Source organism: Ranitomeya imitator, chromosome 1 (assembly GCF_032444005.1).
Source record: "Ranitomeya imitator isolate aRanImi1 chromosome 1, aRanImi1.pri, whole genome shotgun sequence".
NCBI classification, from domain to species: Eukaryota; Metazoa; Chordata; class Amphibia; order Anura; family Dendrobatidae; genus Ranitomeya; species Ranitomeya imitator.
In genome coordinates, this window is record NC_091282.1 from 1,130,830,338 (window position 1) to 1,130,902,426 (window position 72,089).

The 72,089-nt window shown below is 46.6% G+C and overlaps 2 protein-coding genes across 3 annotated transcripts in view; one reads left to right on the forward strand and one right to left on the reverse strand.

Moving 5' to 3' along the window:
- The window catches only part of OCIAD2 (OCIA domain containing 2), a 19,820-nt gene extending 10,657 nt beyond the window's left edge, over nucleotides 1-9,163 (forward strand). For both annotated transcript variants that reach the window (XM_069744486.1, XM_069744487.1), the window contains 6 exons: nucleotides 612-699; nucleotides 2,883-2,936; nucleotides 4,932-4,979; nucleotides 5,078-5,228; nucleotides 5,907-6,004; nucleotides 9,073-9,163. In XM_069744486.1, coding sequence (XP_069600587.1) covers nucleotides 612-699; nucleotides 2,883-2,936; nucleotides 4,932-4,979; nucleotides 5,078-5,228; nucleotides 5,907-6,000 — 435 coding nt within the window. In that variant the 3' untranslated portion in view covers nucleotides 6,001-6,004; nucleotides 9,073-9,163. The remainder of the gene's footprint in view (nucleotides 1-611; nucleotides 700-2,882; nucleotides 2,937-4,931; nucleotides 4,980-5,077; nucleotides 5,229-5,906; nucleotides 6,005-9,072) is intronic.
- An 8,638-nt stretch (nucleotides 9,164-17,801) lies between these two features.
- OCIAD1 (OCIA domain containing 1) lies at nucleotides 17,802-59,407 on the reverse strand. The gene is made up of 8 exons (XM_069744488.1): nucleotides 59,085-59,407; nucleotides 48,955-49,027; nucleotides 45,053-45,106; nucleotides 36,359-36,406; nucleotides 36,077-36,203; nucleotides 27,905-28,104; nucleotides 23,483-23,626; nucleotides 17,802-18,035 (listed from the first exon to the last, which is right to left on the reverse strand). Exons 1-8 carry the CDS (start codon nucleotides 59,139-59,141, stop codon nucleotides 17,998-18,000), a joined length of 741 nt encoding a protein of 246 aa, XP_069600589.1. The 5' UTR covers nucleotides 59,142-59,407; the 3' UTR covers nucleotides 17,802-17,997.
- Between the last annotated feature and the right edge of the window lie 12,682 nt (nucleotides 59,408-72,089).

A 72,089-nucleotide genomic window follows, 5' to 3' on the forward strand; every position in this document is an offset into this window, starting at 1 on the left:
TATTTTCTATGGCTGAAAAAATTGACATGCTGCAGCTTTCAAGAAATGCAGCAGTTTTCCGATTCAGTCAGGAAAAAAAACAATGTGTGTGCATAAGATTTCTGAAATCTCATCGCTTTTGCTGGTACTGTAAAATGCAACTTAAAATTTGCATTAAAAAGGTAGAAAAAACACATGTGAACATAGCCTTTTGCCAGTCATAAGAAATCTGATGTAGGAGCCATATGCAAAGCAAACGTAGTGCACTGGGGAGGTGTCCATGCACTTCGACAAAGCAGTAAATGTGCACTGGCACGCCCCCTGGTACACTGGCACGCCCCCCGGTACACTGGCACGCCTCCAGTTTACTTCCACCCTGCATGTCTATAGAGTCCAGAGCAGGGGTGTCAAACTGCATTCCTCGAGGGCTGCAAACAGGTCATGTTTTCAGGATTTCCTACTGCACAGGTGATAATTTAATCACCTACACAAATAATGAGTTGGTGATTAAATTGTCACCTGTGCAGTACAAGGAAATCCTGAAAATGACCTGTTTGCAGCCCTCAAGGAATATAGTTTGACACCCCTGGTTCAGAGGAATCTTCATGAAATGTGTGTTTCTTTCTTTACAGATGCATTGTCCTATTACTTCCCATGGACACCGAGAAGAATTTGGTAAAATCATAAAGGAATGTAAAGAGGAGAGTTTTTGGTACAGAGGTAATCAATATAATCGCTATTATAGGTTGTCAGACTATAACCATACTGTTTGGACTTGGACTCGTTATTTAGTATACACTTTCCGTGCTGGAAATAGACTGTGTATTAGAGTGGGGGATGAGCAGGTTGTGGAATGCTGGGGGGATACAGGCATCGCCCACAATGCAGGACATTCCCATGATATCTGGGACAATTGTTAGGAAGACCCCTGTACATTCTCCGCTCCATCCTTGGGGCTCATGCACATTGTCACAGAGCCTGTAAGGCTACGCTCACATTAGCGTTTTGCGCGGTTGCGTCGGGCGCAGCCGCGGCGACGCATGCGTCATGCGCCCCTATATTTAACATGGGGGGCGCATGGACATGCGTTGTGCTGCGTTTTGCGACGCATGCGGTTTTTTTTTCCGCAAGCGTGGGGCGCAGAAAACGCAGCAAGTTGCATTTTTTTTTTGCGTCCAAATTTCGGCAAAAAAGGACGCATGCGTCACAACGCTGCGTTTTAGCGTGCGTTTTTGTTTGCGTTGTGCGTTGCGTCTCCAACGCAACATCGCACAACGCAAATGTGAACGTAGCCTATGGCATTGCACAGTGTCTGCATGGCTCCTTTAGTACAGAGCAGTATGGCTCTGTGCACTGTCATACAAGTTCCTAACGACTGTGTGTATGGAATTTCTCTGAAAATACAAAACCCACTGAATTTTTTTTTTTTTTCTTTTAGAGATCTTAAAGCCCCCCCGGGATGTTTTTTTTTTTCACTGCAGGGATGGTGCTACTAATGTCTGTTTCCTTCCGCTAATAATATACTTGCAACCCGCTGTCTTTTGCTCTTCTCTGGTCCTGCGCCACCATCTTGTGACTGCAACATCTGACTGATGGGAAGGCCGAGGTAAGTCACAAGCTCTGTGTAATTCTATGAGAGCCTTCTTTTGGCCTTGCTCTGGCTCTCAGATTACATTGAGAAGTGACTTTTGGCTTGACCAGCAAACACTGGAGCGATGCAGCAGGTCACATCCTGCAGAAGACCAACGGGAACCGTATCTGGTAAGAATAATTCTACAGGCAGGGAACTTGCATTAGTGATATCACTCCAGCAGTGAAATAAAACAGAAAACAAAAATTCTGGAGTGGCCCTTTAAGGACCATTTAGATGGTTTAAAGTCTCTCCATAGATGAGGGCCAAATGACTACATGCAAGACGACCAGCGCCCATTCAAGGCCCCGGTCACATGGGCCAACGAATAGTTCTGTCACCATACAATATGCATGTTGTCAGCAGCACATTCTCTGTATACATGGGCAATGTGCTGCCGATAACAATGACTGAATTGGTGACGTAAACAATTCAATCAGACGATGAATGAGCCTCTTGCCTTTATCAGCCCTCGTAATTGCATGTAGGCTTGAGGCTCCACTCCAGAGGGTTTTTCTTTTCTTTTTCCGCTGGAGATGTGTCAGGAATGTTAGCTCCCTGCCCCCAATATTACTCACCAGCCGCCGTCTTCTGTTGTCAGCGCCGCTTCGGTCATCTTCTGCAGTTTGTGACCTGCTGGATCGCTCCCGTGTCACTTTTCTATGTATCTTACATTAGAATAGACTTCGGCTCTGTGCACACGTTGCAGATTTCTGTGCAGATTTTTGTGCTCAGTTTTTGAAAAATCCGCAGGTAAAACGCACTGCGTTTTGCCTGCAGATTACCCACGGACTTCACCTGCCTTTCACCACCTGCGGATTCCTATAAAGGAACAGGTGTAAAATGCTGCGGAATCCACACATAAGAATTGACATGCTGCGGAATAAACAATCAGCGTTTCCACGCGGTATTTTCTTCATCATGTGCATTGCGGATTTTGTTTTCCATAGGTTTACATGGTACTGTAAACCTGATGGAAAGCTGCTGCGGATCCGCAGCGTCCAATCCGCAACTGGTGACTGTCTGAAGCTGTGTTCACCAGATGAGGGAGCGGGATCAGGACGGCAACGGGAAGAGCAGAATACCAGGGGCAGGGGGGCAGAAATTCGTGACACCACTCCAGCAATAAAAAAAAATCTTGCTGGAATGGTGCTATAAAAAACAAACTCCAAAACAATGAAAAATACATAAAACAATTCTGAGTGCCCCTTATTCTTGTCTGCAGCTGTATCTGAATACGTTAATACTTTATTTCTGGTTTTGGTTCTTGCAGCTCTGCCTCTGTCCCTTACCAGCATGCTAGCCACACAAGTCCTCATCCACCAAGGTAAGTGACCACGTGTATACAGTTGTATTAAGGGCAGCCCCACACGTCCAGATAATTCCGGTACCGGAAAAAATCGGTACCGGAATTGTCCGTGTGTGCCCCTGCGTTTATGTGGCACACGTGGGGCCGCTCATTTACAGTAATGAATATGCGGCTCCACCCCTATGGGAGGTGGAGCCGTATATTCATGACTGTAATCGGCGGCACCACGTGACCGCATACAGTAGAAGGTGCGGCCAGGAGAGGAAGCAGCGACAGCCAACGAGGGAGCTGGGTGAGTATTTTCAGAACAGCGGGGGGCGGGGGCACACTGGGGGTGGGGACATGGACCTTTATTTTATACACAATAAACTTTAAAAAAAAAAAGCTGAAAGGTGGCAGATGAGGTTTAACAATGATAAATGTAAGGTTATACACATGGGAAGAAGGAATCAATGTCACCATTACACACTGAATGGGAAACCACTGGGTAAATCTGACAGGGAGAAGGACTTGGGGATCCTAGTTAATGATAAACTTACCTGGAGCAGCCAGTGCCAGGCAGCAGCTGCCAAGGCAAACAGGATCATGGGGTGCATTAAAAGAGGTCTGGATACACATGATGAGAGCATTATACTGCCTCTGTACAAATCCCTAGTTAGACAGCACATGGAGTACTGCGTCCAGTTTTGGGCACCGGTGCCCAGGAATGATATAATGGAACTAGAGAGAGTACAAAGGAGGGCAACAAAATTAATAAAGGGGATGGGAGAACTCCAATACCCAGATAGATTAGCGAAATTAGGATTATTTAGTCTAGAAAAAAGACGACTGAGGGGCGATCTAATAACCATGTATAAGTATATAAGGGGACAGTACAAATATCTCGCTGAGGATCTGTTTATACCAAGGAAGGTGACGGGCACAAGGGGGCATTCTTTGCGTCTGGAGGAGAGAAGGTTTTTCCACCAACATAGAAGAGGATTCTTTACTGTTAGGGCAGTGAGAATCTGGAATTGCTTGCCTGAGGAGGTGGTGATGGCGAACTCAGTCGAGGGGTTCAAGAGAGGCCTGGATGTCTTCCTGGAACAGAACAATATTGTATCATACAATTAGGTTCTGTAGAAGGACGTAGATCTGGGGATTTATTATGATGGAATATAGGCTGAACTGGATGGACAAATGTCTTTTTTCGGCCTTACTAACTATGTTACTATGTATGTAAAGGATTATTCATATCTTCTTTACAGCAAACGCCGCTGCACAGAAGATATGAATCGCGGCTTCAGCACCATGTGGGGGAGACAGCGCTTACTGGAGCGCTGTCTCCTGCACGGCACACAGACTGCACACAGACAACGTCCGTGTGCGGTATGTGTTTTACAGGGACCCATTGACTTTAATGGGTTCGTGTAATACGTGCTCCCACGAACACTGACATGTCTCCGTGTTTGGCACACTGAGACACGGTCCGCAAAAAATCAATGACACCTGCACAAATGCATTGATTTTAATGCGTCTATGTGTGTCAGTGGCTCCGGTACGTGAGGAAACTGTCACCTCACGTGCCGGAGCCACTGACGTGTGAAACCGGCCTAACACAAGATCCGTCTGAATGTATTATTACTGCATTGTCAGCATCAGTGCGCATGGGCAGTTTATACTAAATGTTTCATGAGAAAGAAGGATTGAAAAATTAGTACAGCCCCTCTGGCTGTTATGACCTGCTGCATACGGGATGCATTGGCAGATAGCAGCTTCTGGCAGTGGTTCTTGATGAATCTTGGCACATTCCTCATGGACATTTGCCTCCAGTTCACTATTATTTGGCTGTCAATCATAAAGAAGGAAACAGATACACAGGCATTGTCTTCATATCACATATAGACCTTTTTAGGTTTGACTTGAGTTGTGCTTTAAGAATGAATGGATACATTATAATTGGGTTGAATTCCCCCTACATCTAAATGTTAGAAATAAGTTGTGGCTCATTAGATTTCCCCCCCATCCCCACAGGATATCTCTCTACAAACAAACGGTTTGGTTCCCTGCCAAAGCTTGCATGTAAGTATGAGAATTATCATGGTGCACATGTTCTGTGTGGTACCAATACTAGGGAACAAAAAGTAAAGTAACAACTAATGTTCTTTTGTGTAACTCAGTGGCCGGGTTCCTGGGGTTTACCATTGGAAAGATTTCCTATTTTGGAACATGCCAGAAAAAGTTTGAGAAATTAGGCGTGCAGAATCCATTTGAAGCTGGATTTACCCCTGGTATTGCTGGTCCGTTTGGTCCTGGATTTTTCAATCGCAAGTATGTGCCATAAATTGTAATATTTATACCCAAATGTCATATTCTTTTTACTATTCCGTTCCACATAGGATTCTCTTACAGAGAAGATATCTTTGGATACGTGCACATTATATAGGGGGGAGTTCCCTGCTTGCAACCCACCCCCACCTTCCCTCTCTAACGTCTTAAAGGGAATCTGTCAGCAGGTTTTTGCTATGAAATCTGAGAACACCAGGATATAGGGGCAGAGAGCCTGATTCCAGTAATTTATCACTTACTGGACTGATTGGTGCCGTGTTGATGGAATCGCTGTTTTCGCTTCTGTAGATGTAGAAGTGGTCAGAAAACTAAGCCCTGTATAAGCCCGCACAAACCCCTGATTGGCCGCTTCCTGTGCACACTGTAAGCAAGCTGCCAATCAGTGGTGGGGGCGGGGTTACGCAGATTGGCCTGACTGGTTTGCTGGTGAGACCTAGTCCTGCTGTGATAATCTCCTGCTCATAAAACACTGATTGTAGAGTCCTCAGTCTACTGGCCACAAACTGCTTTGCCAAATAGAAGTTTAATTTTGATGATAGTCTTGGTACAAATGACATTTTCTGGTAAATCACCAAAGGGAAGAGGAGTCTTTTTTTTTTTTTTTTGTAGAATTCGGTGTCTGCTGAATTGTGAAGTAATAATGATATTTCTGTACATCAGGCACTGTCATAAAACCTGTGAGGAATGTAAGAAGAAATGTGAGAAGGACAAGGACAAAGAGCAGAGCGCCCAACCCCCCACTGACTCCTCCTGAGCCTGTAAGTATCATCTCCTCTACCATGGAAAGAACTGGAGATATGCAGAGTCTCATAAATGTAGAAGTGTCAGGCAGCTAAAAATGGACATCTCTCTAAATCTAAAATGTGTGTGTTTCTACTATATAATTGTCTAAGGGTCACTTCCGTCTGTCTGTCTGTCTGTCACGGAAATCCCAAGTTGCTGATTGGTCGGGGCCGTTTGACCGCGACCAATCAGCGACGGGCACAGTGCGGCCGCGAAATGGCCGTTCCCAACTCCCCTGCTGTCAGTGCCCGCTCCATACTCCCCTCTAGTCAGCGCTCACACAGGGTTAATGGCTGCGTTACACCACATTATGCCACGGTGTAGCGCATTCCATTAACGCTATTAACCCTGTGTGACCAACTTTTTACCATTGATGCTGCCTATGCAGCATCAATAGTAAAAAGATCTAATGATAAAACAAATAAAAAATCATTATATACTCACCTTCTGTCGGCCCCCTGATCCAGCCCAGGCCTTTCCCGGTCCATGCATTGCGGTCTCACGAGATGATGACGTAGCGGTCTCGCGAGACCGCTACGTCATCATCTCACGAGACTGCAATGCACTCTTGGGACCGGAGCGTTGCGAGGAGCATTGGTAAACGCCTGGGCTGGATCCGGGGGCCGGCAGAAGGTGAGTATATAACTATTTTTTACTTTAATTCTTTTTTTTTAACAGGCATATGGTGCCCACATTGCTATATACTGCGTGGGCTGTGTTAGATACTGCGTGGGCTGTTATATACTACGTGGCTGTGCAATAAAACTACGTGGCTGTGCAATATATTATGTGGCTGGGCAATATACTACGTGTCTGTGCTATATACTACGTGTCTGTGCTATATACTACGTGTCTGTGCAATATACTACATGGGCTGTGCTATATATTACGTGGCTTGGCAATATACTACGTGGGCTGTGCTATATACTACGTGGGCTGTGCTATATACTACGTGCGCTGTGTTATACACTACTTGGCTGTGCTATATTTCTCTGCTGTATCTGTGCATCATGAATCGTGGTTAAAGAGGGGGGGCCCTCAAAAACCAATCAGCGACCGTCGCAGTCCACCCGCGAATTGGCGTGGAATTTGAACCACGCTTCGCTAATTGGTCGCGGACGGCCGAATCCTTTGTGTAAATTGCATTATTCTGAAAACTTCGTAAATAAACTACATACATATTCTAGAATACCCGATGCATTAGAATCGGGCCACCATCTAGAGTGTCTGTCTATCTATCTATATCTCTGAGCTGTGCGAAGCTGGAGGCCAGTGCCTATACATCTCTGTGGGGTCCTTCTGTACCTACCTTTCTACGCTTAGGCTGCCGTCACACTAGCAGTATTTGGTCAGTATTTTACATCAGTATTTGGAAGCCAAAACCAGGAGTGGGTGATAAATGCAGAAGTGGTGCATATGTTTCTATTATACTTTTCCTCTAATTGTTCCACTCCTGGTTTTGGCTACAAATACTGATGTAAAATACTGACCAAATACTGCTAGTGTGACGGCGCCTTATAACGTCATAATGAGGATTTTCTGGCTGCGTAAATTGCCCCATGTTTTGTTAGACACATTATTACAAATCCACAATCCCCTAGAAGCCCTGCTTTTATGGAAGAATATCTACATACTATAGTGCTCTAAGGCAGGATGCTATGTGCCTTCACGCATCCTCTGCACACGTTGGATATCTTTTCTGCTGGAACTAATATATCTTACCACACCATTACTAAAGGTACCGTCACACTCAGCGACGCTGCAGCGATATAGACAACGAGCCGATCGCTGCAGCGTCGCTGTTTAGGTCGCTGTAGAGACGTCAAACACAGCAACTCCAGAACGATGCAGGAGCGATCCAGTGACGTAACGGCAACTCCCTTATCGTTCTCGCTGGTTGTTAGCTCCATGTAAAAACATTGCTGGCATCGTTGCTTTTGCTGTCAAACATGACGATACACGCCGACCTGATGACCAAATAAAGTTCTGGACTTCTAGCTCCGACCAGCGATGGCACAACGAGATCCAGATCGCTGCTGCGTGTCAAACACAACGAGATCGCCATCCAGGACGCTGCAACGTCACGGATCGTTGTCGTTCTCGTTGTAAAGTTGCTGAGTGTGAAGGTATCTTAACTTTGTGACATTAGAAAGTGGCAGCACTTCAAGGTAGCAAAAATAAGTTCCGTATATTAAAGAGGTTATCTCAAGATGCAGTTTCAAGAGCTTCCCCCTCCCAGCCACGGTTTCATGCTTTGTCAGGGGCAGTGTGCTCCTGAAGATGGACACTTTGGACTACCGGCATGCTCACGGCTCAATATTTTCCAGACTGCTAGCAGAGGCCTTTTTGTCTTTGTAGAATGGCAATGCATAAGCACTGAGGATGGTGTGATCCAGTGATCCGGCCACCTCTGTAGTGGCGCCAGCAAGCTGTAAAGCATTAAGCCTGCTTGTGCCGCGTGCGGAGTAACTGGCCAGGCTGGGACTGCAGGGTGACCAATAATCTAGGTAAAGAGCTGTGCACTTGAGAATGAAGGGAATTTTTTTTAGGTTTTTACAAGCAATTTTATGTTTTTTTTATGAACTTGAGAAAACCCTTTTGTAGAAACGTGCACAAAATACAAATAAAGCGAGTTACTACCTATGGACCCTGATGAAACGCTCAATGTACTACAAAATTGTCATGCACCCTCCCTTACACAGCGTGGCTCATGTTGGCACAGGTAAAGGGCAGGACAGAGCGTGTAATACTGTACTTTTAGTAGCGCCTCGGTAATCAGTGCCAGCACTTCATGAATACAGTTGTGTAACACCATGTAGATTGGCTGAATCCTCAATGTCGCAGATCAGCAAATATTTGTAATGGCTGAGCGAAGTGGTCAGGGTAACTGGAGGGCAGTGAAGCATTGCATTCTTTTCTAACCTCCTTACTATGATCTGCCAATAATGAAAATGTACAAGCTTTTTTAGGCATTATTAAACATGTTGTGATGTGTTGGAGAGCTGCATTGTGCTCACAATCTTCATTTTTATTATTTCCTTAGGTTACCGCCATGAGTGTAAAAGCAGCGCATGGACTTAATATGTAATTTTTATTTTGTTGCATATAATAAAACTTATTTTTATTTGATCAAATACAGTATCTTGTCCCAAGTGGTTTGAAGAATGTACATTTCTGTGATGAACACGGCCATTTGTTACACACGTGACTCGGAGCAGTGCGGTTCACACTCAGATATCCTTAATGAGATAAGGCACAGCCAGTTCACACCCCACCACCCTAAATAATACACTAACACAACCAGGCTATACTTGTTACATCTTCAGGGTTGTGGGTACGTTTAGAGCAGTAAGGCACAAACTTAATATATTTTAGATATTCCATAGTAAATATCTGTGGTTAGTTATAGCACCTCACGTCTCTTATTTTCCCATCATGCCTCTCATTTTCCCCCTCACTCCTCTCATTCCCCCCCTAACACTTGTCATTTTGACCTCACATCTGTCATTTTCCGATCACTCCACTATTTCCCCTCACTCCTCTCATTTTGCATTCACCCTTTTCATTTTCACCTCACACCCCTCATTTTCACCTCAGTATATACATGTTTGTCATCTCCTCCTGTATATATTATATACCTGTATGTCATCTCCTGTACATAGTATATACCTGTATGTCATCTCCCCTGTATATAGTATATACCTGCTGTATGTCATCTCCTCCTCTATATACCTGTCATCTCCTCTTTTATATAGTATACTAGATTGTGGCCCGATTCTAACGCATCGGGTATTCTAGAATATGCATGTCCCCGTAGTATATGGACAATGATGATTCCAGAATTCGCGGCAGACTGTGCCCGTCGCTGATTGGTCGAGGCAACCTTTATGACATCATCGTTGCCATGGCAACCATTATGACATCTACGTCAATACTGTGCCCGTCGCTGATTGGTCGAGGCGAATTCGCGGCAGACTGTGCCCGTCGCTGATTGGTCGAGGCAACCTTTATGACATCATCGTCTCCATGCTGTGCCCGTCGCTGATTGGTCAGAGACGTGGGATTTCCAGGACAGACAAAAAAACCCTTAGACAATTATATATATAGATACCTGTATGTCATCTACTCCTGTATATACGTGTCATCTCCTCCTGTATATAGTATGTACCTGTGTATCATCTGCTCCTGTATATAGTATATACCTGTGTGTCATCTCCTCCTGTATATAGTATATACCTGTGTGTCATCTCCACTATATATAGTATATTCCTGTGTCATCGCCCCTGTATATAGTATGTACCTGTATGTCATCTCCCCTGTATATAGTATATACCTGTATGTCATCTCCTCCTGTATATAGTATATACCTGTTTGTCATGTCCTCCTGTATATACTGTATGTGTGTCATCTCCTCCTGTATATAGTATATACCTGTGTGTCATCTCCTTCTGTATTAGACCGCGTTCACACGTTATTTGGTCAGTATTTTTACCTCAGTATTTGTAAGCTAAATTGGCAGCCTGATAAATCCCCAGCCAACAGGAAGCCCTCCCCCCTGGCAGTATATATTAGCTCACACATACACATAGACAGGTCATGTGACTGACAGCTGCCGTATTTCCTATATGGTACATTTGTTGCTCTTGTTTGTCTGCTTATTAATCAGATTTTTATTTTTGAAGGATAATTGTTGTGAATTCTGTTATCGGACTCCCTCCTGTGGTCATGAATGGTACTTCGGCGAGTTCTGTCCATGGACTCCCTCTGGTGGCTGTGAGTGGAGCTGCTGGTTCTGAGGTTCCTTCCACAGGTGACCTAGTTTAGTTTTAGGCTGGCTGCTCTATTTAACTCCACTCTGATCGTTACTCCATGCCAGCTGTCAATGTTCTTGTACTGGTTCAGTTCGCTCTTGGATCTTTCTGGTGACCTGTCTACTCCAGCAGAAGCTAAGTCCCTGCTAGTTATTATTTGTTCATTGTTTCCTTGTCCAGCTGGCTATTATGATTTTGCCTTGCTAGTTGGAAGCTCTGGGATGCAGAGTGGCACCTCCGCACCGTGAGTCGGTGCGGAGGTCTTTTTGCACACTGCGTGGTCTTTTTGTAGTTTTTGTGCTGACCGCAAAGTTACCTTTCCTATCCTCAGTCTGTTTAGTAAGTCTGGCCTCCCTTTGCAGAAACCTGTTTCATTTCTGTGTTTGTGACTTTCATCTTAACTCACAGTCAATATATGTGGGGGGCTGCCTTTTCCTTTGGGGAATTTCTCTGAGGCAAGGTAGGCTTTATTTTCTATCTCTAGGGCTAGTTAGCTCTTAGGCTGTGAAGAGGCGTCTAGGTAGAGTTAGGTACGCTCCACGGCTATTTCTAGTTGTGTGATAGGATTAGGGGTTGCGGTCAGCAGAGTTCTCACTTCCCAGAGCTTGTCCTGTGTGAGTTTACCCATCAGGTCGTTCCCGGTGCTCCTAACCACCAGGTCCATAACAGATAATACCAGACTTGTATGTATTTTAGGGCGAGTTTCATGTGTCAAGTTGTGTGTGTAGAGTTGCTTGTGGCGACATACATGTAGCGACTTTTGTGAGATGAGTTTTGTGTGGCGACGTGTGTAGCAATTTTTTGTGTGTCGAGTTGCATGTGACAGGTTAGTGTAGCAAGTTGTATGCAACAAGTTTTGCGCTTGGTGAGTTTTATGTGTGGTGCCTTTTGAGTATGTGCAAGTTTTGTGTGAGGCAACTTTAGCATGTGTTGCAACTTTTGTGCATGTGGCAATTTTTCCGCGTGTGCAAGTTTTGCGTGTGGCGAGTTTTCCATGAGGTGAGTTTTGCACTTGTGGCGAGTTTTGCGTGAGCCTAGTTTTTGCATGTGGCGAGTTTTGAGCGGCGACTTTTGTGTTTCGACTTTTATGTGGTGAGGTTGGTGTATGTGTGGTGAAATGTGTGCTGAGGGTAATATGTGTTCAAGCACGTGGTAGTGTGTGGCGCATTTTGTGTGTGTTCATATCCCTGTGTGTGGTGAGTATCCCATGTCGGGGCCCCACCTTAGCAACTGTACGGTATATACTCTTTGGCACCATCGCTCTCACTCTTTAAGTCCCCCTTGTTCACATCTGGCAGCTGTCAATTTGCCTCCAACACTTTTCCTTTCACTTTTTCCCCATTATGTAGATGGGGGCAAAATTGTTTGGTGAATTGGAAAGCGCGGGGTTAAAATTTTGCCTCACAACATAGCCTATGATGCTCTCAGGGCCCAGACGTTTTGTGGCTGTAGCTGCGACGGTGGATGCCAATCCCGGACATACACACATACAGCTTTATTTATATATATATATATATATATATATATAACAACATTGCTTAAATATTACAAGAAGATGGGATGGCAAAAAGACAATCTAAAATAAAAAAGGGAATTCTACAGAAATGTCTTATGGACTGGGTCTGTGAACACTTCTAGTGGAGAGGACTGCAAACAAAAGTGCACAGATCTGCCAAAATGTTGTTTCTCCTTGGGTCTGACCATAAGTTTCTCTTGATGAAGTGTTTTATAGGATCTTATCCAGACAGGAACCTCCTAGTGGAATAATAATGCCACCTTGCTTTCCAAGAATATTTTTACCCTCTTAGTCACACCAAACATGGCTATGATATATCCATAATTCAGGGGATATTGCATTTCTGTGTTTTGCCACCGCTTGAATAACATTGCATTTGCAACCACAGAACCAGTCAGGTTCCCCGAACACCGGGGACAAATCATTGGTTCAACCTGTACAGACGAACAAGGGCTCAAAAGGTAAGGGGGCTTATTTTCACCTCAAAAAGTAGGTGGGATTTGGCGTTATGTGACCGCAAAGGACCCATATGTAACACAGGTACACGGATGCAGTGACACAGACGCGCAGAGCAAGGGTTCAACAATTATTCACTTTATCTAAACAGGAATAACCTCCTGGCAGGGAGAAAACAAGGGGAATACAGTTAAAGGACTGAGGGTTAAACAGGGTAACAGTTTTATTCAGAGTAGCAGTCTATCAGTTTCACTCATCGTGACTCGGTCGTCCGTTCCTCTCTGAGTCCGATGGCTGTTTGGCTGGTGGCTGAGGCCGGTGCTTAGTCTTCAGTCTTCCCCACCTAAGAAATGGTCCTACTTCTGGCAGCAGCGGGCGATCACTGGTTTTGCCCACTGAGCCCCTACTCCATCTAACTGCGGAGCTGAAGAGTGAAGCTCTCCGCAATGTTCCAGACGGCATATGTGCCTCTGAGCAGCCGCCATCACCCGGATATAAGAACTGTAATGCTCGGCGCGTGTCTCCCTGTACGCCTGCTGGTACTTTGAGCCTGTACTGCGCCCGTCCTGGATCTGTGCTCTGCGGCCAGGAGCCTTTACCAACAAACTCGAGCTCCTTGAGTTCTGACCTGCACGCTCGGCAACGCTCTCTGGGTCCTTACTGTCTCCGACCCTTATCTCTGCTGCGTGGCCTATCGCTGCTTGCACACTGCAGCGCTAGAACATACAAACTTGAAAAACGAAATTTGAACTGCATTACTGCACTAGAAATATGAAAAATGAGAGCTTTTAGCGCATAAAAATGGCCAATTTTATGTGTACCTGGTAGCCTCTTTACGGCATCTCTCTTATACCAGGTCCTACGCTTGCCTTACCTCGCTGAGAATAAACGTCTCCATCTGCATGGGTACATGTGAAAACCTCTTAGTAGACTAAAATTCTCTCTCTCTGTGGAGGGGTATTGGACCTGCTGTAATTAAAACACCTGTAGGCTAGGAGGCGGAGTGCACGATCAGAAGGCTAGAGAATACATTTCAAAAACCTGACCTGCACATCCAAACATAGACTCAGTGTGAACAGGTGCTGAACCTAGATTCGCCGACTCGTATATAGTTAAGTAAATAAGGCAGCACACTGCAGCGCTAGAACATACAAACTTGAAAAACGAAATTTGAACTGCATTACTGCACTAGAAATATGAAAAATGAGAGTGTTTAGCGCATAAAAATGGCCAATTTTATGTGTACCTGGTAGCCTCTTTACGGCATCTCTCTTATACCAGGTCCTACGCTTGCCTTACCTCGCTGAGAATACCAGGTACACATAAAATTCTAGTGCAGTAATGCAGTTCTAGCGCTGCAGTGTGCTGCCTTATTTACTTAACTATATACGAGTTGGCGACTCTAGGTTCAGCACCTGTTCACACTGAGTCTGTTTGGATGTGCAGGTCAGGTTTTTGAAATGTATTCTCTAGCCTTCTGATCGTGCACTCCGCCTCCTAGCCTACAGGTGCTTTAATTACAGCAGGTCCAATACCCCTCCACAGAGAGAGAGAATTTTAGTCTAGTAAGAGGTTTTCACATGCACCCATTCAGATGGAGACGTTTATTCTCAGCGAGGTAAGGCAAGCGTAGGACCTGGTATAAGAGAGATGCCGTAAAGAGGCTACCAGGTACACATAAAATTGGCCATTTTTATGCGCTAAAAGCTCTCATTTTTCATATTTCTAATGCAGTAATGCAGTTCAAATTTCGTTTTTCAAGTTTGTATGTTCTAGCGCTGCAGTGTGCTGCCTTATTTACTTAACTATATACGAGTTGGCGACTCTAGGTTCAGCACCTGTTCACACTGAGTCTGTTTGGATGTGCAGGTCAGGTTTTTGAAATCTATCGCTGCTTGCGGCGCAGGTCCTCTCTCTCAGCCCTCTGGCGGGAAGCTCCTCTCTTTTCCTGCACAGACCTCCTTATACTCTACTGACTCACCATGTCCCCTCTCTGCAGGGTATGGGTTTCCTCCGTCCTCAATTTCCTTACCCCCCACAACAGGCGGCTAGGCCCCAGCAGTTCCAGACCTGGCGCTTCAGCAGTACTTTGCAGCCTGGTTCTCTCCTCTACTCATATACAGTTATTACACGGGCCCTCTTCTGTATGTGTCTGCCAGTGCCATGGATAGTTTTTACATTGGATATTATAGATAAGGAAAAGAAAATATTGCATTTCCATTTGTGCACTGTGAGGTCTGAATGGGACATGCATCATCTGCCTAAGAGGTAGTTATCTTCCACTTGCATTTATTGTCATCTCTTTGCTAACAAGGACGTAGAAAGTCAAAGTTTGCCCTTCCAGAAACCGTCAGATACTCCCTAATTTATCTACACACAGGTGACGCTGCCAGGTGTCCTTGGATTTCAGATTTTGATTGATCAGAATAATCGTAGTTATGGATTAGATCCGAGTGACATAGGTTTTTTTTTCGGATGTGGAGAAAAAGTTTCTCCATTCTCTCAGTCCGTGAAAATTGGACAAGGATGTCATCCAAGTGCGTTCCATTTTTTTTCAGACTTTGATCCAACACTAGGATCAAAATTGGATGTGTTTAATTGTTTTCCAGCTGACCAACTTGGTCTGAGAAAAAAAAATTGGACATGTACACGGCCCCATAGAATATCATAGATACGAGAAAATCAGTCATGTTCAGGAGCCCTTAACCCCTTCTCAACATGGCCATGTGTGTATATCAATGTGAGATATATGTCTTACCAAAGTGTGGTACCCTCACCTTGTGTGGTCTGAGTACTGTTCTGCACACAGGGAAGGAGTACAGGCATCCAGTGGGAGGCCTTTCTAAAGACAGCCAGGCCAACGGACAAGAGCACCCACTGACCCCCGTGTCTCCACAACGGTAACCACACATATACTGGCTGAGGATTGGATAATGCAGCTTTATCTGAAAAACCTTATCTATAATCTAACCAGAGATGTGTTTTTCTATTGGAAGCATCCGGCGCCTGCACAGTATTGCACCAGACTCCGTACATGCCACACTGGCATTATCTCCAAGACTTTGGTTGGAGGGTTCAATACATAGTTTATTATAAAGTTGACAGGCCTGTATATAACAAGTACTTTTCCCTTATGTATCATCACCCATTTCCTTATAGATTATAGCTCGTGAGCGAGGCCCTCACTCCTACTGCAAGTGTTAATTTGTTTTGTTTTTATTGTCTGTACACATTCTCTCAATTGTAAAGTGCTGTGGAATATGTTGGTGCTCCATTAATAAAATTAACGATTATTTTGCCATCGATGGCATGGTTCTTTTTTCCACCATGGAAGACCGTGGTCAGTCAGAAACAATCTATTTGCCAAGGTCACTTTCTCACTTCCAGAAACCCCTAAGGGGGCCTTCCCAGCTCTCGACCCAGGATTGTGGTCTAGACATTACTCCTTGCTGATGTTGCAACCTTGTTGGGACATGGTGGCCATCCATCCATCTGAGCCATCCAGGGTGGCATGGTATTCAATAGTAAACAAGACTGTTTAAAACTAGTCCTACTGTCTGTCTTGGCCTAGTAACATATTCTGCTTGTGAGCACTGTTTAGAGGTGGCCAAATAGTAAGTTTTTACAGAACAGCAAGCTTCTACACCTTGAGGTTTGCAGGACATCAGAGGTACCAGTCAACTCAAATACCTATTTGCAGCTTTGTTATGGTATTTCAGCAGTTGCTCTCTTAGGCCTGTCTCACATGTCCAGATATTTCCGGTACCGGAAGAAACGGTCCTGGAGCTATCTGTGTCCGTGTGTGCACGTAGACCATCCGTGTTTTTCGTCCGTGTATTGAAACAATGTTTAAATTTTAACCATATGACTTTAAAAAAAAAGCACACGGACAGCACAAGGATGGCATCCGTGTGCGGTACGTGTTTACACACACCCATTGACTTTAATGGGTTTGTGTGATCCGTGCGCTCCCACGAACACTGACATGTCTCCGTGTTTTGCACACGGACACATGGTCCATGAAAACACGCTGACATGTGCAGACACATTTATAATGTCTACGGTACGTGAGGAAACTGTCACCACACGTACCGAAGCCACTGACGTGTGAAACCGGCCTTAATTTGTCTGGCATACACCTTCTACATCATGCCTTAATCTTTATATCCCATAAGTCCAATCAGTAATGTAACGTCATGTACATGAGCTCAACAATAATCCCCAGTAAATTAAATAGCTTAGTGGGATAAAGAGACATAAAGATACTATAAAATATTTTATTAGAAATTGTTTATTTTTATTAAATTTTAACACAGGTTTTTTGAAAGCAGTAGCAAGGCGTATACTATCGAAAGCTGTGACTCGGCAGCACAGCGAGCGACATAATAGATGCTATTATACGGAATAGGTTTTTATAAAGGTATATCTCTTAGGAACAAACTGCTAGTAAAAGTGCTTTTAAATATATAGCTTGAAGTCCATCTGCCTGCATGGGAAACAGTAATAAAAGGAAATCGTGTGAATTGCCACAGCTAGAGATGTTCTGGCGCTACAACCCCATGCACTATACCATACAGGAGTTTATTTTTAAAAAAAATACATTTTGACACTTAAATTCAATTTGCATAATAATTTTAGGATGTGGTGTTCTGTTGGGGTAAATTATTTTAGTGGCTTTGAGGTGTTTTTCACCATTCAAATAGACAAAAAAAAAAGTAGACATGCCTGTATTTTATGCAGTGTTTGTGCTGCCGACGCTTTGAGTATTTGCAGCAAATTTTGCTGCAGCAAAAACCAGAGTGTGCACGTAGACAAACACCAGCCTACGATTTCTGCTTAGGAATATGTATTAAATCTGCCTACTCCAAACCTGACGCTTTCTTCCTGGTGAGAAAGCATCTTATGTGGTCAAGCAAGGTGCACCAATTCACCATACATTAGACATTCGTGTGACTGATCCAGTGGTTAAAAACCGACAACAGGAAACACTTACAAAAAATGTAAATTTAATGTTCTAAAATATAACGCCATTCCTTCCAACAGAAATAGCAAAGATTCAGCAACATAATGCAATAATATATTATACACCATAAATCCGAGTTCTGTTATCCATGTTGCTTTCATTTATTGAGTGTCAACGTAAGGAACAGTTATTACAGATAACATTTGGTGTGTCACAGGAGCTTCATTCTTCCCACACGTCGCCATATTTGTTCTTCTTCACTAAAACACAAATTTTATTTATTAAGGATAACAACACTCACCAATGTGTTGTGCACACCATTTGTTTTGCAAATTTAACATTAAAAAAAAAAATCAAATACAAAACCACAGGTGTCAGATTCCAGGTTATTTGTAGCAGGCTCCTGCCAAATCAACACACACACACATATACAGCTCTGGCAAAAATTAAGCGACCACTGCAAAATGTTCAATTTGTCTGATTTTTCTTTTTATAGCTGTATTTGAGTAAAATGTGAATTGTTCTTTTATTGTATAAACTTCTGATAGCAAACTTTGTATTTTTTCTGATAAAGAAAAATGGTTTAAACCCCCCCCCCCCCCCCCAGTGCTTTCAGACCTCAAATAATGCAAAGAAAACAAGTGAATAATCAGTTAGAAACAACAATAATGTTTTAACTCAGGAAGAGTTCAGAAATCAATATTTTGTGGACTAACCATGATTTTTAAACACAGCTTTCATACATCTTGCCATCCAGCCTTTCACGCTGCTTTTGGGTGACCTTATGCCACTCCTGATGCAAAAATGTAAGCAGTCCTTCTTTGTTTGATGGCTTGTGACTATCCATCTTCCTCTTGATTACATTCCGGAGGTTTTCAATGGGATTCAGGTCTGGAGATTGGGCTGCCCATGACAGGGATTTGATGTGGTTCATCCACACCTTGATTGACCTAGCTGTGTGGCATGGCGCATTGTCCTGCTGGAAAAACTTGTCCTCGGAGTTGGGGAACATTGCCTGAGCAGAAGGAATCAACTACCGTATATACTTGAGTATAAGCCGACCCCCCTAATTTTGCGACAAAAAACTGGGAAAACTTAGTGACTCAAGTATAAGCCTAGGGTGGAAAATGCAGCAGCTATCGGTAAAATGTAAAAAAATAAAAATAGATACCAATAAAAGTTAAATTATTTGAGACATCAGTGGGTTGTGTTTTTGAATACCCATATTGAATCAAGAGCCCCATGTAATGCTCCATACAGTTCATGATGGGCCCAATAAGATGCTCCATACAAAATATGCCCCATATAATGCTGCACAAATGCCGATTATGGCTCCATATAACAATGTGCCACATATACTTGTAGATTGTGAGCCCTCGCGGGCAGGGTCCTCTCTCCTCATGTACCAGGCGGGACTTGTATTGTTCAAGATTACTGTACCTGTTTTTATTATGTATACCCCTCATGTAAAGCGCCATGGAATAAATGGCGCTATAATAATATAATGCTGCTGCAATTAAAAAAAAAAAAAAAAAGACATACTCATCGTTGCCCCTCAGCGTCCTGTCTCTCCGCAGTGACTGTTCAGGCAGAGGGCGGCGCGCACACTAATAGGTCATCGCGCCCTCTGACCTGAACAGTCACTGCAGAGAATGCGGAAGTAGGAGCGGCGGTGAAACGAGGAAAGGTGAATATGAAATACTCACCTGCTCCCAGCACGGTCCCTGGCAGCTTCTCCCGGACAGATGTCTCCCGGAGCTGCTTCTGTTCAGTAATGAATATGTGGCTCCACCCCTATGGGAGTGGAGTCCATATTCATTACTTTAATGAGCGGTAAACATGACTGCTGAACAGGAGAAGCTGCCGGTGCCGGAGACCATGGGACATGCAGGGACCGTGCCAAGAGCAGGTGAGTATGTGACTATCGTTGCTCCCCCTCACCCGCCGACCATGACTCGAGTATAAGCCGAGAGGGGCACTTTCAGCCCATTTTTTGGGCTGAAAATCTCAGCTTATACTTGAGTATATACGGTATTTTCCAGTTCAACCTTGTATGCGGCTTGTTTCATACATCCTTCGCAAAGAATAACCTGCCCAATTCCAGCCTTGCTGAAGCATCCTCAGATCATCACCGATCCTCTACCAAATTTCACAGTGGGTCCAAGACACTGTGGCTTGTACTCCTCTCCAGGTCTCTGTCTAACCATTAGATGACCAGATGTTGGGCAAAGCTGAATATTTGACTCATCAGAGAAGATTACCTTACTCCCGTCCTCTATGGTCCAATCCTTATGGTCTTTGGCAAACTTCAGCCTGGCTCTCCTTTGCACTTCATTGATGAAAGGCTTTTTTCTAGCTTTACATGACTTGAGTCCTGCCTCTAGGAGCCTGTTACAAACGGTTCTTGCCGTGCACTTCACCCCAGCTGACATTTGCCATTCCTTTTGTAGGTCACTTGATGTCATCCTGCGGTTGCTGAGTGACATTCAAATAAGATGATGGTCATCCCGGTCAGTGAAGAGCAGTTTCACCCTCTGCTGGTCTGTAGCTTTGTTGTCCCCAATGTCTGCTGCTCGACCTCGTTGTAATGGACTGCAGTCTTAGAAATTTTAAGAAGGAAGGCAACATAACGCTCACTGCGTCCCTCTGCTAGTAAAGCCAGAATTGAGCCCTTTTCCCTTATTCAAGACTTCTTTTCAACTCCTTTGGCATGGATAAAAGTGATGTTTTCATTCCTATTACTTTTGGGCTATTACTAGCACTTGTTTTGCCATCCAGCTTGTCCTATTGCAAGAGGATTGTGCACACCACAGCAGGGTTTTATTATACTTTCCTTCGTTAAATAAGATTTGGTTCAGGTGATCAACTAATTAGGAGCACATTAAGTAGAATGAGGTGTACTCTGCCAGAGATGGTATGTCACTCTCCACAAGGAGAAACGATACCCCTTAGACCCCAGTCCACAGCCTCTCACCTAGCCAAATTAGTTCTCATGCTTCGCACTGACGAGGGCCAACAGCCCGAAACACCGTGTCTGCGAATTGAGATACTAATTTGGCTTTTATCCTAAGTCATATTGCACGACTCATTAAAGAGTTGATTGTGACTTGTAGGATCGCTACTTCCAACAGGTGGCGCTATAGAGTAAAGTCCTCTTTTTCTCAGAAGAGGCAACTTGCACAGTGTACTCTGGTTGGAATTCAACTGACACTGGAATGGAATGGCTGTCAGACACGTAGAGGAGCAGATTTTCATAAAACTGTGCAGTGGTCTCTTAATTTTTGCCAGAGCTGTATACAGGTCCTTCTCAAAAAATTAGCATATAGTGTTAAATTTCATTATTTACCATAATGTAATGATTACAATTAAACTTTCATATATTATAGATTCATTATCCACCAACTGAAATTTGTCAGGTCTTTTATTGTTTTAATACTGATGATTTTGGCATACAACTCCTGATAACCCAAAAAACCTGTCTCAATAAATTAGCATATCAAGAAAAGGTTCTCTAAACGACCTATTACCCTAATCTTCTGAATCAACTAATTAACTCTAAACACATGCAAAAGATACCTGAGGCTTTTATAAACTCCCTGCCTGGTTCATTACTCAAAACCCCCATCATGGGTAAGACTAGCGACCTGACAGATGTCAAGAAGGCCATCATTGACACCCTCAAGCAAGAGGGTAAGACCCAGAAAGAAATTTCTCAACAAATAGGCTGTTCCCAGAGTGCTGTATCAAGGCACCTCAATGGTAAGTCTGTTGGAAGGAAACAATGTGGCAGAAAACGCTGTACAACGAGAAGAGGAGACCGGACCCTGAGGAAGATTGTGGAGAAGGACCGATTCCAGACCTTGGGGAACCTGAGGAAGCAGTGGACTGAGTCTGGTGTGGAAACATCCAGAGCCACCGTGCACAGGCGTGTGCAGGAAATGGGCTACAGGTGCCGCATTCCCCAGGTAAAGCCACTTTTGAACCATAAACAGCGGCAGAGGCGCCTGACCTGGGCTACAGAGAAGCAGCACTGGACTGTTGCTAAGTGGTCCCAAGTACTTTTTTCTGATGAAAGCAAATTTTGCATGTCATTCGGAAATCAAGGTGCCAGAGTCTGGAGGAAGACTGGGGAGAAGGAAATGCCAAAATGCCTGAAGTCCAGTGTCAAGTACCCACAGTCAGTGATGGTGTGGGGTGCCATGTCAGCTGCTGGTGTTGGTCCACTGTGTTTCATCAAGGGCAGGGTCAATGCAGCTAGCTATCAGGAGATTTTGGAGCACTTCATGCTTCCATCGGCTGAAATGCTTTATGGAGATGAAGATTTCATTTTTCAGCACGACCTGGCACCTGCTCACAGTGCCAAAACCACTGGTAAATGGTTTACTGACCATGGTATTACTGTGCTCAATTGGCCTGCCAACTCTCCTGACCTGAACCCCATAGAGAATCTGTGGGATATTGTGAAGAGAAAGTTGAGAGACGCAAGACCCAACACTCTGGATGAGCTTAAGGCCGCTATTGAAGCATCCTGGGCCTCCATAACATCTCAGCAGTGTCACAGGCTGATTGCCTCCATGCCACGCCGCATTGAAGCAGTCATTTCTGCCAAAGGATTCCCGACCAAGTATTGAGTGCATAACTGAACATTATTATTTGATGGTTTTTTTGTTTGTTATTAAAAAACACTTTTATTTGATTGGATGGGTGAAATATGCTAATTTATTGAGACAGGTTTTTTGGGTTATCAGGAGTTGTATGCCAAAATCATCAGTATTAAAACAATAAAAGACCTGACAAATTTCAGTTGGTGGATAATGAATCTATAATATATGAAAGTTTAATTGTAATCATTACATTATGGTAAATAATAAAATTTAACACTATATGCTAATTTTTTGAGAAGGACCTGTATATACTCACATGGTTGTCGTGGGCATATACGCCACTTTTTCCTTTTTTTCCTTGCAACAGTTCTAAATCCGCTCATTGTGTTCAAATTCTCTATCTCTGCATCATCCAAGTAATAAACTACATTGTCAGGTCATTTTCCTGAGTGACATTTACAGACCCAGTACGGCAAACAATGTCTAGTCTGTCCACGGGTCTCCGTAAACAACCAAACTCTGCAGCCTCATAGGAATATATATATATGGGGAGGGTGAGTTTAGGTAATTAGATCTGTGGATAAGGTAGGATATTGTGAAACTGGCCTGAAGATACATTCCCACCTACAATGATTTGTAGACAATCGGACATGATTTACTAGACAATCAGATGGAAACGTCTAAAGGCTCATTCAGATGTCTGTGTACATCAGTCCGAGATCGGACCGCTAATGCACAGATTGGCTGAGGGTCTCCTCACCCAAGCAGCTTCTTATGTTTCTATGAGGCTATCCCGCTTGGGTCAGTAGAGCTGTGGTGAGGCCATGCATTAGTGGTCCGTAATCGGACATTTGAATGAGCCGTAACGTAGACTCTTGCTTTCTCGTAGTGGGATATTTTCTGGAATTTCTGACATTGAAGTCCCATTGAAATCAATGGGTGAGAGTGAAGAGCTATATAGTGTAACTGTTTTTTTTTTCATGTAAGGGAGGTTTAAATCTCCTCTGTACAAGCTTTATTCCTAATAGAATAACAAACCATATTCATATCCTTGTGTTTTTAAGATCCAAAAATAAAATAAAAAAATATATATATATTGATACCTTCCTTCCAGGGCTGCTTCTCCTGTACAGGCACTCTAGGGGATGTCGGGCCAGCCTTGTGGTAGTGCTCTCTGTTCTGGTCCCTCAGCTCATCATAAGTGATTGGTTTCTGTTTACCAGGCTCTGCTAGAATTGGATCAGGCTCTGGATAATAAAACAGAAATTATAATACACATCTTCAAACTACTTATTAAAAAAATAAATCTCTAAACATTTAAAGTTTTTATGTGTCTTCCAAGTAAACTGTAATAAAAGCTTATTATATTATTATTGAATCTTGAAAAGTGAAGTTCACTCCCTTAAAATTATTAAAAGACAGAAACAAATGTAGAGTAGTGTTTAAAAGCACCACTATAACCAACTAGTTTTAACTTAAAAGGGAAGCGATCAGCAGGATTTCACCCTTAACTTTATACACGCATGTAGCTCTTTATTATTATTATACATTTTTATAGCACCATTTATTCCATGGCGCTTTACATGTGAAAAGGGGGCAAATATAGACAAAAATAATTAAACATGAGCAAAAAAACAAGGCACATAGGTACATAAGGAGCGAGGACCCTGCCCGCGAGGGCTCACAGTCTGCAGGTGATGGGTGAGGATACACTAGGAGAGGGTAGAGTTGGTTGTGCGACGGTTCAGTAGGGTGAGGATCACTGCAGGCTTTTTGGAAGAGGTGGGTCTTCAGGTTCTTTTTGAAAGTTTCTATGGCAGGCGAGAGTCTGATGTGTTGTGGTAGAGAGTTCCAGAGTATGGGGGAAGCAAGGGAGAAGTCTTAAATGTGGTTGTGGGAAGAAGAGATGAGAGGTGAGTAGAGAAGGCGATTGTGTAGGTAAGTACCGGGAGACCATGTCACAGATGTATGGAGGAGACAGGTTGTGGATGGCTTTGTATGTCATTGCAAGGGTTTTGAACTGGAGTCTCTGGCCAATAGGAAGCCAGTGAAGGGCTTGGCATAGGGGAGAGGCTGGGGAATAGCGGGGAGACCGGTAGATTAGTCGGGCAGCAGAGTGTAGGATGGATTGGAGTGGTGCCAGAGTGTTGAGAGGAGGCCAGAGAGTAGGAGGTTGCAGTAGTCAAGGCGGGAGATAAGGGCATGCACTAGTGTTTTTATGATGTCGCGGTCAGGGAATGTGCGGATCCGGGAGATATTTTTGAGTCCGAGATGGCAGGAGGCGGCAAGGGCTTGGATATGTGGCTTGAAAGAGAGGGAAAAGACGAAGATCACCCCAAGGCACCGGGCGTGTGAGACTGGGGAAAGTGAACAGCCATTGACATTTATGGATAGGTCTGGTGGAGTGGTAGATTGAGAAGGGGGAAAGATGATGAATTCTGTTTTGTCCATGTTCAGTTTTAGAAAGCAAGCAGAAAAGGCGGCCGAGATGGCAGACAGTGTGGGATTTTGGTAAATAAGGAGGTGAGGTCAGGTCCGGATAAGTAGATCTGCGTGTCATCGGCGTAGGGATGATACTGCATACCGTGGGATTCTATGAGCTGTCCCAGGCCGAAGGTGTAGATGGAGAAGAGTAGGGGTCCTAGAACAGAGCCTTGAGGAACACCAACAGACAAGGGGCGAGGTGAGGAGGTGGTGTGGGAGAAGGAGACACTGAATGTTCGGTCTGTTAGATATGACGAGATCCAGGATAGGGCCAAGTCTGTGATGCAAAGAGATGAGAGGATCTGCAGCAGAAGGAAGTGGTCCACAGTGTCAAAGGCAGAAGACAGGTCCAGGAGGAGGAGGACAGAGTAGTGTCGCTTGATCTTGGCAGTTAGTAGGTCATTGGTGACTTTAGTTGGGGCAGTTTCAGTTGAGTGATGGGGTCAGAAGCCAGATTGTAACCAGTCAAAGAGGGAGCAGGTGGAGAGGTGGGAGGACTGTTCAAGATGGACATGTTGTTCCAGTAATTATGAGGCATAAGGGAGAAGGGATATCGGGCGATAGCTGGACACAGAGGATGGGTCGAGGGAGGACTTTTTGAGGATAGGTGTCATTGATGCATGTTTGAAGGATGAGGGGGAAGACACCTGTTGTGAATGAGAGGTTGAAGAGGTGTGTTAGGGTTGGGATGAAGACCGTGGCAAGGTTAGGGATGAGGTGGGACAGGAGCGGGTCAAGTGTGCAAGTGGTGAGGTGTGATCTTGATAGGAGGGTGGAGAGCTGATCTTCTGCCATGGTGAAGCTGGTTGTGGAGGAACAGAGTTGAGCAGCTAAGTGGGGCATTGAGCACTGCGGGCCAAAGCTTTCTCTGATCGTATCGATCTTCTGTTTAAAAAAAGAGGCAAAGTCTTCAGCAGAAATGAGAGGGGAGAGAAAGGGGTGCGCGGGGGTGACGGGGTAGAGAATTGAAAGTGTTGAAAAGCTGTTTAGGGTTGTGAGACAGGGAGGATTTGAGAGATGAGAAGTTTGTTTTGCGACAGTGAGTGTGGACTTGAAGCTGGCGAGGGATTGCTTGTATGCAGTGAAGTGGTCAGCAGAGCGGGATCGCTTCCATCTCTGCTCAGAGACCCTGGAAGCCTGTCTCAGTTCTTTGGTTAGACTGGTCAGCCAGGGCTTCCTGTTGAGTGTACGAGTTTTGCTATGCATGAGCGGGGCGGACGAATCGAATGTTGCTGTTATTGTGGTGTTATAAAAAGTGGCAGCAGCATCTGTGTCATGAAGGGAGGCTATGTCTGTAAGAGGGAGAAGTGACTCAGAGAGTGATTGTAAATTGAGGTGTTTGAAATTTCTGCGAGGGTGGGTTTGTGGAGTAGGGGTTGCACACTAGGAGAGGAGAGGGAAGAGAATGTCAGTAGGTTGTGGTCAGACAGGGGGAGGGATGAGTTAGTGAGATTAGTAAGGGAGCAGAGGTGGGTGAAGATTAGGTCCAGCGTGTGGCCATCTTTGTGAGTGGCCTCAGAGGACCATTGAGTGATAAAAGTTGAGGCAGCTGAGGTGGAAGTGTCAATGGGGATATTAAGTCACCATGATGATAGTGGGGATGTCAGCAGAGAGGAAATGAAGTAGCAAGGTGGTGAGGTGGTCAAGAAAGGTGGAGATGGCTAGTTCTGGGGGGCAGTAGATGACAGCCAGCTGGAGGGGGAATAGATGCGGACAGAGTGCACCTCAAACGAAGAAAGAGTAGCGGAGGGTGGTAGCGGGATTGGAGTAAAGGAGCAGGTGTCAGACAGGAGCAAACCAACCCCTCCACCACGTTTGTTGCTGGGGCGAGGGGTGTAAGAGCTGAAGAGGCTGAGTCAGAGAGGGTGAGCCAGGTTTCAGTGATGACAAGGAAGGAGAGTTTGTTGGTGATGAAGAGGACATGGATAAATGGCAGTTTGTTGCAGATGGAGCGTGCGTTCCATAATGCTCCAGGTAAGGGATGAATGGATATAAGATTATCATGGTTGGGAAAAAGTGCGGAGGATCGTGGCAGGGGGTTAGAAATGAGGGTGGGGATGTATTGAGGAGGGCCAGGATTTGGGGATACGTCACCAGAGGAGTAGCAGAGAAAGCATTAGAAGGTGGGAGCAGGATAGGACATGATGTCCGTGTGTGGCCGTGTGTGCCTGGAGAGAAAGGATTGTATGTGGAGGAACAGTTCTGAGGAGAAGGTGAGATAGCTGGGGAGTATTGAGGAAGAAATGACTAGTTCTTTACTAGGTGGAGGGATTGCAGGAGATTGTAAGAAGGAAAGCAGTAGGAGGTGAAAGAAAAGAAACCGAAACATTGTAGTACTTTTGGTATTCTGTTACCTTCCAGTCAATTCCCGTCCAATTCAGAGTAATAAAAAATGCAGTTCAGATAGACATTCAGGGTCTAGGCAAAGCCGGAGACATTCAGTGCATACCAGAGAAGAAAAATGCAGTTCAGATAGACATTCAGGGTCTTTCAAAGACATATTCAGCAAGACCTTTACATGGCCAACCAGCTCCACTATTATTAAGAAATCAGTGAACTCCTACCCAATGAGGCTGAAAAGTCATTTGTAAATCTGAATCCTCTGTCATTCCAAGCTCTATTCCTTGCCCTGCTCCACCTCCTCTGGCTTGACTGAAAGCCTTTATGCTGTGTTACTTCAGGGAAAGGAGCCATCAGTCAAGCAGGAGGAGGTGGCGCATGGAGGAGAGTAGAGCTAGAGTGACCGAGGCTTCAGATCGACAATAGCTCTTCAGCCTCATCAATTCAAACATCGATTTCTCATTAATGGAGGAATGGACCGGCCATGTAAAAGGTATTGCTGGACTTGTCTTTAAATGAGCTACATACTTGCTTATATAAATAATTTGGGGTCATGATATCCTGTTTCTCCCGCTTTACTTGTCCACACAGAAGAGGTTTGCCTAGAGCCACAGAAAGCGCAAGTTCTGGTCTTCACAATCTGTTCAACTGACAGCAAGAGCCTGACGCAGCAGCTATAGTTATAAAATATCAGCACTTACCGGCTAACACGTTGTCTCCAATTCCAGTGGGTGAAGACTCACTCATGGATGAACTGAACGGCACTTCAGCAACACTGGCCTCATACTTGCTGGAGTACACACTGGATGGCGGCTCAGCTGCTACTGGGGCAAAAGTCTGAGTCGGGGCTCTGACGTCAGCGGGAGAAAAGTCAGAAGGATGGTCTGTACGCGGGGGAAATCTGAAAAGTTATTTACAAAACACTAAAAGAAATGTGAAAAGATCCCAAAATGGTGAGAAAGTGATCACATTATTTTCAGTTCTATAAACAAAACAGAACTTAAAAGGGGATACTGTGGCACCGCTCATTGAAGAATAGGACGGATGCACCACACTGGGCACTCACACATGCTGAACACAGGATCTCACTGGCAACAAGGGATGAGCGAACGTGCTGGGATAAGGTATTAAAGGAGCAAGCTCAGGTGCTATCACTCTTAGGCGTGCTTGAAAAATATGCTTGATAAGCAATGCCCACGCGTTGTGGCTGTCAAACAGCTGTGAGAGATGCAGCCGCGGGGACTCACATTATTGGAGCACAGCAAAGACACTGTTAGCACCTGAGCATGACGCCTTAACACCTTATCAGAGCACGTTCGATCATCACTACTGGTAACATCTCCCAATGTGGAAAAGAGCAGTGCAGAATTTGACCTTTTAAAAGAAAAAAAAAAAAAAAAAGAGAAAGAAAATTGAATAGGCTGCTTGCAAATATGCCTGGAGGAAAGAATCGATTCGACTGAAAAACAATCTAGTTTAGTTTTAGCTTCAGCCTGTGTGGGGGCTTTCCATGCAGGTGCTGTGACACACAGCCGCGACACATGCAGCTGCGGAGACGGACAGCTGTCATAAAATAGGGAATTTTGTGTACTCACCGTAAAATCCTTTTCTCCGAGCCAATCATTGAGGGACACAGGACCATGGGTGTTATGCTGCTGCCACTAGGAGGACACTAAGTAATACAGAAAGAATAGCTCCTCCCCTGCAGTATACACCTTCCTGCTGGCTCCAAGTGAACCAGTTCGGTAACAAAGCAGTAGGAGCTTAACATTTAGCCAGGATGAACTATGTCAAAACCAAGGCAACACAGAAAACCAAAGCCATTAGGCTAACAGGGTGGGTGCTGTGTCCTGCAATGATTGGCTCGGAGAAAAGGATTTTACGGTGAGCACACAAAAATCCCTATTTCTCCTACGCCTCATTGGGGGATACAGGACCATGGGACGTCCTAAAGCAGTCCCTGGGTGGGGAACAATCAACTGTAATTGCTCCTTGTACCCACAGGTTACAGATGTGGCACAGCCGCCTGCAAAATTCATCTGCCAATGGTCACCTCTGCTGAGGCCGGAGAATGAATATGGCAATGTTTTGTAAACGTATGCAGACTGAGCTGGACATCTTCCACAAGCTGTGGCAACCGTGGATGGACTTGAATTAGGATGATAAATGAGAATATAGGGAGCCTAGTATTCAATGGAAATATAACGGATGTTTATTCAAATGTTTGTATGATGATGGGAAGTGGGGTGGCTCTGGCTGAGGTCTCTGGGGTTGGGCGTTGTGGGGGGGGGGGGGGGCTCTGGGTCTGGGGGGAAAGTTATCTGTAAATGTGTAATGAAACATGAGAAATATTCTGATTGTTTATTCTTTGCGGATAATAAAAATCTATTTGATAAAAAAAAAAAAAAAACGTATGCAGACTGGACCAGGTCGCAGCTCTGCAAACTTGTGCTGCCGAAGCTTGGTGCCGGATGGCCCAAGACGCATCCACTGACCGAGTGGAACGAGCCTTAATCCCTGCTGGGACAGAATGACCTCTGACTCGGTAGGACTCCTGAATAGCTGAACAAATCCATTTTGCTATTGTCGCATTGGAAGCGGGAAACCCCTTCCTTGGCCCTTCCTGGAGCACAAACAGGGCATCCGACCTGCGGAAGGACGCCGTCCGCGAGACGTATCTCTTGAGAGCTCTCACTAAATCCAGTGTGTGGAGGGCCTTCTCGATGCGATGTACTGGTGCCAGACAGAGACGGTAAGACAATCTCCTGATTGAGATGAAAGGATGAGACAACTTTTGGCAAAAAGGACGGGGATGTTCTCAAAACCACATTATCCTGATAAAAATTCAGGAACGGAAACTTGACAAGACGAAGCCGCCAGCTCTGAGACTCGTCTAATGGATGTGACCGCAACCAGGAAGGCAACCTTCCTTGAAAGAAAAGACAGAGAAACCTCCTGTAGAGGTTGGAAAAGAGCATCTTGCAAGATTCCGAGGACCAGATTAAGGTCCCATGGTTCCAACGGCATCTTATAGGGAGGCACCCTATGGAAGACTCCCTGACTGAACGTCTTCACTTGTAATCTGTTAGCAATCCTGCGTTGGAACAGAACAGACAGGGATGAAAACTGCCCCTTGAGAGAACTAAGGGCGAGACCTAAGTCCAAACCCGTTTGTAAAAATTTGAGGATGGAAGGAATGGAAAATTCAAGGAGAATGTCGCCGGTCGTTGCACCAGGAAAAGAAGGTTTTCTAAGTGCGATGATAAATGCACATAGACGTAGGCTGTCTAGCATGGATTATGGTAGAGATGCCTTCCGGAGAGAAACCTGCCTGGGTTGGAACCCAGGACTCAACGGCCATGCCGTCAAACACAGGGCCTCGGAGTTCTGGTGGTAAATGGAGCCCTCTGAAAGGAGGTCTGCGCGATTCGGTAATTGCCAGGGAACATCGGCGATTAGTTGAACTAGTTCCGCGTACCATGCCCGGCACACCAATCTGGCGCAATCAGGATTACCGGTACTCCCTCGAGGGAAATATGTACGGAAGCCGAAAATGATGCCACGGGAGTACGAGTGCATCTGCCCCGATTGCTGCTGGATCGTTGGACCGAGCTATGAAGTCAGGAACCTTGGAATTTAGCCATGAGGCCATCAGATCCACATCAGGGGGGCCCACAACGACAGCAGATCTGGTGGAAAGTCTCCGGATGGAGAGACCACTCCCCGGATTAGAGGCCTTGACGACTGAGGAAATCTGCCTCCCAATTGTCCACTCCCGGGATGTGAACCGCAGAAATCATTGAGCGGTTTTCCTCGGCCCAACGGAGAATGTAGCCTACCTCGTTCATGGCAGGTTCCCCCTTGTCGGTTGATGTATACCACTGCAGTGGCATTGTCGGACTGCATCCTGATGGGACGACCCGCCAGGAAGGGATGGAATTGGAGAAGAGCTAACCTGATTGCCCGAATTTCTAAGATGTTGATCAGAAGGCGTGATTCCTGAAGTAACCGGCGGCCCTGAGCAGTGTGATGTAAGAACACCGCTCCCCAGCCTAGAAGACTGGCATCTGTTGTCACAACTGGCCAATGTACTGGAAGAAAAAACTTCCCCTGATTCAGGGAGGACTTTAATGTCCACCACCTGAGAAACTGTCTGACTCGCTGGGTAAAGAAGAAAGGACGGTCGAGGGAGAACGGGTTCCTGTTCCAAACGGCCAAGAGGGCATGCTGTAAGGGACGGAGGTGTATTTGGGCAAATGGAACCACCTCCAAGGCTGCTACCATCCTGGCGAGGACTCTCATACGGAAGCGCAGAGAGTGAGTGCGAGGTTGAGAGGGTTTCCCGCTGTAAGGCCGAGATCTTTTCAGGGGAATGAAGCATCAACCCCTGGGACGGGTCCAGTATCATTCCTAGAAAGGAAATTCGCTGAGCTGGTACTGGGGAAGATTTTTTGAAGTTTATCTTCCAACCCAGGCGCGAAAGAGTATCTATTGTGATGTTCACGGCCTCCTTGCAAGTGTGGAAAGAGGGGCCTTTGATGAAGATATCGTGAAGATACGGTAGCACCACCACTCCTTGGGAGTGGAGTATGGCCACGGCAGCCGCTATGCCCTTTGCGAGTACCCTGGGGGCGATGGTGAGGCCAAAGGGCAGAGCTGTTCCTGAACTACGAAGCGAAGAAACCTTTAGCGCAGTGTTCCCCAACTCCGGTCCTCGAGAGCCACCAACAGGTCATGTTTTCAGGATTTCCTTAGTATTGCACAGGTGATGGAATTATTGCCTGTGCAGATGATGCAATTATCACCTGTGCAATACTAAGGAAATCCTGAAAACATGACCTGATGGTGGCTCTTGAGAACCGGAGTTGGGGAACACTGCTTTAGTGGGAAGGTAAAATAGGAATGTGGAGGTATGCCTCCTGGATGTCTATAGACGCCAGGAACTCGCCTTTTCCCATGGAGGCGATGACAGAACGAAGCGATTCCATCTGGAACCGTTGCACCCTGACGAACGTGTTCAGCAGTTTTAGGTCCAGTATGGGCCATACTGTAGCGTCCTTCTTTGGAACCATGAAGAGGAACCATCAAGGGAAAGGTGAGAGGTCTGGGAACCTCTGTCTGCACGTTGTGCCCGGCCAGAACAGGGAGATGTGGAAGTAGAGGACCAGTTTGAGTTGTAACTAACAAACAAAAAATATCGGGACCGAGCCTGTGGTTGTGGAAGATATATTTACTCTTCCCTCTGGTGGCATCGGAAATCAATTGGTCGAGTTTTTCGCCAAAAAAGCGACCGCTCTGGAATGGTAGAGAAGTTAATTACTTTTTTATTTTTATTTTTTTTAGAAATAGAATCCGCGCGCCAGTCCCTGAGCCATAAGGACCTCCGGATGGTGATGGCGTTTGCTGCTGCTTGAGAAGCGCAGTTAGCGGCATCCAGGGACACGGTTACTACGAAATCTCCAACTCTGGCTATGAGTAGCGAGGTCTGCTATCCCAGGGGGAAGATTGGTATTTCAGCAGCGCTTAGCCACCCACGTAGCGGCTGCTGAGGCCTCAAAGGCTGAACGCGCTATAGTTTCGATCTGATGATCGTTTGGATCTTTTAATAGAGGCGCCCTCCGAGGAGGATAAAACAGATTTAGTAGCCAGGTGCGATCGGGGGAGACTGCGACCAATCTTTTCTTGGAACCTGGACAAAGGAATATTTTGACTCCATGGGCATCTGCCCTGTGAATCGCTTATCTGGATGGATCTTGTGAGAATCAACGATTTCCCTAAATTCGGGATGAGTGGCGAACACTCTGTGAGCTCGCTTGGTCCTCTTAAAGGACACGGCATGATCCGTCTTAGATAAAGGTTCCTCCTCAAGCTTCAAAGCCTTATTCACTGACTCAATGAGAGAGTCGAGAGTCTCCTGATCGTGATGAAAATCCTGATCTTGGGACGTATCAGAATAGTCCTCTGAAACAAGTTCTCTACTAGCCCTAATGGAAGGGGAGCGAGAAATGGAGTGCTCAGAACCCGAATCCTGGTGATGGTCTGAGGATATGGCACGAGTCCTGTTCCTGGAAGAGCGAGAGCTCCTTGGCAAAGTATAAGGCTATGTGCACACGTAGGAAATGTGGTGCAGAATTTTCTGCACTAAATCTGCATCTGCAGATTTGATGCAGTTTCTGTGCAGTTTCTGTGCAGTTTCTATGCAGTGTCTATGCAGTGTCTATGCAGTGTCTATGCAGTGTCTATGCAGTGTCTATGCAGTGTCTATGCAGTGTCTATGCAGTGTCTATGCAGTGTCTATGCAGTGTCTATGCAGTGTCTATGCAGTGTCTATGCAGTGTCTATGCAGTGTCTATGCAGTGTCTATGCAGTGTCTGCGCAGTTTCTGCGCAGTTTCTGTGCACCCCTAGGGTATGTGCACACGATGCAGATTTAGTGCAGAATTGGTGCAGAACTGCAGCAGATTTTTCTGCTGCAGAAACGCTGCAGAACTGCACTGTGATTTACAGTACAATGTAAATCAATGAGAAAAGAAAAAAGCTGTGCACATGGTGCAGAAAAATCTGCGCAGAAACGCTGCAGATTTCAAAGAAGTGCACGTCGCTTCTTTTGTGCAGTTCTGCAGCGTTTCTACGCAGATTTTTCTGCACCATGTGCACAGCTTTTTTCTTTTCTCATTGATTTACATTGTACTGCACAGAAACTGCATAGAAACTGCACAGAAACTGCACAGAAACTGCACAGAAACTGCACAGAAACTGCACAGAAACTGCACAGAAACTGCACAGAAACTGCACAGAAACTGCACAGAAACTGCACAGAAACTGCATCAAATCTGCAGATGCAGATTTAGTGCAGAAAATTCTGCACCACATTTCCTACGTGTGCACATAGCCTAAGCCCTGGAGTACAAGGGGTTCTGATCATCGGAAGCGTCGTCTGAAATAGTGCCCAGGTTAGAGGAAGGGTCTCGGAACGATTCTAACGCTTTTGCCATGGATGCCATAGACCAGGTAAGGGAGGTAGCCCACTCAGGGGGACTAGGCTCACTGGGTTCGATATTAGTAACAGGTGGTTCCTGAGCAGTCACCGGTTCACAGGCTGTGCATAAAGCAGTATTGTGACCCCGGGGTAATGACACCTTACAAGCGGTACATGCCGCAAAAAACAGTGTGGGTTTTCCCAGACTTTTTGAGGCTTTGATTGAGGCATAGCATAGCCTTGAGGAGAGAGTTTACTAACAGGGAAAGGGTTAAGCTATGTTTCTGGAGCTTACCCAGGTCCTGTGTTTTGAGTCCCCAGGGGAGGTCCGCAGTGTGATGCCACGGGAGTTATGCACAGGAATCGCTTGTCCTGAAGGCTGTGATTGAAAAGGGCTGGAGCAGCGCTGCAGCATCAGCCCTGTGGGTGTACCAAGATGGCCGCCGAGATCAGGAAGTGAGAACGAGAAGCGCCAGAAAGAGTGGGCGGCGGTAACTGCCGGTCGGCATGGCCAAAACTCTGGCCTGTATGAAGGGGAAAAGCCGGGGGCTAAATTTTAAACCTGCGGTTGCGGCCTGCAGCACCGCGACCGCTATTAGCGCCATTCTTAAGCGACACTCTCTGGATGAATTGCCGCACTGCGGACCACCCATGGACCCGGGCTTTAAGGTGAAGAACTCCCATACCCCACGGACGTGGACCCCTCAGCGCCTCGGCCCCCGCAGTGTATTCACGGTAGATGCGGTGGGCTGGTGCTCAATCCGCCGTCGCCATAGTCAGGGAGGGGGTGGAAAATTTCTGCCGCCTTGCGTCATCCGCTATATCAGTGGTGATGCAGAGGGGGGCTGCACGGACGCCATACATATTTATGTCCGGCTATGCACCTGGCTCCATGAGAGGTAGATGGAGGGCTACTCCATGTAGTTGCCTGCAATGGAGGGGGGAGATCGGAACGCGAAGGAACCGGCGCCGGTAAGGTGAGCTCAGAGCTGGCATCCAACGTTCCAGGAAAGGATACAGGAGGAACGCTCCACGTTCTTGCCTGTTGATGATTCGGGGGAGATCGGAACCTAGAAAGGATCCGTCGCCCCCATTCACTCCGTTAAGGGAAAAAAATAGAATAAAAAGTAAAAAATTTAAATAAAAACGGTGGGGTCTGAAATCAGACCCAAGTGCCTCCTACAGACACTAAGCAAGAACTGGTTCACTGAGAGCCAGCAGGAGGGTGTATTTATACTGCAGGGGAAGAGCTATTCTTTCTGTATTAGTGTCCTCCTAGTGGCAGCAGCATAACACCCATGGTCCTGAGTCCCTCAATGAGGCGTAGGAGAAATCCATAGTAGCTGTGGGTCCCTGTCTGGGACCTGCATCTATCTTGAGAACAAGGCCCCAATGTTCACTGTGGTCAGTGGAGAGTTGATGAAGAGGTTTTGTGATCACTATAGTAATTCCAAGCACCTCATCTCACAGCCGTCTGCAGCGAGACCTGATTCTTCAGATATATGTAGTTCCCAGTGGTAGGGCTAGTATCTGCTGTTCAATTTTGACATATCCATTGGACGTGCCAAAAATGTAGATGGAAATAGTTACTTAAGCTATTGCACAGGGGTCCCAAGATGTGGACCCCACATAGATTTATGAAGGGCAAGAGGACTAAGCATGGCTTACTAGAATCAAGGGCAGGTTGAGTGTTTTGTTCATGACATGCAAAAATGCTGCCATATTACCGCCGTGTGGACCCGGCCTTATACAACCCCCATTATATGGGATCTACAAAGGGTTCATATAAACTGACTAATGGACGATTCAGGGGTAAACAATATCTTTACCGTTTTTTTAATTTACCTTTTATAGCAATTTGTTTTCACTGGTAAAATGACAAGAGAATATCTTACATGGTTTGAGCCCTTGGTCCTTGTCGAATAATTTCAGCCATCGGAGAATTTTCCAATTTCAGAAATTTCTCTCTGCATGGTTTAATGTAAGAAAGTTTTCCAGCGATGTATCCAAGGAAACCAGCAACTTGCAGAAAAGAAAAAAAAAGAATTAAATTCACTATACAGACACGATACACTTAGTCGGCAGCAGCATTTCTCTGCAAATGTCAGCAATGAAAACAGCAAAACTAGCAAAAGATCTGCTGAACAGAGGACAAAGCGAAAATGAATTGCACTTACAAGCTACTTTTGGGAAAGGACCGAATCTGGTTGATGTTGTAAGAATCCCTGTAATTATTGAAATAAAATCAATGTTACATGCAACATATATATCGCTGATATCAGTTCATTAACAATCAACATATTATAATACATATTATATAGACATACATACACCCACCGTCTGGCACAACCGACAATCTTCAGCTGCTACATGCTCACATGGCAGGAAAAAAAAAGAAATCAAGATATATACAAATTATGGAGAGTGATACTAGTAGGCAAAAGGTTAAAACCACAAAGCACCATTGAGCTCTACAAAAAGCTCAAACTGGTTCACCACCAGTGGCCAGAATTATCCCCCTACCCCCTATAAGCAAGGTTCCCTGCCCAGGAAAAAAAAGTGCCCAGGCAATACATGTGTGAAATCTGTAGACCCCTGTCCCCTTACCCACCTAAGGTCTCTATCTCTTGCACTAGTATACTTATGTCCCATTATTTTTGTTCCTGGTATGCCACCAGCTGTATTATACGCATATTTTGGCACACTACATAACTGCACTTTGTTATTGGTAAGTGCCCACGTTGTGGATTTGCCTCTGGAATTTTCTGTGCAGATTCTGCATCTCTTGGCAGAAAACGCAGGTGCAGATTTGATGTGTTTTTCTTGCGGATTTCAAGCGTTTTTACCCCTGTGGATTTCTATAATGGAATGGGTGCAGAAACGCTGCAGATCTGCACACAAGTAGTGACAGTCAAATGGTGTTGAATCTGCTGCGTTTTCCGTGCAGATTTTTCAGCACAATTAGCACAACATTTTTTTTTTTTGCCATCGATTTACATTGTACTGTAAATCACTTGCAGATCTGCAGCGTTTCTGCACGGAAAAAAAAACGCTGTAGTTCTGCAGGAAGCCTGCAATGTGTGCACATAGCATTGGTGTTCTTATTTTTGGACAGTATGCAGACCCTTGCTTACAGGAGGTATTGGGTATTCTGGCCACTGATCAAGGAACGCCGGATTGAGCTTTGTTTATGGTACCTTGTCTCTTTAGGTTTTAAACTTTGTGTTTCTTTCTCTTTGAGCCTTAAAAAAAAATAAATTGTATTTTGTAGGATAACCACTAGTGAGCATTATGCCATTATCACTACAGCTTTTCTTCGTTTACTGGTGTGATTTTTTTTTAATGTAAAAAGTTTTTAAAAGGGGTTGCTCCAATACAGCAACTTCTTACCTATCCAAAGGGAAGGTGATGAAATTGCTTATCGCTGAGAATCTGACCATTGGGACTCCCTTCTTTCAGAGCCAAAGTACTGTGTTCAATCACCCAAGTGCGCTTTAAAAAGTGACAAAGTAAACAAAAACAATAAAGTGCACTAGAATGGGGTCCATCTGGGCCAAAAGACCACAGCGTGGATAAGTGACTAATGGCCTCCCATAACTGGAGCTTAGGGAGACTCAAATCTTACTGCCAACATCTACCTGGGCTGACACCCAGGCAGAAATAGGAGCCAGTCTAGATTGTGACTGCTCCCGAGAGGAGAGAGCTTGGGGTTTGCATGAGGGAACAGAACCTGTTGGCCAAAACATAACACCCCCATCCCCCAGACTGATCAAGAGGGGACCCATAAGGGAACTGCGCCCTGAACAAGTCCTAGTTGCTAAAGAGAAGACTGAGACGAGACTTACGGTAATAGCCGTCTACAAATATCTGAAGGGATGTCACAGTGTAGAGCAGACCTGGACAAAGTGCAGCCCGTGGGCCACATCTTGCCCTTTGGATGTCTCAGTCCGGACAGAGACAGCTGAGGGGGTGGAAAACAGAGGCCCAGGGGCGCACCGTGCCCACTCGCTGTCTCTGGCCACGTCCTCTAATCAGCGTGTGAAACAGCTGACATGATGACATCATTAAATCGCATCAGCTGTGTACTGCGGAGAGTCAGCGCACTGGAGACACCAAGACAGAAGTAGGGCACCGGGACAGAGGTGGGTATGTGGTGTTGTTTTCCATGTGTATAGGATGTTTGTGCGGGCACGGGGAGACTGTGGGGTTGACATGCTGCATATGGGGGAGGCTGTGTGGGGCCCATGCCGTACATGGGGGGCTGTGGGATTTTACAGTATGTAAGGGGCTGTGGTGGGGCTCTTACGGTATGTAAGGGGATGTCAGAATACCCAATTCTGCTCAATATTATGTGATACAATATTAATATAATTATCAATATAATAATTATAATATATTGATACTAATATTGAGTAGAATTTCAGCCTATTGGTTCGGCCCTCCACAACAGTCACAGTCTCTCATGACGCCCCTCAGGAAACTTAATTGCCCACCCCTGGTGTAGAGGGATCATCATTAATCTCATTTGCACATGGAAACATGAGAAGCAATGGGTTGAAACTGAAAGGGAGAAGATTAGATAGTAGAAAAAAAACGTATTGACAGTGAGGGTGATGAATGAGTGGAACAGGCGGCCACGAGAGGTGGCGAGTTGTTCTTCAATGGAAGTCTTCAAACAGAGGCTGGACAGACATCTGTCTGAGATGGTTTAGTGAATCCTGCATTGAGCAGGGGTTGGACATGACGACCCTGGAGGTCCCTTCCAACTCTAACATTCTATGGTTTCTGAGATGGCCACACAGTAAGGCTAGTTTCACATTTGCGTTAAAAAACGCAGCGTTAAAAACGCATCTGCAGGTGGTGAAAAAAACGCATGTAAACGCGTACAAACGCTGCGTTTTTTAGACGCATGCGTTTTCGTATGCGGTAAAAAAAGCAGCGTTTTTACATGCGTTTTTTACCGCGTTAGTGTTTTTTAACCCCTTTCTGACATTAGACGTACTATCCCGTTGAGGTGGGGTGGGCCCGTATGACCACCGAAGGGATAGTACGTCACACGCGATCGGCCGCGCTCACGGGGGGAGCGCGGCCGGGTGTCAGCTGCCTATCGCAGCTGACATCCGGCACTATGTGCCAGGAGCGGTCACGGACCGCTCCCGGCACATTAACATGATCGCGATGTGCCGGCGGTGCAGGGAAGCATCGCGCAGGGAGGGGGCTCCCTGTGGGCTTCCCTGAGCCCCCCGCAGCAACGCGATGTGATCGCGTTGCTGCGAGGGTCTCCTACCTCCCTCCCTGCTCCAGGCCCGGATCCAAGATGGCCGCGGCATCCGGGTCCTGCAGGGAGGGAGGTGGCTTCACAGAGCCTGCTCAGAGCAGGCACTGTGAAGCCTGCAGTGCTCTGAGACAGATCGGTGATCTGACAGAGTGCTGTGCAAACTGTCAGATCACCGATCTGTGATGTCCCCCCTGGGACAAAGTAAAAAAAAAAAATTTCCAAATGTGTAAAAAAAAATATTCCTAAATAATGAAAAAAATAAATAAATATTGTTCCTATAAATACATTTCTTTAAATAAAAAATAAAAAAACAATAAAAGTACATATATTTAGTATCGCCGCGTCCGTAAAGACCCCACCTATAAAACTGGCCCACTAGTTAACCCCTTCAGTAAACACCGTAAGAAAAAAAAAAGAGGCAAAATTCAACGCTTTATTATCATACCGCCGAACAAAGAGTGGAATAACACGCGATCAAAAAGACAGATATAAATAACCATGGTACCGCTGAAACAATCATCTTGTCCCGCAAAAAACGAGCCGCCATACAGCATCATCAGCAAAAAAAATTAAAAAGTTATAGTCCTGAGAATAAAGCGATGCAAAAATAATTATTTTTTCTATAAAATAGTTTTTATCGTATAAAAGCGCCAAAACAAAAAAAAAAATGATATAAATGAGGTGTCGCTGTAATCGTACTGACCCGAAGAATAAAACTGCTTTATTAATTTTACCAAACGCGGAATGGTATAAACGCCTCCCCCAAAAGAAATTCATGAATAGCTGTTTTTTTGGTCATTCTGCTTCACAAAAATCGAAATAAAAAGCGATCAAAAAATGTTACGTGCCCGAAAATGTTACCAATAAAAACGTCAACTCGTCCTGCAAAAAACAAGACCTCACATGACACTGTGGACGAAAATATGGAAAAATTATAGCTCTCAAAATGTGGTAACGCAAAAAATAGTTTTTGCAATAAAAAGCGTCTTTCAGTGTGTGACGGCTGCCAATCATAAAAATCCGCTAAAAAACCCGCTATAAAAGTAAATCAAACCCCCCTTCATCACCCCCTTAGTTAGGGAAAAATTAAAAAGATGTATTTATTTCCATTTTCCCATTAGGGTTGGGGTTAGGGCTAGGGTTAAGGCTACAGTTAGGGTTGGGGCTAAAGTTAGGGTTAGGGTTGGGGCTAAAGTTACGGTTAGGGTTTAGATTACATTTACAGTTGGGAATAGGGTTGGGATTAGGGTTAGGGGTGTGTCAGGGTTAGAGGTGTGGTTAGGGTTACTGTTGGGATTAGGGTTAGGGGTGTGTTTGGATTAGGGTTTCAGTTATAATTGGGGGGTTTCCACTGTTTAGGCACATCAGGGGCTCTCCAAAAGCGACATGGCGTCTGATCTCAATTCCAGCCAATTCTGCGTTGAAAAAGTAAAACAGTGCTTCTTCCCTTCCGAGCCCTCCCAAACAAGGGTTTACCCCAACATATGGGGTATCAGCGTACTCAGGACAAATAGGACAACAACTTTTGGGGTCCAATTTCTCCTGTTACCCTTGGGAAAATACAAAACTGGGAGCTAAAAAATATTTTTTTGGGGAAAAAATTTGTGTTTTATTTTTACGGCTCTGCATTATAAACTTCTGTGAAGCCCTTGATGGGTCAAAGCGCTCACCACACATCTAGATAAGTTCCTTAGAGGGTCTACTTTCCAAAATGGTGTCACTTGTGGGGGGGTTTCTACTGTTTAGGTACATTAGGGGCTCTGCAAACGCAATGTGACGCCTGCAGACCATTCCATCTAAGTCTGCATTCCAAATAGCGCTCCTTCCCTTCCGAGCCCTCCCATGCGCCCAAACAGTGGTTCCCCCCACATATGGTGTATCATCGCATTCAGGACAAATTGGGCAACAAATTTTGGGGTCCAATTTCTCCTGTTACCCTCGGGAAAATACAAAACTGGGGGCTAAAAATATTTGTATTATTTTTACGGCTCTGTATTATAAACTTCTGTGAAGCCCTTGGTGGGTCAAAGCGCTCAAAACACATCTAGATAAGTTCCTTAGGGGGTCTACTTTCCAAAATGGTGTCACTTGTGGGGGGTTTCAATGTTTAGGCACATCAGGGGCTCTCCAAAAGCAACATGGCGTCCCATCTCAATTCCTGTCAATTTTGCATTGAAAAGTCAAACGGCGCTCCTTCCCTTCCGAGCTCTCCCATGCGCCCAAACAGTGGTTTACCCCCACATATGGGGTATCAGCGTACTCAGGACAAATTGAACAACAACTTTTGGGGTCCAATTTCTTCTCTAACCCTTGGGAAAATACTAAATTGGGGGCGAAAAGATAATTTGTGAAAAAATATTTTTTATTTTTAAGAAAAAATGGTGTTGTAAAAATGAGAAATTGCTGGTCAACTTTTAACCATTTTAACTCCATTACAAAAAAAAATTTTGGTTCCAAAATTGTGCTGATGTAAAGTAGTCATGTGGGAAATGTTACTTATTAAGTATTTTGTGTGACATATCTCTGTGATTTAATTGCATAAAAATTCAAAGTTGGAAAATTCCGTTTTTTTCACAAATAAATGCAGGTACTATCAAAGAATTTTTACCAATATCATTAAGTACAATATGTCACGAGAAAATTTCAGAATCACTGGGATCCGTTGAAGCGTTCAAGAGTTATAACCTCATAAAGGGACAGTGGTCAGAATTGTAAAAATTGGCCTGGTCATTAACGTGCAAACCACCCTTGGGGGTAAAGGGGTTAAAAGCATGATGAGAAATTTCACAAGAGAAAAATCAAGATCCAGACACCGCCAATGGGACTACAGAGGGCGTGTGACATGACTCTGTGGACTAAAATATGGAAAAATTGTAGCTCTCAAAATGTGGTAACTCAAAAAATATTTTTTGGAATAAAAAGCGTCTTTAGTGTGTGACAGCTGCCAATCTCAAAAATCAACTAGAAAACCCGCTATAAATAGAAATGGCTAGGGTTAGGATCCCTAGTGTTAGGGTTTGGATCCCTAGGGTTTGGATCCCTTTATCACCTTGATGGGTTAGGGTTTGGATCCCTAGGGTTAGGGTTTGGATCCCTAGAGTTAGGGTGTGGATCCCTTTATCACCTTGATGGGTTAGGGTTTGGATCCCTTTATCACCTTGATGGTGGGGGGTGGCTTATCAGTGTGTAGACTTGTTTTTCTCTATGGAAACGCATGCGTTAAAAAATGCAACCAAACGCATGTGCTTAAAAACGCATGCGTTTACATAGACAGCAATACGTTTTTTTGCCGCAAAAAAACGCCTCTAGAAATTACTACATGTTGCATTTCCGCAACAAAACGCAAGCATAGAAACGACGCATGTGTCGTCAAACGCAGCAAAACGCAAAAAAAAACGCATGCGTTTTTAATGTTAAATATAGGGAAAAAAACGCATGTGTTTTTTTTGCGTTAAAACGCATCGGCAAAAAACGCAAATGTAAAACCAGCCTAAAAGAGTGACAAGTGAGAAACACTCAAAATAGTGAAGGTTACTCACTGTAATACTGTCCGGACCTTTGACTGGGAACTTCCCATTCTAGCCAAAAGGCCCGGAAAAGAGCGTATGCTTTAAAGAGGTTGTTGGGTCTAAAATGAAAAGTCCACAGTCACTGTGTGACTGCAGATTTATGAATTCCCCCAGTGCACACACTGTGCACTGCAATGATTCGAAGGTGTCCAAGCCAGGAACGGCAGTGATATAGTCCCAGGCAGAAGCTGTCTAGTGGGTACAGGATTGCTCCAAACAAGTGTACTGAGCAAGCCACGCTCACTAAACGGTAACGCCAACACCCCATAGACCTGTATAGAGCGAGAGCACTGGGCGGATTCCACCCGGGAGCATGCATAGCACATATATCACTGCTGTCCCCGACTTAGAAACCAGGAATCATAAGTCTGCAGTTCCACAGAGTGACAGCAGACTACTCAACTTAGACAGGACGACCCCTTTAAAAGAATGAAAGTGAAGTGCAGAGTGAATGTGCCAAAACTCAAGTGATCATTGGGACTTAAGGTACCGTCACACTGGACGATATCGCTAGCAATCCGTGACGTTGCAGCGTCCTGGCTAGCGATATCGTCCAGTGTGACACGCAGCAGCGATCAGGCCACTGCTGTGATATCGCTGGTCGGGGCAGAAAGGCCAGGACTTTATTTTGTCGCTGGCTCTCCCGCTGACATCGCAGGGCCGCGCTTAGTAACCCGATGTTTACCCTGGTTACCATCATTAAAGTGAAAAAAACAACCACTACATACTTACCTTCCGCTGTCTGTCCCCGACGCTCTGCTTCTCTGCTCTGGCTGTGAGCTCCGGGCAGCCGGAAAGCAGAGCGGTGACGTCACCGCTCTGCTTTCCGGCCGCTGTGCTTACACAGGACAGAGAAGCCCAGCGCCGGGGACAGACAGCGGTAGGTAAGTATGTAGTGGTTGTTTTTTTTACTTTAACGATGGTAACCAGGGTAAACATCGGGTTACTAAGCGCGGCCCTGCGCTTAGTTACCCGATGTTTACCCTGGTTACCGGCATCGTTGGTCGCTGGAGAGCAGTCTGTGTGACAGCTCTCCAGCGACCAAACAGCGACGTTGCAGCGATCCGGATCGTTGTCGGTATCGCTGCAGCGTCGCTTAGTGTGACGGTACCTTTACACTGATCCCAAGAAAAGGGATTTCACGTCCCAGTTTGGCTGAGGCGGTGGTCGAGCACAAACACTGCAACTTCATTCAACATTTGTGTGGCTGTATTCCGCAATTCCGTGAATTCTATTGACTCCAATCAAACAGGGAACTCACCCCAGTATTCGCTGCAACTGGATTCCCAGCAATCACCGTCATATGGAGTAACACTCTCAGTACACCCTTTAGGCTACGTTCACATTAGCGTTGCGCGGCGACGCAACGCGCGACGCACCAAAAACGCGCGCAAAAACACTGCGTTTTGCGACGCGTGCGTCGTTTTTTGAGGAAAATCGGACGCACGAAAAATGCAACTTGTTGCATTTTCGTGCGTCCGACGCTAGCGTCGAAAACGACGCACATGTCGAAAAACGCTAACAAAAAACCGCACGCGTCCCCCATGTTAAACATAGGGGCGCGTCGCCGACGCAACAGCGACGCACATTAGCGTAACGCTAATGTGAACGTAGCCTTATCTATTAACTTTGAATGGTTTCACATTGATCTATTGCCTTATTGTGCACACACCAAATAAAGCTCAGTAACTAACAATCCAGACATGGAACTTTGTGATCTATTCTTGCAAACATTTTTTGTAAATTGTTGCAAGAAGACAGGCATGCACTAGTATAGAATTACATTGGATTACAAGGTATTTTCAGGGCAGTCAAGATTACTGCCACAACAAGCACTATTGTTTGAGAAGCCACAGCAAAAATTGCGGCTTCCTCCCCCCCCCCGATTTTCATGTTCATTGTGGCAAAAAAGTGACAAGACTGCTAAATCTTAATACACGTGTTAGTGTAGTTATTGGGTCAATAAGAAAACATACAAATACAGCCAAATAGTCAGTCTCTGCCATTAAGAAGGGAGCACTTACCTCTGTGGATGAGGGTCTGTGTGGCTAGCATGCTTATGACTGAGAAGGGGACCGCTAAAATGATAGATGTACATAAGTTACACAGATCGACATCAGGCAGACACTTTATATATAAAGTCGGGTCTAAGCAATTGTTCATCCTGGCCCTTCCCTCATCAGTAAGATCTGCTGAAGCAGTCCCTGAGGCGGACATGACTTCAGACTGACACTTCCCGTGAAAGTGTGCCCGTATTGCTGTATGTAGCAAGCTACATGTTCTGTCTAGGTGCTACATGCTGACATAGCAAAAGAAGTACTAAAAGAAAAGACTTGAGTCTTACAAATAATAGAAGTGCACACTGGTGGATAACATGAAAAACAAAATATTGTTAAAGTTCTGATGCAAAGCTCCAAGAAATGCACCACTGTGCTACACACAAATCCAAACGTCTCACATTAAGTGGCCACAATTACCCCTAACCTTCTGTAATCAAAAGGTCCCTGGCCAACACAAAAAATATCAGTAAAACAAAGTTTAAAGTGCAAGTTTATAGTGTTACAAAGCATATGTATATATTAAAAGGAGCCTGCCACCATATTTTTCCCCCGATATAACCTTCGGCCACCACCTTTCAGCCCCATGTGACAGCATTCTAGAATGCTGCACCTATAACTCCATTTTGACCTGCATGGCAATAATTAAAAAATAAAAAAGATCTTTTATTATACTCACGTATGAGGCGATCCGGTCCAATGGGCATCGCTAGTCTTGGTCCTGGCGCCTCCTCTCTTCTTGTGATGACGTCCTCCTTATGTGCTTCATGAGTAAGACAAGCAAAGTGTTGTAGTGCGAATGCGCCAGTGTTCTTCTGACCTTTCCCAGCGCATGCGCACTGCAGTAGTTTGCTCTGCTCTCGGCAGGGCAGAGAAGTGCGCTGAAGCATAAAGGGGAGCACGGTGTGTATGACGTTGGACGCATCACCCTCACGAAGAACAGAAGGAGGACGGCATCACAAGAGAGGAGGCACCGGACCCAGACCAGTGACACAGACCAGACCAAGCTGTAGGTGAGAATAAAAGGTTTTTTTTTTATTTGCCATACACGGAGAATTGGACTCATAGGTGCAGCATTATAGAATGCGGTCACATGGGGCTGAAAGATATATATTGGGACAAAATTTGTGACAGGTTCCCTTTAAAAGGTGATATAACCAAAACCAGGAATAAAATAACAGGTAATAAAGGGGAGGAAGCCACATGTGATACAGCGATACACGAGGACACATACAGACCTCCTACATCCCCTAAGGTCTGTGCAGCCTTACATAGCATTTATATCTTGCCACTAATACACTATTGCCTGATGGTGGAGTTTAGATTATTCCTAATTTAGGTGCGTCAGCTTTACTGTATACACTACATAGTTGCATTTTATGCTGTTTGATAACTTTTTATTTGCATTCTTCAGAGCCCTTTTATTTACAGGAGGAAGAGGGGATAAATTGGCCATATAGAATGCGGAGTCCATTTTATTTCTGTGTGTAGCACAATTGAGATTTTTTTTGTGTGCTTTGCATTGAAGCTTTAATAGAATTGTATTCTTTATGATACCCATCAGTGTGACTTCATTATTTGTATAGCTCTTGCTCCTGTGAAAGCGCTGCCACACAATCATAGACGTCAGTGGTCTTTCCTATGGAGTAGGGGGCGCACACTTTTTGTCACCAGCATTTATCCACCCTCTGTATAACAGGAACCACACGGGAACGCCAAAAATCAGATGCTGGATGATTATTATTTTTTTTATTATAGGAGGGTAGAAAGAATGCCAGGACTGTCCAGTGTGGACCTGAAAGGTCACTTAAAAGAATTAATGCATATACATACAGTACAGACCAAAAGTTTGGACACACCTTCTCATTTAAAGATTTTTCTGTATTTTCATGACTATGAAAATTGTAAATTCACACTGAAGGCATCAAAACTATGAATTAACACATGTGGAATGATATACTTAAAAAAGTGTGAAACAACTGAAATTACGTCTTATGTTCTAGGTTCTTCAAAGTAGCCACCTTTTGCTTTGATGACTGCTTTGCATACTCTTGGCATTCTCTTGATGAGCTTCAAGAGGTAGTCACCGGGAATGGGTTTCACTTCACAGGTGTGCCCTGTCAGGTTTAATAAGTGGGATTTCTTGCCTTATAAATAGTGTTGGGACCATCAGTTGTGTTGAGCAGAAGTCTGGTGGATACACAGCTGATAGTCCTACTGAATAAACTGTTAGAATTTGTATTATGGCAAGAAAAAAGCAGCTAAGTAAAGAAAAACGAGTGGCCATCATTACTTTAAGAAATGAAGGTCAGTCAGTCCGAAAAATTGGGAAAACTTTGAAAGTGTCCCCAAGTGCAGTGGCAAAAACCATCAAGCGCTACAAAGAAACTGGCTCACATGAGGACCGCCCCAGGAAAGGAAGACCAAGAGTCACCTCTGCTTCTGAGGATAAGTTTATCCGAGTCACCAGCCTCAGAAATTGCAGGTTAACAGCAGCTCAGAGTAGAGACCAGGTCAATGCCACACAGAGCTCTAGCAGCAGACATCTCTACAACAACTGTTATGAGGAGACTTTGTGCAGCAGGCCTTCATGGTAAAATAGCTGCTAGGAAACCACTGCTAAGGACAGGCAACTAGCAGAAGAGGCTTGTTTGGGCTAAAGAACACAAGGAATGGACATTAGACCAATGGAAATCTGTGCTTTGGTCTGATGAGTACAAATTTGAGATCTTTGATTCCAAACACCGTGTCTTTGTGCGACACAGAAAAGGTGAACGGATGGACTCTACATGCCTGGCTCCCATCGTGAAGCATGGAGGAGGAGGTGTGATGGTGTGGGGGTGCTTTGCTGGTGACACTGTTGGGGATTTATTAAAAATTGAAGGCATACTGAACCAGCATGGCTACCACAGCATCTTGCAGCGGCATGCTATTCCATCCGGTTTGCGTTTAGTTGGACCATCATTTATTTTTCAACAGGACAATGACCCCAAACACCTCCAGGCTGTGTAGGGGCTATTTGACCAAGAAGGAGAGTGATGGGGTGCTACGATCACCAGACCTCAACCCAATCGAGATGGTTTGGGGTGAGCTGGACCGCAGAGTGAAGGCAAAAGGGCCAACAAGTGCTAAGCATCTATGGGAACTCCTTCAAGATTGTTGGCAGACCATTTCCGGTGATTACCTCTTGAAGCTCATCAAGAGAATGCCAAGAGTGTGCAAAGCAGTCAAAGGAAAAGGTGGCTACTTTGAAGAACCTAGAATATAAGACATATTTTCAGTTGTTTCACACTTTTTTGTTAAGTGTATAATTCCACAAGAGTTAATTCATAGTTTTGATACCTTCAGTGTGAATTTACAATTATAATAGTCAAGAAAATACAGAAAAATCTTTAAATGAGAAGGTGTGTCCAAACTTTTGGTCTGTACTGTACATCAGTCACAGTAGATAGAAAAACACCGATTATAAAATGGTTTATCGATAGGAGATCATATGGCGAGAAAACATTAAATCCATCAGTAAAGAGATTATCCATTTTTTTTTTATAAAGTTGCCTGGCAGCAGGAAATATGGAATAATACAAGAACAATTTCTTGCCTTATCAATCCACTGCCACCATGGTTACACCCAAGGTCCCTGTATCCATAATATTACATTCACTGGACACTGCAGCCAATCACTAGCCCCAGGTAAAGCTAGTGATTGGTTACAGCGGTCCGGTGATAATGGACATGTCATTACTGTGGGATGGTCACTGGGGGGCTGGGTAGGTAATAGTTATTTTATAACTATTCTAGTTGTTGGGAAACTTTTTGAAACTTCCGAATTACTAGTGTAGGAAAATAAAATGTGATTAGACACGACTTACATCTGTACCAGAAGCTCTCAGAGTTACATTCTGTCAGGACCCTCTTCTCCTCCTCGGTGGGAGTGTAACTGCTCTGTGGGAACATAACGGCCAGATTAGGTCAAGAAAACAATCTGCTGGAACATACAGTGCGTCTCATCACTGGAGCCAACACGAGTCAGGGGAAAGTTGCCTAAATGAGCCGGCATATTTTATTTCTTGTTACCTATACACTGTGTGCACTAAATTATTAGGGAACATGAGTATTTTGATCATATCTTCATTTTTATGCAGATTTTCCACCTTCGCTCTGTATAAACGTGAATGCCGACAGGTCAGGTGACGTGTATTGGTGTAATGAGGGGGGTGAGGCCTAAGGATACAACGTCCTTTATCATGGTGACAATTATTAGGCAGCTTGTTTTCCTCAGGCAAAAATGGGCCAGAAAAGACATTTAACCAACACTGAAAAGTAGAAAAAATTACTACAACTCTTACGGAGGGATGAGGCATTCCCAGAAGCACCAAAAGTGTTGCTGTAAATTGTTACCGGCGTCACAAAAAACAGTGTTGAGAAAAAAAAAAAAAAGATGCACATTAACAAGACTTGAGAAGAATCAAATGTGACTAAGAAGCCATTATCCTCAAGTGCTCAGAGACATGGCCGAGGCAAGGAGGCTGAAACCGACCACCACTGAGCGAGACGCAGAAGGGGAAACCAACGTGTAGAAGTGAAGGACAGCATCCGATCCAGGTGAAGAAAAAGAAACACTTTATTGTGCCATAGGTGCAACGTTTCAACCTCAAAAAGGTCTTTGTCAAGCATGTCTTTGTCAACCTTTTTGAGGTTGAAACGTTGCACCTATGGCACAATAAAGTGTTTCTTTTTCTTCACCTGGATCGGATGCTGTCCTTCACTTCTACACGTTGGTATGTACCTCTCCACCTGGGTCCTGTGGAGCTAGGACGAGCATCCTTTGTACGCTACAGCAGTGCTGTCGGCCGCCATTGCTTTATTTGGGCAGAAGGGGAAACGTCAAGACTGGGCCCAGATACGGCTAGCCGAGCACTGGAGGCTTCGATGCACGTGTTGGAGTATTGCCTTGCATAAAAAGCATAGTATTCTTGAAAGATGCAGATTTTTTTCCTGCACCTCTGCTTGAAGAAAGTGCCTTCTAAATACAGTCAGTATGTTTAAGAGTTGATTTGGAGTCCATCTGCAACCCAAAGAAGTCCAATCAGCTCATCTTTAGATGAAATCTGTCGGCAGGTTTTTGCCAACTAATCTGAGGACAGCAAGACGTAGGGGTTAAAATATAGAAATCATCTGTGTCACTTAGGCTGCATGCTGTTTACTTACAGTGAAGGTTTTATCACTAGGAGATTATCATTGCACTAGTTCAACTCCATTCCCTTCTGTGATAAGCGGCTCACTGTCCATAGACCATGTACATTACGAGCCGGGTGTGAGGGGAGGGAACGTTCTCAGTTCTGTTACATGTTAAATCTAAAAACTGTCAGAAGGGCTGCACCAAATAAACTAAGTGAAACATTGGATTCAGGATCTCTACCCCTACATTGTCCTGCTCTCAGATGAGTTCGCAAACGCCAGATTCTCTTTAACCCCTTCAAGACCCTTCCCATTTTTTCGTTTCTGTTTTTGCTCCCCTTCTCAGAGCCATAACTTTTTTATTTTTACTTCAATATAGCCATGTGAGGGATTGTTTTTTGTGGGACAAGTTGTACTTTTGAATGACACCATTGGTTTTACCATATCGTGTACTGAAAAATGGGAAAAAAATTCCAAGTGCGGTGAAATTGCAAAAGAAGTGCAATTCCACGACGGTTTATTGGATTTTTTTTTTTTACCATGTTCACCAAGTGCTAAAACTGACCTGCCATTATGATTCTCCAGGTCATTACGAATTCTTAGACACCAAACATGTCTCGGTTCTTTTTTAAGTGGTAAAAAAAAAATTCCAAAATTTGTTAAAAAACAAACAAACAAACAAACAAAAAAAAACCACACCAATTTCCGAGACCCGTAGCGTCTCCATTTTTCGTGATCTGGGATCAGGTGAGGGCTGATTTTTTATGTGCCGAGCAGACATTTTTAATGATAAAATTTTAATGCAATGCCGTGGCGACCAAAAAAAAACCCAATTCTGGCGTTCTTACTTTTTTTTCTTACTACGCCGCTTAGCGATCAGTTTAATCCTTTTTTTTTTATTATTGTTAAATCGGATTCTGAACGCAGCGATACCAAATATGTGTATGTTTGATTTCTTTTTACTGTTTTATTTTGAATGGGGTGAAAGGGAGGTGATTTGAACTTTTATATTTGTTTTTTAAATATTTTTTAAAAATTTCTTACTTTTGCCATGCTTAAATAGTCTCCATGGGAGACTAGAAGCTGCCATAGCCTGATCGGCTCTGCTACATAGAGGCGATGATCAGATCACCTCTATATAGCAGAATACTTCACTTGCTATGAGCGAAAACCACAGGGTGGCGCTCACAGCAACCCGGCACTGACAACCTGAGCGGTCTCCAGGAGACCTCGGGTTGTCATGCCAACACACCGGTGACCCCTGATCACGTGACGCAGGTCACCGGTGTGAGCATTTCCAGCCGAATGGCCGGAAGCAAGCGTTAAATGCCACTGTCAGAGTTTGACAGTTATGGCTCTGTGAAGAAGGGGAGCAAAAACAAAAAATACAAAATTTGAAGATTACAAGGTGGTGAAGGGATTAAAGGGAACCTGTCACCCCGTTTTTTCAGATTGAGCTATAAATACTGTTAAATAGGGCCTGCGCTGTGCGTTACTATAGTGTATGTAGTGTACCCTGATTCCCCATGTATGCTGAGAAATACATTACCAAAGTCGCCGTTTTCGCCTGTCAATCAGGCTGGTCTGGTCAGGTGGGCGTGTTCACAGCGCTGTTTTCTTCCCCAGCTTTCCGTTGGTGGCGTAGTGGTGTGCGCATGTCCAAGGTCCGAATTCCCTGCGCCCACGTGAAGACACCGCGCGATCTGCGCTGTCATCCCTTTCATCGGTGGGGGCGGCCATCTTCCTGGGGCCGCGCGTGCGCAGATGGAGTGCTCTGCTGCACGGGGCTTCAGGAAAATGGCCGCGGGATGCCGCGCGTGCGCATTAGAGATCGCGGCGGCCATTTTCCCAAAGCCGACTTTGGTAATGTATTTCTCAGCATACATGGGGAATCAGGGTACACTACATACACTATAGTAACGCACAGCGCAGGCCCTATTTAACAGTATTTATAGCTCAATCTGAAAAAACGGGGTGACAGGTTCCCTTTAAATATATATTTTTTTAAAAGCACCACTAATTCCAGGGTGCTGTACATGTGAAAAGGGGTTACATCCATGTATAAAATACAGTAACACAACTTGTGACAGACCGTGGTGGTGGTGGGGGGAGTGGACCCTGCCTTCATGGGCTTACAATCTACAGGGTAACCTGAAATTAGTGATGAGCGAATGTGCTCTATAAGGTGTTATCTGAGCATGCTCCAGTGCTAATGAGTGTCTTGGGTGTACCCAAATAATATGCTTGAGTCCCCGCTGCTGGCGGTTGTTAGACAATCCCTGCAAGACACTTAAGGTACCGTCACACTCAGCGACGCTGCAGCGATATAGACAACGAGTCGACCTAAACTAAATCGCTGGAGCGTCGCTGTTTGGGTCGCTGTAGAGACATCAAACACAGCAGCTCCAGAACGATGCAGGAGCGATCCAGTGACGTAACGGCGACTCACTTATCGTTCTCGCTGGTTGTTAGCTCCATGTAAAAACCATTGCTGGCATCGTTGCTTTTGCTGTCAAACATGATGATACACGCCGACTTGGCGACGAAATAAAGTTCTGAACTTCTAGCTCCGACCAGCGATGGCACAGTGGGATCCAGATCGCTGCTGCGTGTCAAACACAACGAGATCGCTATCCAGGACGCTGCAACGTCACGGATCGTTGTCGTTCTCTTTGCAAAGTTGCTGAGTGTGACGGTACCTTTAGCACACGAGCCTGAAAGATAACACCTTATCTCAGCACCTCCGCTCATCACTGCTCCGAACACCAGAATCGCTCTTTATTCACACGAAGCAGGAGCCGGGGTACAGGGTCCTCCATGGTACAATGCCCCCAATCATGGGCAGAGCATGCCCCTCCATCCACAGGTCACACTCCGATGGCTGTAGCTGCAGGCACTTGCACAGGCTGCCGGCCATCTGCAGGCTCGGGGTAGGCGGCTGCCGGCCATCTGCAGGCTCGGGGTAGGCGGCTGCCGGCCATCTGCAGGCTCGGGGTAGGCGGCTGCCGGCCATCTGCAGGCTCGGGGTAGGCGGCTGCCGGCCATCTGCAGGCTCGGGGTAGGCGGCTGCCGGCCATCTGCAGGCTCGGGGTAGGCGGCTGCCGGCCATCTGCAGGCTCGGGGTAGGCGGCTGCCGGCCATCTGCAGGCTCGGGGTAGGCGGCTGCCGGCCATCTGCAGGCTCGGGGTAGGCGGCTGCCGGCCATCTGCAGGCTCGGGGTAGGCGGCTGCCGGCCATCTGCAGGCTCAGGGTAGGCGGCTGCCGGCCATCTGCAGGCTCGGGGTAGGCGGCTGCCGGCCATCTGCAGGCTCGGGGTAGGCGGCTGCCGGCCATCTGCAGGCTCGGGGTAGGCGGCTGCCGGCCATCTGCAGGCTCGGGGTAGGCGGCTGCCGGCCATCTGCAGGCTCGAGGTAGGCGGCTGGTGGCACTGCTCCGGGGAAAGCCATAGGACCAGACAAGGCCGCCATCAGGGCATTACTGCCCTTACTGCTGTATGGGGCCCGGTCAACAGCAGTACACAGAGGGGCCCGCAGATATGGGGCCCCACTGTTGTGCTTCTACTGATCGGGCCCCATCGTGCACTAAAATATTGTGCACTGCAGCGTATACGTCGGCGCTGGGGCCCGGGAGCCTTCTTGGAGCTGTGCACGGCCGTCTCACCTAGTCGGCTGCACAGTTCCTGCTCGGCTGTAGCTAGAATGTATGGGCTCCCTGCAGGTCCTGACTACAGCCCATACATTCTAGCAGTCTCAGTAGTGAATGTGCTAGAATGTAGGGGCTCCTGTCAGGTCCTCTCAGCAGTCCATACATTCTAGCTGCTGCTTCACTGCTGGAAACACTAGACGCCCCGGGAACGACTGAGGTAAGTATAAAAAACATTTTTGTTTTTTTAAATGGGTGAGGTGGGGAGAGACTGCAGATGATGGAGTGTGTTGGAGGGGGTACTGTGCATGATGAAATGATAGGGGGCTGCAGATGATGAAGTGTGATTGAGGGGGTACTACACATGATGAAATGATAGGGGGCTGCAAATGATGAAGATAGGGGGCTGCAAATGATGAAGTAAGGGGGACTGCAAATGATGATGCGGGGGTGTTGGGGACTGCAAATGATGATGCGGGGGTGATGGGGACTGCAAATGATGATGCGGGGGTGATGGGGACTGCAAATGATGATGCGGGGGTGATGGGGACTGCAAGTGATGATGCGGGGGTGATGGGGACTGCAAGTGATGATGCGGGGGTGATGGGGACTGCAAGTGATGATGCGGGGGTGATGGGGACTGCAAGTGATGATGCGGGGGTGATGGCGACTGCAAGTGATGATGCGGGGGTGATGGCGACTGCAAATGATGATGCGGGGGTGATGGGGACTGCAAATGATGATGCGGGGGTGATGGGGACTGCAAATGATGATGCGGGGGTGATGGGGACTGCAAATGATGATGCGGGGGACTGCAAATGATGATGTGGGAGTGATGGAGACTGCAGATGATGAATTGTGTTTGAGAGGGGGTACTGCACATGATGAAATGATAGGGGGCTGCAAATGATGAAGTGGGACTGCAGATGAAGTGAAGGGGGATAGGGGACTAAATGATGAAGGTGGACTGCAAATGATGAAGTGGAGGTGATGGGACTGCACATCAAATGACTGAGGGACGGCAATTGAATTGCAGGTGGGGGTGTGGAGAGCAAATGGTGTATTGAAGGTGGGGAGAGCAAATAATGAATTTTGAGGGTGGGGAAGAGCAGTTGATAATGAATAGAGAGTGGGAGAGAGAGAAGACATGACAATGAATTGAGGCAAAAGGGGCATGTAACTATAATGATTCGGGGTAAGGGTCAGAGCGGGAGGTACATAGTGGGGTCGCTGAGGATAAAGTGACTGGTAATAAATTTGGGGAAAGTACAGGTGCTAATTAATTTATATATTAAATAGGGAAAGTGGTTATGTACAGATAGTTGGGGCACAGTGGCGGATTATAACTTATATTTGGAATGTTGGGTTGCATAATAACCAATTATATATTAACTAGATGGTGGCCCGATTCTAACGCATCGGGTACTCTAGAATATGCATGTCCACGTAGTATATTGCCCAGTCACGTACTATATTGCCCAGCCACATAGTATATTGCCCAGCCACATAGTATACAGCACAGAGCCACGTAGTATACAGCACAGACACGTAGTATATTGGCCAGTCCCACGTAGTATATAGCAGCCATGTAGTATACAGTACTGTTCACCTAGTATATAGCAGCCATGTAGTATATAGTACTGCCCACGTAGTATATAGCAGCCATGTAGTATATAGTACTGCCCACATAGTATATAGCAGCCATGTAGTATATAGTACTGCCCACGTAGTATATAGCAGCCATGTAGTATATAGTACTGCCCACGTAGTATATAGCAGCCATGTAGTATATAGTACTGCCCACATAGTATATAGCAGCCATGTAGTATATAGTACTGCCCACGTAGTATATAGCAGCCATGTAGTATATAGTACTGCCCACGTAGTATATAGCAGCCATGTAGTATATAGTACTGCCCACGTATATAGCAGCCATGTAGTATATAGTACTGCCCACGTAGTATATAGCAGCCATGTAGTATATAGTACTGCCCACTTAGTATATAGCAGCCATGTAGTATATAGTACTGCCCACGTAGTATATAGCAGCCATGTAGTATATAGTACTGCCCACGTAGTATATAGCAGCCATGTAGTATATAGTACTGCCCACGTAGTATATAGCAGCCATGTAGTATATAGTACTGCCCACGTAGTATATAGCAGCCCAGTAGTATATAGTACTGCCCACGTAGTATATAGCAGCCATGTAGTATATAGTACTGCCCACTTAGTATATAGCAGCCATGTAGTATATAGTACTGCCCACGTAGTATATAGCAGCCATGTAGCCCATGCAGTATTTAGCAGTGTGGGCACATATCCCTGTTAAAAAAAAAATAAAAAAAAAGAATTAAAATAAAAAACAGTTACATACTCACCCCTGGGATCCAACGGCGCTGTGGCGATGGGCGCCCGGCTGCCGCCATCTTCCGTTCCCAGGATGCATTGTGAAATTACCCAGAAGACTTAGCGGTCTCGCGAGACCGCTAAGGCTGGGTTCACACTGCGTTGTGTGAAGCCGTTTAACGGACTACGTTACACCGCGGCATAACGCGGTGTAACGTAGTCCATTAACGATGCCATTACTTTCAATGGTGGACGCATCACTAGTGCACGCCCACAATGGGCGTGCGCTAGTGATGTGCCATCGTCATTGAGTGACGGACCTGAGACGCGGGCTGCAGCGTTTCCGGGTCTGTCACTGCTAGCGCAGATGGAGCTAGCAGATGCTCCATCTGCGCTAGCGCAGTGCCAAAGTCGGTACATGCGTTAGTGCAGTCCGTTTAACGGATTTGTTGAACGGACTGCACAACGCAAGTGTGAACCTAGCCTAAGTCTTCTGGGTAATTTCGCAATGCATCACTGGGAACGGAAGATGGCGGCAGGCGCGAGCGGCTCGGCAGACTACGGAGGGTGAGTATAGCAGGTTTTTTGTTTTATTGTTAACATTACATTTTTTTACTATTGATGCCGCATAGGCAGCATCAATAGTAAAAAGTTGGGGACACACAAGGTTAATAGCGGCGGTAACGGAGCGGTCCGTTACCGTCGGCATTAACCCTGTGTTAGCGGTGGTTGGACGGGAGTATGCGGGAGCCGGGCAGTGACTGCGGGGAGTAAGGAGCGGCCATTTTCTTCCGGACTGTGCCCGTCGCTGATTGGTTGTGTCAAAACAGCCACGACCAATCAGCGACTTGGATTTCCTTGACAGACAGAGGCCGCGACCAATGAATATCCGTGACAGAAAGAAGGACAGACAGAAAGACGGAAGTGACCCTTAGAGAATTCTATACTAGATGGTGGGTGAACGTCTGTATTCAGATGTGTAGGAGAAAGACAAAAAGTGGGGAATGTGCTCTGGAAGCGGTGCTCTAGATAACTGTTATTTTATGCAGAGACGAGCCCAGGCTGAAAGAAGTGATGGCGGTCTGCGCTCGATTAAAAGCAAGGCAAAGATGAAGGATTTCAGCTAGAAGTCACTGGTGAGTCAGTGTGTTACCTGTACACTGACACCATACACTGTATACAGAGCTCCTGTGTATAATGTCACTAGTGATCACTGTATTACATGTACACTGTACCCTATATACAGAGCTCCTGTGTATAATGTCACTGGTGATTCCTGTATTACCTGTACACTGACACTATATATAGAGCTCCTGTGTATAATGGCACCTGTGACCAATGTATTACCTCTACACAGACACTGCATACTAAGTACAGATCTCCTGTGTATAATGGCACTTATGGTGACAGTATTTTTTTTATTTTTTTTTTATTAATGATCAGTATTGTACTATTCAGTCACAATGTGGTGGTAATATGTTGTCTGGTCATGGTGTGGCGGTATTTGTTTCTTGTATGTGCTCTTATTTGGTCACTATGTGGTCTGGTCACGGTGTGGTGTTATTTGGTCCTTGTATGTGCTATTATTCGATCACTGTGTGGTGATAATATGTGGTCTGTACATGCTGCGGTGGTATTTGTCCCTTGTATGTGATATTGTTTGGTCACTGTGGTGATAATATGTGGTCTGTACATGGTGTGGCTGTATTTGTTCCTTGTAGATAGTATTATAGGTCACTATGTGGTGATAATATGGTGTCTGGGCATGGTGTTGTGGTATTTGTCCCTTGTATGTGGTATTATTGTTCATTTGAAAAATTGAAAAATAAATAAAAATATACCTAAATTGTATTGCATATTTTAACAAATAAGTTATAGTAGAGTAGGGCCTGGCCAAAAGTCCACCTTGTCATGGCAGATTGAAAAAACCTTTTGACCAAAACAAAATCTTCTGTCTATATGTGTGATCTGGTGATGAGAACTGTTAATGTGTGATTGGTGAGAAGTGCAGTTTTTCCAAAAGACAGCGGTGGGGCTGTGGACAGTTGAGGCGGGGCTGGGGTGGAGCCTTAAAGGGAATCTGTCACCTGAATTTGGCGGGTCCTTTTTTGGGTCATATGGGCGGTGTTTTCGAGTCTTTTATTAACCCCTTTTTTTTCCCGCTGGTCGCGAACTTGACTTGCTGTTTATTCGCTTTCCTCCCTAGTTAACGCGTGCGCAAAGCAATCTTGCCTTGTGCACGCGCAGAATGCTTTGCCCAACTGCGGGCAAAGCCAAAAACCATTAGTGCGCATGCGCCGGTGCACTATGTCCAGGAACACAGCACAATACTTCCGGGACATAGTGCGCCGGCGCATGCGCACTAATGGTTTTCGGCTTTGCCCGCAGTTGGGCAAAGCATTCTGCGCGTGCGCAAGGCAAGATTGCTTTGCGCACGCGTTAACTAGGGAGGAAAGCGAATAAACAGCAAGTCAATTTCACAACCAGCGGGAAAAAAGGGGTTAATAAAAGACCTGCAAACACCGCCCATATGACCCAAAAAAGGACCCGCCAAATTCAGGTGACAGGTTCCTTTTAAGGGGGCCCTGAAAATTTTGCTAGTATGGGGCCCCGAAATTCCTAGTGGCAGCCCTGGGACCAGATTGGGTAAACTACATCGCGTAGTGTCAGCGGAGGGTCTGCACTGACATGGGGGGGCTTCCGATACTTAGTGTGTTATGCATCATTACATATGCCCCAAAAATACAAGCTGCGCCCCAGAGCCGGCGTGTGGCTCCATACAAGCCTCCGCAGTGTCTCCCTGCAGCACGTGTGCACAGCGCGGCCGTACCTGCATCCTCACGTGAGGCGGCGGCTGCTCGCTGACATTGGCCCCAGGAGAGTCCATGACGGCGGCCGGGTGTAACCACCATCAGCCCGAGGTGTCTGCACAGCGCCGTGACCTCCGCTCTCCTACAGCACACACAGCCGCCGGAAATCCGCCCGACACCGGAAGCGATAATGTGGCCGCCGCCCTCTAGTGGACACACGGGGCACAGCCAGTGTCAGGGTACATGACAGGCAGAACTGCTCAGGAACCCTCGGCCCATGGTGGTCATCCTGCTTATCCCACCAGTCACCTCACTGCTTATCCCACCAGTCACCTCCCTGCTTATCCCACCAGTCACCTCCCTGCTTATCCCACCAGTCACCTCACTGCCTATCCCACCAGTCACCTCCCTGCTTATCCCACCAGTCACCTCCCTGCTTATCCCACCAGTCACCTCACTGCTTATCCCACCAGTCACCTCCCTGCTTATCCCACCAGTCACCTCCCTGCTTATCCCACCAGTCACCTCACTGCCTATCCCACCAGTCACCTCCCTGCTTATCCCACCAGTCACCTCCCTGCTTATCCCACCAGTCACCTCCCTGCTTATCCCACCAGTCACCTCCCTGCTTATCCCACCAGTCACCTCCCTGCTTATCCCACCAGTCACCTCACTGCCTATCCCACCAGTCACCTCACTGCTTATCCCACCAGTCACCTCACTGCCTATCCCACCAGTCACCTCCCTGCTTATCCCACCAGTCACCTCCCTGCTTATCCCACCAGTCACCTCACTGCTTATCCCACCAGTCACCTCCCTGCTTATCCCACCAGTCACCTCCCTGCCTATCCCACCAGTCACCTCCCTGCTTATCCCACCAGTCACCTCCCTGCTTATCCCACCAGTCACCTCACTGCTTATCCCACCAGTCACCTCCCTGCTTATCCCACCAGTCACCTCCCTGCTTATCCCACCAGTCACCTCACTGCCTATCCCACCAGTCACCTCCCTGCTTATCCCACCAGTCACCTCCCTGCTTATCCCACCAGTCACCTCCCTGCCTATCCCACCAGTCACCTCCCTGCTTATCCCACCAGTCACCTCCCTGCTTATCCCACCAGTCACCTCACTGCCTATCCCACCAGTCACCTCCCTGCTTATCCCACCAGTCACCTCCCTGCTTATCCCACCAGTCACCTCCCTGCTTATCCCACCAGTCACCTCCCTGCTTATCCCACCAGTCACCTCCCTGCTTATCCCACCAGTCACCTCCCTGCTTATCCCACCAGTCACCTCCCTGCTTATCCCACCAGTCACCTCACTGCCTATCCCACCAGTCACCTCCCTGCTTATCCCACCAGTCACCTCCCTGCTTATCCCACCAGTCACCTCCCTGCTTATCCCACCAGTCACCTCCCTGCCTATCCCACCAGTCACCTCACTGCTTATCCCACCAGTCACCTCCCTGCTTATCCCACCAGTCACCTCCCTGCTTATCCCACCAGTCACCTCACTGCCTATCCCACCAGTCACCTCCCTGCTTATCCCACCAGTCACCTCCCTGCTTATCCCACCAGTCACCTCACTGCTTATCCCACCAGTCACCTCCCTGCTTATCCCACCAGTCACCTCCCTGCTTATCCCACCAGTCACCTCACTGCCTATCCCACCAGTCACCTCCCTGCTTATCCCACCAGTCACCTCCCTGCTTATCCCACCAGTCACCTCCCTGCTTATCCCACCAGTCACCTCACTGCTTATCCCACCAGTCACCTCCCTGCTTATCCCACCAGTCACCTCACTGCCTATCCCACCAGTCACCTCCCTGCTTATCCCACCAGTCACCTCCCTGCTTATCCCACCAGTCACCTCCCTGCTTATCCCACCAGTCACCTCACTGCTTATCCCACCAGTCACCTCCCTGCTTATCCCACCAGTCACCTCCCTGCTTATCCCACCAGTCACCTCACTGCTTATCCCACCAGTCACCTCCCTGCTTATCCCACCAGTCACCTCCCTGCTTATCCCACCAGTCACCTCCCTGCCTATCCCACCAGTCACCTCACTGCTTATCCCACCAGTCACCTCACTGCCTATCCCACCAGTCACCTCACTGCCTATCCCACCAGTCACCTCACTGCTTATCCCACCAGTCACCTCACTGCTTATCCCACCAGTCACCTCACTGCTTATCCCACCAGTCACCTCCCTGCTTATCCCACCAGTCACCTCCCTGCTTATCCCACCAGTCACCTCACTGCTTATCCCACCAGTCACCTCCCTGCTTATCCCACCAGTCACCTCCCTGCTTATCCCACCAGTCACCTCCCTGCCTATCCCACCAGTCACCTCACTGCTTATCCCACCAGTCACCTCACTGCCTATCCCACCAGTCACCTCACTGCCTATCCCACCAGTCACCTCACTGCTTATCCCACCAGTCACCTCACTGCCTATCCCACCAGTCACCTCCCTGCTTATCCCACCAGTCACCTCACTGCCTATCCCACCAGTCACCTCCCTGCCTATCCCACCAGTCACCTCACTGCTTATCCCACCAGTCACCTCACTGCCTATCCCACCAGTCACCTCCCTGCTTATCCCACCAGTCACCTCACTGCTTATCCCACCAGTCACCTCACTGCTTATCCCACCAGTCACCTCCCTGCTTATCCCACCAGTCACCTCACTGCTTATCCCACCAGTCACCTCCCTGCTTATCCCACCAGTCACCTCCCTGCTTATCCCACCAGTCACCTCCCTGCCTATCCCACCAGTCACCTCCCTGCTTATCCCACCAGTCACCTCACTGCCTATCCCACCAGTCACCTCCCTGCTTATCCCACCAGTCACCTCCCTGCTTATCCCACCAGTCACCTCCCTGCTTATCCCACCAGTCACCTCACTGCCTATCCCACCAGTCACCTCCCTGCTTATCCCACCAGTCACCTCCCTGCTTATCCCACCAGTCACCTCCCTGCTTATCCCACCAGTCACCTCACTGCTTATCCCACCAGTCACCTCCCTGCTTATCCCACCAGTCACCTCCCTGCTTATCCCACCAGTCACCTCCCTGCTTATCCCACCAGTCACCTCCCTGCTTATCCCACCAGTCACCTCACTGCTTATCCCACCAGTCACCTCCCTGCTTATCCCACCAGTCACCTCCCTGCTTATCCCACCAGTCACCTCCCTGCTTATCCCACCAGTCACCTCACTGCCTATCCCACCAGTCACCTCCCTGCTTATCCCACCAGTCACCTCCCTGCTTATCCCACCAGTCACCTCCCTGCTTATCCCACCAGTCACCTCCCTGCTTATCCCACCAGTCACCTCACTGCCTATCCCACCAGTCACCTCCCTGCCTATCCCACCAGTCACCTCCCTGCCTATCCCACCAGTCACCTCCCTGCTTATCCCACCAGTCACCTCCCTGCTTATCCCACCAGTCACCTCCCTGCTTATCCCACCAGTCACCTCCCTGCTTATCCCACCAGTCACCTCCCTGCTTATCCCACCAGTCACCTCCCTGCTTATCCCACCAGTCACCTCCCTGCTTATCCCACCAGTCACCTCCCTGCTTATCCCACCAGTCACCTCCCTGCCTATCCCACCAGTCACCTCCCTGCTTATCCCACCAGTCACCTCCCTGCTTATCCCACCAGTCACCTCCCTGCTTATCCCACCAGTCACCTCCCTGCTTATCCCACCAGTCACCTCCCTGCTTATCCCACCAGTCACCTCCCTGCTTATCCCACCAGTCACCTCCCTGCTTATCCCACCAGTCACCTCCCTGCTTATCCCACCAGTCACCTCACTGCTTATCCCACCAGTCACCTCCCTGCCTATCCCACCAGTCACCTCACTGCCTATCCCACCAGTCACCTCACTGCCTATCCCACCAGTCACCTCCCTGCTTATCCCACCAGTCACCTCCCTGCTTATCCCACCAGTCACCTCCCTGCTTATCCCACCAGTCACCTCCCTGCTTATCCCACCAGTCACCTCCCTGCTTATCCCACCAGTCACCTCACTGCTTATCCCACCAGTCACCTCACTGCTTATCCCACCAGTCACCTCCCTGCTTATCCCACCAGTCACCTCCCTGCTTATCCCACCAGTCACCTCCCTGCTTATCCCACCAGTCACCTCACTGCCTATCCCACCAGTCACCTCCCTGCTTATCCCACCAGTCACCTCCCTGCTTATCCCACCAGTCACCTCCCTGCTTATCCCACCAGTCACCTCACTGCTTATCCCACCAGTCACCTCCCTGCTTATCTCACCAGTCACCTCCCTGCTTATCCCACCAGTCACCTCACTGCTTATCCCACCAGTCACCTCCCTGCTTATCCCACCAGTCACCTCCCTGCTTATCCCACCAGTCACCTCACTGCTTATCCCACCAGTCACCTCCCTGCTTATCCCACCAGTCACCTCCCTGCTTATCCCACCAGTCACCTCACTGCCTATCCCACCAGTCACCTCCCTGCTTATCCCACCAGTCACCTCCCTGCTTATCCCACCAGTCACCTCACTGCTTATCCCACCAGTCACCTCCCTGCTTATCCCACCAGTCACCTCCCTGCTTATCCCACCAGTCACCTCACTGCTTATCCCACCAGTCACCTCACTGCCTATCCCACCAGTCACCTCACTGCCTATCCCACCAGTCACCTCCCTGCTTATCCCACCAGTCACCTCACTGCCTATCCCACCAGTCACCTCACTGCCTATCCCACCAGTCACCTCACTGCCTATCCCACCAGTCACCTTACTTTTTATCCTACCAGTCACCTCAGTGCTTAGCCCACCAGTCACCTTACTCCTTATCACACTAGTCACCTTAGGCCAGCGTCACACTGGCGTTTTAAACGGCCAAGTGCAATGCGATATAAAAATCGCATTGCACTCGGACCAATGTTAAAGGGACACTGTCACCTGAATTTGGAGGGAACAATCTTCAGCCATGGAGGCGGGGTTTTTGGGTGTTTCATTCACCCTTTCCTTACCCGCTGGCTGCATGCTGGCTGCAATATTGGATTGAAGTTCATTCTCTGTCCTCAGTAGTACACGCCTGCATAAGGCAATCTTGCCTTGCGCAGGCGTGTACTATGGAGGACAGAGAATGAACTTCAATCCAATATTGCAGCCAGCATGCAGCCAGCGGGTAAGGAAAGGGTGAATGAAACACCCAAAAACCCCGCCTCCATGGCTGAAGATTGTTCCCTCCAAATTCAGGTGACAGTGTCCCTTTAAGCTATGGGGCAGCTTCCACCAGCCGACTTTTTGTTGGCCGTTTTCCTTGGTCCGAGACAATCGCAGCATGCTGCGATTGTCTTGGACCGAGGAAAACTCTCGGCTCACTCGCAGCCATATAAGCCTATGAGTGCGAGTGAGACAGCGCACACCGCTCGGATATCATCCGAGTGATGTGCGCTATAAGCGGACCCCAGCAATGAAGGAGATGGAGAAATTAGTTTCTCCGCCTCCTCCACAGCTGTGCTCCGATCCTCCCTGTGCAAGAGAATCGGAGCACAGACGCATGACACTCGCCGAGTGTCATTAGCATATCGCATCCGATGCTCTCGCATCGGATGCAATACGCCAGTGTGATGCCGGCCTTACTTCTTATCCCACCAGTCACCTTACTCCTTATCCCACCAGTCACCTTACTCCTCATCGCATCAGTTACCTTACTCCTCATCCCACCAGTCACCTCACTGCTTATCCCACCAGTCACCTTACTGCTTATCCCACCAGTCACCTTACTCCTCATTCCAAAAGTCACCTTACTCCTCATCCCACCAGTCACCTTACTCCTCATCCCATCAGTCACCTTACTCCTTATCCCATCAGTCACCTTGCTCCTTATCCCATCAGTCACCTTGCTCCTTATCCCACCAGTCACCTTACTCCTCATCCCACCAGTCAACTTACTCCTCATCCCACCAGTCACCTTACTCCTCATCCCATCAGTCACCTTACTCCTTATCCCACCAGTCACCTCACTGCTTATCCCACCAGTCACCTTACTGCTTATCCCACCAGTCACCTTACTCCTCATTCCAAAAGTCACCTTACTCCTCATCCCACCAGTCACCTTACTCCTCATCCCATCAGTCACCTTACTCCTTATCCCATCAGTCACCTTGCTCCTTATCCCATCAGTCACCTTGCTCCTTATCCCACCAGTCACCTTACTCCTCATCCCACCAGTCACCTTACTCCTCATCCCACCAGTCACCTTACTCCTCATCCCATCAGTCACCTTACTCCTTATCCCACCAGTCACCTTACTGCTTATCCCACCAGTCACCTTACTCCTCATTCCATCAGTCACCTTACTCCTTATCCCACCAGTCACCTTACTCCTCATCCCACCGGTCACCTTACTCCTCATCCCACCGGTCACCTTACTCCTCATCCCACCGGTCACCTTACTCCTTATCCCACCATTCACCTTACTCCTTATCCCACCATTCACCTTACTCCTCATCCCACCAGTCACCTTACTCCTCATCCCACCAGTCACCTTACTCCTTATCCCACCAGTCACCTTACTCCTCATCCCATCAGTCACCTTAATCCTTATCCCACCATTCACCTTGCAGCTTATCCCACCAGTCACCTTACTCCTCATTCCATCAGTCACCTTACTCCTCATCCCACCAGTCACCTTACTCCTCATCCCACCAGTCACCTAACTCCTCTTCCCACCAGTCACCTTACTCCTCATCCCATCAGTCACCTTACTCCTTATCCCACCAGTCACCATACTGCTTATCCCACCAGTCACCTTACTCCTCATTCCATCAGTCACCTTACTCCTCATCCCACCAGTCACCTTACTCCTCATCCCACCAGTCACCTTACTCCTCATCCCACCAGTCACCTTACTCCTCATCCCACCAGTCACCTTACTCCTTATCCCACCATTCACCTTGCAGTTTATCCCACCAGTCACCTTGCAGATTATCACACCATGTTACCTTTTTTTGCCCATTACCTGTTTTCTCCTTTTATTTTTGCAATGTTTTAAATCACATTGTCCCCAATCCCACCATTTGTATTTCTCATGTTTTTGTCTCGTCTTTCTACACACTCCAGTGGGTTTTGAGGACTAGTTCTCATGGAGTGTACGTAGTGTTTTTCCCACTGTGTATTTGCATGTGGAATAACCTGAGCATTTTACACATCCAGCAATGTGTTTGGGATTTCTATTAGTCTCATGGCCTCTGTGCTTCTCTTTTTACACTACAGAAGTTGCCCTGCTGTGTGATTATGTAGTGAGCAGCGTGGGAATTCCCACTATGGTAAATATGGCTTTTATGTGGGAACATTCCCTAAACATTTACATGAGCTGAGTAACATTCATATAGAAAAAATACATGTCTTTTTAGTGCATTTCTGCGGCGGATAGCAGTGAGCACTGTCTGAATAGGTACATGACAGGATCAATAAAGATGTGTCAGACGTAGATAATTGAGCAGACAGGAAGATGACTTAGGGCTACTTCTCACTGGCGAAAAATACGTGCGAGTCTCGCATGTTAAAACCAAGCTCTGGCGTCGGCACTCCAGAGCAGAGCATGCAGCTCCATGTGTTGCTATGCAGCCGCACGCTCCGCTCTGGAGTGCCGGCGCCAGAGCTTGGTTTTAACATGCGAGACATGCACGTATTTTTCGCAAGTGAGAAGTAGCCCTTAAAGGGGTTTTCTTAAGATTAAAAGGTAACCCCTATCCATGGAACAGGGGATAACTTTCTGATCACTTGGGGGACCGTGACCCCTACCGATCCTGAGAACCAATGGAGAGGAGGTGACTCATGTGCACTGCCGCTTCTTCCTACTAGAAACGCTGAAGATCAGCTGAGCCCTGTGCTTGGCAATCTGCTGCCCTCGCATTAAGGGCACATTCAGATGTCTGCACAGATCGGACCACAATGCATGGACAGGCTGTCCGTCTGAACGTGACAGCTTCATAGAAATATACAATAGGAGGCTGTCACGCTTGGGTCATGGGACCGCGGCCAGTCCGAGCATTGCGATCCAATCTCCGACCAATTTGTACTGACATCTGAATGTGCCCTAAGAATGAATGGAGCAAGAGTGTGCATAATCGACCTCCACTCCATTTAGCCTCGGGATCGATGGCGGCCACAGCGGTCTGATCCACAGCGATAGAAAAGTTGGAAGAATGGAAAAAAAAATCACTAAAAATACATGATAAAAAAAAACACGATGAATCAGGGCCATAGAATATAACATACCTTCTATTATACCATCTATTTATATAATTGCTTTGTAATGTTTTCATTTCCTGTTCTGTCCAGATGTCACTGTATCCCAGAATTCCATGCAGAGAAAGTTCACCGACCGCCAAACTGGGACACCCAAGTGATGGGTGTCTCAATATGGAAACTGCTGCTGGTACCAGCCTATTGCGCGTTACCACCAGTGGAACAAAGTCACACCATAAACACACACTCTATACGCCGTACGCACCACACACACTCACACTCACACAGCCCCTTGCGCGGTACCACCAGTGGAACACTGTCGCGAACACGCCGCTGCCGGGATCAGCCGAATGATTCACTGACTGCCACCATTTTTGTACAGGAGGAGCGCATAAGCAGTTTTAATGTGACCTCTGCTATCTGTCTGCACAAAGATGGCGGCGGTCTGATTTACTGCGCCTGTGTGAATTCCGCGTAGGTGCAGTGAATCATTCTTCTGATCCTGGCGGCAGATGCGCAATGTGTCTACAGGCAGAGGAAGCCGGTCACATTAAAGGGGTTTTCCCATGAACGAAAGTTAATTTTAAAAATTGTCTGTGTCTGACCGTGTACGGAGCATACCACATCTCCTGGGCAGGGGAGGAAGCAAAAGATAATACTGACATTACAGCAGGAGATTGCAGAGGATACATTTTGTGAGGTAAAATATTTCACTGACTGTTTTTAAAAAATATTTTACCTCACAAAATGTATCCTCTGCGATCTCCTGCTGTAATGTCAGGATAAGATCTGGAAGACCAAGCAAAATTTCAGTGAGAGCTGCTTATAGGATTGCTAGAGAGGCAAGTCAGAATCCCCGCTTGACTGCAACAGATCTTTAGAAAGATTTAGCAGACTCTGGACTTGTGGTACATTGTTCTACTGTTCAGAGACACCTACATAAATATGGCATGCATGGAAGAGTCATCATAAGAAAAACTCTCCTGCGCCCTCACTATAAAATTCAGGGTCAGAAGTATGCAAAAGAACATCTAAACAAGCCTGACACATTTTGGAAACAAGTCCTCCGGACCGATGACGTTAAACAGAAGTCTTTGTCCACAATGATCAAATGTGTGGAGAAAAAGGGCACAGAATTTCAGGAATGGAACATCTCACCAATCATTAAGCATGGGGTGGATCAATCATGCTTTGGGGGGGGGGGGGGTGGTGTTGCAGCCAATGGCACGAGGAACATTTCACAGGTAGAGAGAAGAATGGATTCAATGAAATTTCACAAATGCAATTTAACTGAAAGTCTAGTTTTAGAAATCTAGCCTCGTTCCATACACTTGGATAGAGCAAGGCCGAGCTCATCTAGTTGGCGTTCACTGCATATAAGGAAATCAAAAGCATTGTGTAATGCCCTCTCCGCAGCATTGTCAGAGCGCAATGTGCACGTTGTCTGAAATCTCTCTATGTGACTTGTAGCTTAAGGGCAGTCTCACACGTCCAGATAATTCCGGTACCGGAAAAATCGGTACCGGAATTATCCGTGTCCGTGTGCCAGTGCGTTTCTGTGGCACATCAGTGTTAAAATACTCACCCGCCTCCCTCGCTGGCGCTGCTTCCTGTCCTGGCCGCACCTTCTACTGTATGAGCGGTCACGTGGGGCCGCTCATTTACAGTAATGAATATGCGGTTCCACCCCTATAGGAGGTGGAGCCGCATATTCATGACTGTAATTGGCGGCCCCACGTGACCGCTCATACAGTAGAAGGTGCAGCCAGGACAGGAAGCAGCGCCAGCGAGGGAGCCGGGTATTTTAATAACAGCGGGGGGGCGCACAGGGGGTGGGAGGGGGGTGGGGTCATGGATCTTTATTTTAAACACGATTATTCATATCTTCTCTACAGCAAACGCTGCTGCAGGGAAGATATGAATCGCGGCTTCAGCACCAGTGGAGGGGACAGCGCTTACTGTAGCGCTGTCTCCTGCACGGCACACGGACTGCACACGGACAACGTCCGTGTGCGGTACGTGTTTTACACGGACCCATTGACTTTAATGGGTTCGTGTAATACGTGCGCTCCCACGAACACTGACATGTCTCCGTGTTTGGCACACGGAGACACGGTCCGCAAAAAATCAATGCCATCTGCACAGATGCATTGATTTCACTGTGTCTACGTGTGTCAGTGGCTCCGGTACGTGAGGAAACTGTCACCTCACGTACCGGAGCCACTGACGTGTGAAACCTGCCTAAGACTGAAGAACTCCTTTAACACAGCAGTGGTCAATGCTAATGGAGAGGCGGCACCACACAACTTCCCCTTGGCCACATCAACACTCTATGAGCACTGTAATTTGCATGTCACATTATATGGTTTTTTTATATGGTTTTTTTAATTGCAACAAAGGCAATGTTTACTACAACAAAGGTATGGTTTTTATAGGGCCCAAGTTCCCTATATGATTATGAGCTGAGGTATTGATTTTGAGGTAACATTATGCCGTTAATCTGTTTAAACAAAAGGTCATTTTCTGATGACACATTCTCTTTAATGTCTAGGTGCATCATTTTAGTATCTTTGTCATGACCCCAGTGTAGCCCATTGATTATAATGGGATCTGCAGGGTTATAAAAGGCACAATGTGGAGTTATGAGAAAAGAACTGTTTATTAATCAAGTAATGAAGAATACAAGTACGACCACAAAAGCAGACGTCCGGCAAGGTGGCAGGTCCTGTGTAATCAGTGTACTGCATGTCATGTAATAGTTCTCTGTGTTTTATATGTGCATCATAAATAGCTGCAGCGGCTTCTGTCTTCAGAAGCGCGCACCTTCCTGTATAGTTTTACCCAATTCCAGATTCTGATCCGAGTTTATGACTGTTCGAGTCTTTATGTCAAATCAATTTGTGTAAGCCGCTGTTCTGTGGTTGTTTTATCACAATATTTAGTGCATTTCTAATAGTGATGAGTTATACAGAACATTACCTCTATATGGACGGAATTGAAAGGAAACGCGCTGGGATGGTAGAAGCTGAAGGTCGCATCGATCAAATGTTCTTGTTCTATTTAATAGAGATGTTTTTTCACCTCCTGACATTGAAGTTCTAATGTCAAAAGCAAATCACACTAATACGATGGATATTTTTTATGCAACGTATCCCACAGATCATGCACAAGTGTAGGCTCAGGTCTTCCTAGCATATACAAGTCATGCATCCGATTTAAAGGGTTTTTCCTATTTTGCAAAACCACTAATTCCCAAACTACAGTTTGTTTTAGAAAATCCAACTATGCCTTACTCATCCTCCTTGGGTCCATCGCGGAGTCTGTGCTGCTGCTCCCGAAGTCTGTAGTTCCCTGCAGTGCTGGTGTCACATGTGCAGCGCCCCAGGGTCCTGGTCATTGCAGTAATGTTGCTCTTCCACCAGGGGGAGTGGCGTTACGTCTGAGGGCAATAAAGGAGATCACCCTACCAGGTATCACAAACCACACAACACACTTCACACTCCAGGCCGCCGGGGGGAGCCATGCTTCTATCTATTAGGGCACTCCTCACAACTAGGTAAAACTGGTAGTCTGGATAGGAAGGAAAGGAGAAGCTGGCTGGAGATAGAGGGAGCCAGATGCAGACTGAGGTCTGCGGAGGACGAGGGTCCACGGAGCTGCACCTGCCCCACGTGCGGCAGCATCCTAAGAAAGAGACATCAGAAGGGAATTGTCTTGTAGTGAGTGAGAAACGAAGTCATAGCAAAAGGAGAGGAAACCAGAAAGAGTTCTGCCCTGTAAAAGGCTGCCTCCTTTCTGAGGCGCAGAAGACGGTAGCCAGAACACCAAGGGAGTAAGGATCTCTACGCTTTACTTCAGAGACTGGCAGGACAGTTAATTCCACGTTGGCTGCCCGACCTTATACCCAGGAGGCATGGTGGCAACTTGTGGGGGCCGGGGAGTGATAGAGTCCCTGTAAAAATCCTCAGGCCATCAGTCATACGGGTTTGTCCTATCCTATCCATCAGGGGGACAGAGAGAAACAGACGTTACATCTACAATAGCTGTGAGGACCTCACCGATAAGCTCAGCAGGGAGGGACTACAACACTCAGGTGCTAGAGGAAGGCTACTGATTTCCACCTGGATAAGGGAACTCTGGATTTGTCTTCAGACCGGCCGAACTCTGCCTACCCTGTGATCCGGTACTATGGACACTGAAGCCTCCAGTAAAAGGTAAAGAGACTGCAACCCTGTGTCCTCGTTCTTTACTGCGCCTCTCACCATCCACCATCTATACTCTGGGAAGCCCTGGGGACATACTACACCTGTGGGAAGGTATACCATCTAGCTGCCATAACGTCACCCCAGCTGACCCCTAAGCAGCGTTGGTCACCCTGACTGAATACCACAGGTGGCGTCATGAACATTATCCCTTTAAAGACCTTCCCCCCCAATTTCCAACAGACGCCCCTATGGCCATGGACCGGGTCAGCCACAGTGACATCCCCTTTGAGAACCGAGGGGCCCGGCTCCGAGTAACCCCGCCGCCTTTGGGGGCGCTCCACATCGACCTTGCTGCAGCCAATAACTGAGCTGGGAAGTAGATCGATTTACAGACATTATTGGCATTGTCCACGATGGGGCTCACAATCTAGATTCCCTATCAGTATGTCTTTGGAATGTGGGAGGAAACTGGAGTACCCGGAGGAAACCCACGCAAACACGGGAAGAACGTACAAACTCCTTGCAGATGTTGTTCTTAATTAACAAAACTATAATGGTAATCACTTTATTTCTTATTAA

Excerpts from the sequence above, each read along its gene's own strand:
- OCIAD1 (XM_069744488.1), bottom strand. The coding sequence starts at position 59,141 with ATGGACTCTCCTGGGGCCAATGTCAGCGAGCAGCCGCCGCCTCACGTG. Across the intron at positions 45,107-48,954 it reads TGAGAGCTTCTGGTACAGAT|CGGTCCCCTTCTCAGTCATA; the intron begins GTAAGTCGTGTC and ends CTATCATTTTAG. Across the intron at positions 36,204-36,358 it reads TCCTTTCCCAAAAGTAGCTT|TTGCTGGTTTCCTTGGATAC; the intron begins GTAAGTGCAATT and ends CTTTTCTGCAAG.